The sequence below is a fragment of the Gossypium arboreum genome, chromosome 11, assembly GCF_025698485.1.
Source record: "Gossypium arboreum isolate Shixiya-1 chromosome 11, ASM2569848v2, whole genome shotgun sequence".
Taxonomy (NCBI): domain Eukaryota; kingdom Viridiplantae; phylum Streptophyta; class Magnoliopsida; order Malvales; family Malvaceae; genus Gossypium; species Gossypium arboreum.
Genome location: NC_069080.1, coordinates 17,705,499 through 17,766,115, shown reverse-complemented (window position 1 = coordinate 17,766,115; position 60,617 = coordinate 17,705,499). Strand labels below are relative to the sequence as shown.

General features: G+C 31.1%; 3 protein-coding genes, 1 long non-coding RNA gene and 1 other non-coding gene across 7 annotated transcripts; 1 reads left to right on the top strand and 4 right to left on the bottom strand.

Moving 5' to 3' along the window:
* Positions 1 to 6,456: 6,456 nt before the first annotated feature.
* On the bottom strand, positions 6,457 to 7,727 carry LOC108471154 (transcription factor IBH1-like). The gene has a single exon (XM_017772745.2). The coding sequence runs from the start codon at positions 7,257 to 7,259 to the stop codon at positions 6,723 to 6,725; it is 537 nt and encodes a 178-aa protein (XP_017628234.1). The 5' UTR covers positions 7,260 to 7,727; the 3' UTR covers positions 6,457 to 6,722.
* Positions 7,728 to 28,596: 20,869 nt separating this feature from the next.
* On the bottom strand, positions 28,597 to 35,120 carry LOC108470684 (fimbrin-2-like). Of its 2 annotated transcripts, none has more exons than XM_017772102.2 (14): positions 34,840 to 35,120; positions 34,542 to 34,712; positions 33,890 to 34,131; positions 33,631 to 33,802; positions 33,093 to 33,131; positions 32,917 to 32,985; positions 32,576 to 32,692; positions 31,974 to 32,185; positions 31,053 to 31,208; positions 30,475 to 30,674; positions 30,184 to 30,341; positions 29,708 to 29,804; positions 29,223 to 29,314; positions 28,597 to 28,961 (listed from the first exon to the last, which is right to left on the bottom strand). In XM_017772102.2, exons 1-14 carry the CDS (start codon positions 34,924 to 34,926, stop codon positions 28,791 to 28,793), a joined length of 1,983 nt encoding a protein of 660 aa, XP_017627591.1. In that variant the 5' UTR covers positions 34,927 to 35,120; the 3' UTR covers positions 28,597 to 28,790. The 2 variants fall into 2 exon arrangements, with proteins under 2 accessions (XP_017627591.1, XP_052878304.1); XM_053022344.1 differs by having other exon boundaries at positions 34,007 to 34,131.
* Positions 35,121 to 40,128: 5,008 nt separating this feature from the next.
* TRNAK-UUU (transfer RNA lysine (anticodon UUU)) lies at positions 40,129 to 40,201 on the bottom strand. The gene has a single exon. It is a non-coding gene; the product is annotated as a tRNA-Lys (tRNA).
* Positions 40,202 to 41,770: 1,569 nt separating this feature from the next.
* LOC108470540 (uncharacterized protein At5g48480) lies at positions 41,771 to 43,184 on the top strand. The gene is made up of 2 exons (XM_017771890.2): positions 41,771 to 42,166; positions 42,766 to 43,184. Exons 1-2 carry the CDS (start codon positions 41,901 to 41,903, stop codon positions 42,983 to 42,985), a joined length of 486 nt encoding a protein of 161 aa, XP_017627379.1. The 5' UTR covers positions 41,771 to 41,900; the 3' UTR covers positions 42,986 to 43,184.
* A 6,338-nt stretch (positions 43,185 to 49,522) lies between these two features.
* Positions 49,523 to 50,324, bottom strand: LOC108472596 (uncharacterized). Of its 2 annotated transcripts, none has more exons than XR_008273897.1 (2): positions 49,798 to 50,324; positions 49,523 to 49,719 (listed from the first exon to the last, which is right to left on the bottom strand). It is a non-coding gene; the product is annotated as an uncharacterized LOC108472596 (long non-coding RNA). The 2 variants fall into 2 exon arrangements; XR_008273898.1 differs by having other exon boundaries at positions 49,523 to 49,702.
* Positions 50,325 to 60,617: the final 10,293 nt, after the last annotated feature.

Genomic DNA, 60,617 nt, shown 5'->3' with positions numbered 1-60,617 from the left:
TATAAAAATTGGATCTACCTGGCCTGGTTCCTCATGTAAAATTTGCAGTTTGCCTGTACTGGGTGTATAGGTTTTTAGCTGATCCTTATCAAATGGCTTTCAACTACTCCACAATGGACCATCATTAGATTTGTTTGGTAAGTTGAATTATCCCTTCACTGCCCCACTTCTACCTAGAACACTCTTTCTTCTGCATGATAGTTCTATATTTCTCCTTTACTTTCTCACTTTGAAATGGACACTCCAAAAATCATCCAAAGGACTTCTTGTTGTCTGTTTACTTCTCTTACTAGAGGCATTATTGTAAATAAGTAGAAGAAACAGGGGAATTGAATGAGATACTGATAATGAACTAGCAAACATGGAAATCCATACTTTCTGGCTCGGTACAGACTGTAGAACACTTCATCGTTTACTTTGGAAACAATTTCTTAGTTATTGTTGATATGATGATCATGAAACTTTTGCTTGTGTTGGCAATACAACTCGTTGAGAAGATTCAACTGGGTAGAAGAATGGATTGGTGGGGTTGACTGCCAAGCTTTGCAGTTTTTACGGCATAGTATGACTAATGTTTAACTGTTAGCATTATTGACAGTGTTTAATAGGATTAAAAAGGCCTAGCATTTTATTGGGTGTTACAGTGTGGGAGAACAAGAACATGCATTGTCTTTGAAATAGTATGTTTTAGGTAAAGATAGGGTTTCAAAATATTCTGTAGAATGTTTTATTTAATCAGTGAGCATCATCTTTGCGTTGAATTCATATTTAAATTGAGATGCTTGTGTAAAAATATAACCCTGTAATAAAGGCATTTTGTTTATTACCGTTGACTCTCTCGTTCTGTGGTCTCTGGTGTTGTTTTTGTTTTGCTTGGTTGGGTCGAAAAGTGGAGGAAGGGAAGAGAGAGTGGAAAAGTGGGAAGAAAATAAATTTTGAATATGCTTGGTTGGGAAAAAAAGTGAGAGGAAGGAAAATAGGAGGGTTGATCATTTTCCATCTTGATGCATAAAAATCAATCCTTCCAAATTGGAATGATGATAGGAGAGAAAATGAGATAGAAATGTATATTAGTTCAAATTATACATTTTTCAATTTTTTTTTCTTTTTTTTTTCACTTTTCAACTCTACCAAGTAATGGAGTGAAAGAAAATTGCTTTTTCTTTCTATTTTTCCATCTTTCTTACTAAGCATACCTATGGAAAGAAAATTTATATTTTCCTTTCTTCTAGTTTTCCACCCGTCAAATATTCATCTTTTTAATTTTCTTTCTTTCTTGCCAAGCAAAGCCTTTAAGTTGCACTTATAGATTTTAAATTTATACAATGATGATTCCGGACTTAAAATTCAATGAATGCATATGATATTTATCATGTTTGAGTCAGAATCTCAGGTAGGTTTTATTTTTTGGAAGCTTCTGTGTGTATGTATATTTGTTAAAACATTTACAAGGATGATCCTCGTGCCCATTGCCTTTGGTTATTGAATGCTGTGCACGAGCTAATATTCCGCCTAATTATGAGATATGAACCATTTCACTTGTACTATTTGTAAATGTGACATGGTGAATAATGTTAGTATTTGTAAACGTGACATGGTGAATAATGTTAGTATTTTTAAACGTGACATAGTGAATAATGTTATTCTGAATCTCGTGCGTTGACATGATAGTTTGGGTGCTCATTGTTTCAAGTGTGATCCAAGCTATAATCATGATACTGTTAGGATTTTATCTTCCTTTTATACTTTTATAATTCATAAAATAAAAAATAAAAAATTCTTGCCTAAAACTGTTAATGGGTAATGTGTATATGCGAACCGATTGACAATAACGCAAATTGAGGAACGTAGTTATTTATTGTAAAATAGTCACAACGGTGGGTGAGCCAAAATTGATTGAAGATTGGAGCCCATATCTTTCAAGTCACCGGATGAAGATTTATTAGTATGCGAATGGATATTCGTATAGTAAATTTAATTTAATTTTTGAATTTAAATATTAAAATCACTATATATGATGGATTTGAATAGAAATCTGGATATTCAAATCTATTTTAGTTTAGATAATATGAAATAATTGAATTCATTATCTAAAATAATTATAAAAAATGATTTTTAAATATTCAAAACTTAAATAATTATAAATGTTCAACGAATAATAAATAAATGTAAATCATTTACCCAAAAGAAATGGAAATCGAATAAATATTATTGTTCAATTTGAATAATAAATAAATGTTGAACGCATTTGACTTAAACTAAAATGGTTGAAAATCCAACCACTTGAATAATTATAATAAACATAAATTAATCAAAATTAAGATACTCTTGATCTGATATTAACTTGAATCAAAATGACTTGAATAGATGACACAAGTTCACATTTATAACTAATCTTAAATGATATAAACCTAATCGACGCAAAATGATCTACACCCATAATAATCTTAATTGAAAATTTTAAAATTTAGAATCTAAAACAATACAAATAAAAATAAACTCAAATTCAAAATAATTTGAATATTTTTTTTATAGAATCAAAACTTACATTTCTATTTAAGAGAAGGGATGTTAACGGAACCTTCAACTTTAAAGTTTTAACTAGTTTGTTTGAATTATTGAGCATTTAAACATTTTAGAAATTTGAAAATTTTCAATCTAAATTGAAATGAAACAAGATCAACTCCACTTTAGTTGATATGTTTAAACATATTTAAAGAAGGAAGGGAGGCATGGACAGTGACCACGCTGCTCTCCTGATTACATTTCATTTCAATTCATTCGGAGTCAAAGGAGAAAACGCCAAAACGGTGGGCCGTACCCTCCCTGAGATCAATTTCCCAATTTGGTACCGCAATTAATGGGCTATACTAAAGCCGTTTCACCCATATTTCTAATATCTGAACGGTTATTAATTACTTATTAGTGATCGACGACAAAACCCTTTTTCCATAACTTAAATCTGGACTTTTGTCCTCTTTATTTCCTGTTTCTTTTTCTTTTTTCATGGACATTGGATTTTTCTTCTTAGATCTTCAAACCTTTCCTACAGCAGTTGGATTCTCTCAAATTATCTTTTTGTTTAATCCGAGAGGTATATCATCCGCTTTATCATTAACCTACTGTTTTAGAATGGATCGTATTCTTATCATGCATGTTCATTGATTTGAATCTTATTACTGTTTTCACTTATTTATTTAAGCTGCATTAATTGTTTTCTGCTAGTTTTGATTCTCACACTCATCCATCTCAGGCTAAATATTGAATCGGAAGCCTGTCCTTAAGTTGTTTGAATTAATGTCGCACTCTCACAAACTAGCTATTTGGCTTAAACCTTTTATTAGTACAAAAGCTTTTATTCCCTTGTTTTAGTTGACGTCATTTTTTAGTTATTTAGTTTCATATATATGTGATGAATCAGTATCTATATCAAGTAATATTTGTTATATATATATATATATATATATTCAAAATCATCTTTTTTTCAGTTTTTCAACAATGCTATTTGGTTTTGTAGGTATAATATAGAATTACAATTGTTACCTTAAACTTTTAAAAAATAATTTTTAGTTTAATAGTAACCTTAGTTTTGTATCAGTGAAATTATGCCAAATAAAATGGAAGAAGTTGAGGTCATATCGAACTTAGAAACATACCTTTTTCCATCTTGAAGCATCTTCGAATTATATGAAAAATAAATCACATATATACAAGTTTTTAATTCAACTGCTAGGCAAGATGTGAAAAGGATTTCCAGGAAAATCTCACCGTTTCCTTGTTTGGATGGAAAATGCAATATATAAATTAACCAGGGGAGAAGAAGGGAAAAAAGTATTTTCCATGGAATTATTTTTTTATTATAATTATATGGTTTTTATGTATATAACTCAAATTTTAACTATTTGGTAGGTTGTGAGATATATACATATATATCTGTATGTTTATAAAGAAAGAAATAAACCACGACTAGCAAGCTGTCTGCTTTTTCCTTAGAGTTTTGACTCACTAATTTCCTCAATTTCGAAACCAAAAATTATTTATTATTTCTTTTTGTCTTCTTAAAGCTTTTAATTTCATACTTAACAAATTAAATAAGGTGTTATTTGAAAAATTAAAAATCAATAATCAAAATTAAGTGCTAATTAATTTTATGAGTACTGATGAATTTATATTATAAAGTTGTTTAGTATATTAGTATTTAAAATATATATATTTCTACTATTATTCAGATTATAAAGTTCATAACTAAAGAATATATATATTTTCTAAAAATAACTTCAAATTTTTAGCATCAATTTGATGAATAGCTTTCTAGTTATTTATCATATTCAATAATTTTTGTTGAAGATTTAATATCATCATTATCAAAACATTTACAAATTAAATGTTAATTTTTTTGTCAATGAAATGAAAACTTTGAAGGTTTATAAAAGCAACCTAAATTATAATTATAAAACTTCAATTTGCAATAGTCTTTTCCCCATCTTACATAGCACTGAGAAGTAAAAACCATGCTTGATTGTAAATAGTGTTTATGGTTTTCTTATAATTTCAAACTTAAATAGAAAGGAGATTGTTTCTAATAAAATTTATTTCTTCAAGAGATTAAAGAAAATAAGTTGGGCATAATTTTAAAGAGCTTCAAATTATACCATTAATATATATAAAGTACTTTCTAAGATTATTATTATTCTTTGCTACTGTTTGGTTAAGTGCATTATATTAAAACAAATAACATCAAGCTTTCAATATTTACATATTAATACTATGGTTTTTATTTTATTTTTCAACAGGAAGAACAATAGAGTTGATATGAATGAGGGTTTAGATTCGTTTTAATACAGTATTAGTATACACAACTTGAAATCAAACTATGTCAACAATCAAAGTTTGTCACAGATGTGTGGGGCAAATGAGACCTTAGCTGAATAGTAAGGTTGAGGTCTTACAAATTTTAAGATTTAAGGATCGAGTCGGGCTCTATGTAAATGTGTGGATTCTTTTTTATATTTATTCTAGTTAATTAGTTAGTTAGAGTTTAGTTAATGGTTAAATTAGTTATTTAATGTTGATTGAAAATGTTGTAACTTAAAAAAAAAGTTGGAGATATGTGTACTGTAATATTCAGAATAAAATAGCTCAAAGCTGGTTCAAAGGTGAAAAAATGAGAGAAATATTGGATTCATGTAAGATAATAAGTAGTTAATAGTTAGAAAAAGAAAGAGTAGAAAAAAAAAAGGAGAGAAACAAAGAAATGATGGTAAAAAAAAATCTTATGTACAATTGCTAGAGGTATTCAAGGATAATTGACTAGAAACCCAAGGAATTTATCCTATAATGACTGTAGGATTAACATTCTTGACGTTGCTAGTAAAAGTAATACAGATTTCCACTATTTTTTTTGAACTTTCGAATTAATTTTTATATATTGTATGAAATTTATAAAATTGTTACTTGTTCATATATATTATAAGTAATACTTGGAAAAAAGACAATTATTTATCACATATATATGTAATAACTAAAATATTAATAATGATTTCAACATTCATTATTAATTCTTAAATAAAATAGTTACTGAAAAATCTAGTTACAATATTACGACTTAAAAAAATTTGTTTATTAAGTTCTTAACAAGAAACAAATGTTTCATATAATAATGAACAAAAAATTTGTTTCATATAATAATTTCCCATTCTTTTGTCTTGAAGATTTTTCCTTTATTAAGTTGACAGAAAAAGTTCACAAAGGGACGCAAATCTAAGAATGGCAAGAAAGCATGTGAGAGGATAAAGGAATGATTCCATATAAGGTCTTTTAGAGCAAATTGGTAGACAACACCCTAAAAAAGTTAAAAGAAAAACCCTGGAAAATATATATAAAAAGGGTCTTGTTATTCATGAAAACCAAAATAATAATAATAATAATAATAATAATAATAATAATTACAATAATACTTAATATATATATATATATATAATAAATAAAGGAGCATAATAATGGATTACATGGACCCATACACCTCTACTAGTATAGATTCTTTTATAGTTTATTTTAGCATTATTGAAAGAAAACATTCTACATTTGACCTTAGTTTAATTTAATTTAGATTTTGAGTTTTCAATTTGTTAATTGTTATGTGGTTGATAATTGACTTAAGGTAGAATTAAAATTACATTTGTCTCACCTTAATATAATATAGCTATCTTGATGTACACTCCTGCCGAACTAAGAAAATAAGTTCATTTTCTTTTCAATATTGAAAATATTTCTATGAGAGAAAGGAAAAAGGTAGAAAATGGTAATTGATCAACCAAAAACAATAGAAACCCAGAAACAAGAACAAAATACCAAAGAAATTAACTAGTAGGATTAAATCTATCTATCTTATAGCAGAGGAAATGACTCCAAATTATATGTAAAATACAGGCTTATAGGGAAAAAAAGATGCAAACATTAACTAAAGAAACAGTTTATAGAAATGATAAAAAGAAAATCCCAATATCTCACAAAGATTATGCAAGTTCCTCGGATTGAAAACTATTTCATCTCAATTACCTATATATCTGCTCTCTACAGAAAATAAAAATACTTACCATCTTAGACAAATCATCTCTGTATGAATCATTTTCCCTTTCAACAATATGTTCCTCTGATTTATGCATATTTATTCTATATATAACTTTGATGTAATAAGTATATATATGTATGTATGTATGGAATTACTCAAGGGAGTAGAGATTGGCGATTTTTTTCATCACCTGTACCTGTGTGGTGAGGCACTTAATGTAATGCGCAGTTTCATCCAACAAGTTGCATAAATCCATGGATTCACCACCTGGAACAAGCTCTCTTAGCTCCTCAGCTTGGACAGCAAGCCCAACATGATCTTCCTTGTTTTCTTTTTCATGGCTTGTTTTTTCCACGATGGCAGCTCGATGATTAGTGGCTGTAGTTGTTGTTGTAGTAGTAGTGGTAGTACGGGTCTTGACCGATGATCTTCGGCCTGACGAGGCTAAACGACTACGGGACCGGCTTCGGAGCTTCCAAAGCGTTGCCCTACTCCAAGTTCTCCTCGACCTAACCGAGTAAGCCATGGACTTGTCAGCTGCAACCTTAATTCTTCGATAACGTTGGAAAATCTCTCTGGGAGAAGATGATGATATAGGTTTTTGAGCATTTATTTTAATCAGAGCCCTAAGGAACCTTGCGGTGAACCTGGATTTAAGAGAACTAGGGTTCAAGTGCTGAGAATCCATGATGGGTTTTTCTAGAGTATTAACTATCTAGGGTTTTCTTTTATATGAAGGTGGATAAGAAGATATATATAATAACCAACTGTCGTACAGGGTTTTCCTTTTTTGGATGGATCAGAGGGTCAAATGAAAAATTAGTTGAGCAGGGGGGAGAAGGAATTGAAGAGAGATGTGATTTTCTGGCACAGAGGGGGGCCAGTTGCCCAGAAATGATCTCAAGGACAAAAATCTCAACTTTTTAGTTTTTTTTGACAAATTCTGACACACAGTATCTATATAGACCAACCAGACAACAAGAAAGACATGGATGTTTGGCAAAGGGAAATTTCAGAGAACTAAACTCATGTGAGTGAGGAGATTGGAAATGGGAGGTGCAAAGAGGAAGGAGACTTAAGGAATCAACCTTTGATAAGCATTGGTTATAAACACCAGTTAAAAAATATTATTATTTATTCTATATAAATATCGTTTTAAACCGATTTCACTAGACAGGGATTAATAATGATATACTATATTTGAATTACACGTTTCAGCTTTCGTTTTCAGTTTGGGGTTTTGGAGATGAGAGGAAAAGTGAGTGTATGTGGGGCTGAAATAGCCAACCACCATATGATCGCACATGGTTCCATTCTCCCACTTGGATTAATGTGGGGTCTCTTTGTTTTTTTTTTTTTTTGGTGGGGGGTCTTCAATCTTTCGTCTTGCTTTCTCTCCCCCCACATTTTGTTTTGTTTTGCCGTGAATCATTATTATTTCCTTGGTTAAATTTTGAATGCCTTAACCTTTTGCCTGTGTATGTCGACTGGTATCAATGTTGGGTGTGTTTTGATTATTAATCTCGCCCTAAATTTCCTCTCACTGTTGGCCATTTCGGACAAATGATATTGATCGATGGTATATGTAGATAGATAGTCGACATGGAGTGATGTTTTGAGCAGTGGAGGTTTAGGATGTCGGCCCTCGGCCACAGAATGGGCCAAATCACATAGAATGTACGGAAGGGGGAGAAATCAGTCACATGGTCATCAGTTTCTTCACTATATCCATTAACCTTAACCGGTCCTACTACTCCTATGAAAATCCTCAAAATTTTGTCCCCGTTCAACCCTCCAAAAAAGGGTGTTGTTTTATTTTTTTTTTATCGTCAGAAAATTGTTTGACCACTCAATTGAGCGGATTTTATTTGCATTGGAGGAACAGCTAGAAAGGACCTAGTCAAAATATCTCCCATATATTGGTTTGTTTTTCCTTATCCAATTTTATTTGAATGAGTTTGTTTCTAATATCTGACTGCTTTTTTGCTGATTCAATTATATAATCATCATTTGTTTTTCACTAATCATCCTAGTATTAGAGCCATGTTTCATTGGGAAATAGACCTACAAAATTTGTTCTTTGTTATAGTTGTAATGCAGCTCTTGTAGATTTTCAAGTTAGAAAACTAGTTAGTATTTGCATTCCCTTTCGTCCTTCCTCTCCTCCTGCTGATAAGCTTGGAACAAATATATATATATGGGATTATTATCACTCAACAAGCGGGTATAAAATAATGTCATTTATATTTAGGATGAAGTAAAATAATCATAAAATAATTAGAAAGAATGTTTAGTATTATTTAGACCTATTTCTGGAGTTTTTAAATTTCACCATAAAATAATTGTCCTATATGTATATGTTGAAATATTGGAGTATACTTAAAAAAGAGAAAGGATAGAGAGAATGAAGAAATAAGGGAAGTGGGGGGAATTCTCATAATCTCATAAATGTAAAAGAAATATATAGAAAGAAAGAGGAGTGAAGGTTTGAGGACCACAATCAAGTGGGCGCATGCATGTGTGAAGGGAGGAAAATGACAAGGTTCAAGCTAAGCAAAGCAAGGGATTGGTACTTTACGGTCATCACAACTTGGAACTGATTATAACCTCCATCTTTGTCTTCGTCTTTCTTTGCTTTGCTTTTAATAATTATCATCATCACCAGCTCCTTCTATTTATATTAATATCGTTAACCTTACTCAACACTACTCTAAGGTAAATATATATATAGAGAGAGAGAGAGAGAAGTAGGGGTTCTTGCACTGCCACGCCTATGGTAATTAAGGAGGAGGCTTTGTAGCTCCCACGGAGGTGGTGAGCTGTAGATACCTGCGGCGGTGATTGATGTTTATTTATTTAGTTATTTATTTATAGGGTTTGGTTCAACTCCCTATAAGGAAAAAGAAAAGGTGGGTGAGGGGAGTTTGTCTAAGTGTTAACACATAGATAGGAGTTTCGTCATAAAATTAATAAACTTTGAAAGCGGAAAGATGAAGCAAATTAACCACTTAATTTATTCGATGCCTTTTGTACCCTCCCTTGTTTTTTTTCTTCGACAACCATATTTCCAATGAGGTGACAGAATCATTTGGTTTGCCATCACATTACTATTATATTATAAAATGATATGCTTGTTTAATGATATTAATTAAGATGGCTTTTAATATATATATAATTAATATAATACTTATAAATATTGCACCTATTATAATGTTTGAGTTCATGATATGATATCACAAAATTACATTTCAAGGAAAGTCTCTTCCAATTACACTATAGATTTGATTGATAATATTGATCTATCTTAATATATAACCATTTGTACCAAATGATAGAATAACTTTTTCTTTAAAATTAAATGTTGATTTTCTCATCATAACATTTAGAAATAAAATATTTTCTTAGGATATTATACCTAATTAATAATTTATTGTATATATGAATTTATTCTAGCCTTATTTTATTAAAATTTTTATTCATTATTATTTTTAATCATTATTTACAAATTGATTTTACTTTTAACAAATATGTCTTATACATTTGAATGATGATAATTGAAATATATTAAATACGAATGTATGAAAAATAAATAAATAAATAATAATGATTAATAAAAGTAATAAATTGACACCTACCCATATACATAAAATGTCATTAAAAGTTTTGAAAAGTAAATTATATAAACAAATTCTAAAAGTATTAGTAAATTTGATTCAAGCATGTTTTGTAACGTAAAATATTATACTTGTGAAGCTCCTCAATCAAAGAAAGCATAAATTCACTCATTAAAGGAAATTAGTTGGTGGATATAGATACATCTAGTCAAATAATTCTTAATTGCTCATGGTAGGTTAACTATGTTGACTTTTTAAATCTTAAATTAATTAAATTAAAATATGAGTAATTTTTCGATTGAATTTTTAAAAATTTTATAAATGGGTTGAAGTTGTGACTAGTGTTATTTATATATTTAAAATATTATATATTTAAGGGATAATTTTCAAATTTACACATGAATTTTGTAGTTGTGACTGATTTCATACTATAACACTCTTTGCCTAACCCGACTGCTGGGTCTTAGCTACAAAATCCTATACTAAGTTATAGAAGTAAGGACGATCAAATAAATATCCAATTCATGTTATTATACATTTAAATATAAGGAAAATGCGCATACGATATGATATACAATCAATTTCGAGACTTACACGAGCTTATGAATACTCTTATACTAGTTCGCACTGGAACTAGGACCAAATTATAAAATTTTAAAAATTCTTGGATCGACGTCGTGATTTCATCATTTCCTTATCGTGACGTGACCATCTCAATATGTCACGTTGCGACGACATGCATATGCTCATCGCAATGCCACTTTCTGAGATGACGACGTTGCGACATCATAAGTTTGAGGTTGCAATGTGACCCCTGTTTTTGGCTACTTAACTCATTTTAGTTCCTAAATTACATGTTTTCAACCAAAACATATTATTACCAACATTCATTTGACCATTTCACTTATGCCAAACCTAATAAAACATGTTAAAATGAACTTGTAACTATTTGAAATTAACCATTTAACTTAACATACAATCCATATCATTCACTCAAGTTTCATTTCACAATTTACTTATTTAACCATGACAATTTTACTTACCTTAGATCAATATGTAGATAACTATTAATTTTGAGTATCTAGTATCCAAATGACAATGGAAATAATCAAATCAACCATACACATAACCTATATTTTAAGGATGACTATCATTTCTACTATTTTACATGCCATTAAGTAAACTAACCATTCAAACTATCATACTTATAATCTTTATCATGCCAAAACCTATCAATTCAGATGTTATTCATGCAAGTATCACACAAGACCAAAACATGTATCAGTTTGATCACATAGCAAGTCAATTACATAAGTTGTAACAGCCCGATTTTCAGTGATGTTGGAAATAATGGTTCGAGGTCACCAAATTCGACAAGTAAGCTCTTAAATTTTATGATTTAATATTTACGAGTCAAATATGGTTTTAAAAAGATTTTTGAATGAGTAATCTATGTTTTATAATGAATAATTAAGTTCGAGTGGTAAAATCCTAGGTCAAGTGGTTTTAGAAAGTGAGGTATCGGGGCCTCGTTTCTCTAAACCGAACTGTAAATATTTTTATAAATATTTAAGGAGTGGCATTAAGGTGGTATTAAAGTTTCGTTGAAAAATTTTAACGTTTAGATAGTTAATTAATTAAAAAGGACTAAATTGTAAAAGATGTAAAATTTAATCACTAGTTGATTCAATAGGTAATTGATAAAGGAAAAGGGACTTAAATGGTAATTAAACCATGATCAAAGTTTCCAAGCGGTGGTGTTATGATTGATTCCACTAGCTTTTGGATTAATTTTCTTTTAGTCCTAATAAGTTTGGGACTAAATTGTAAATAAGTTTATTTAGTTAGAATTTAATTAAATTGAAGGACCAATTGTGAAATTCAATCTTCCTTTGATGGTAATTGTACCATATATTTATGTAATGGACAAATATGAGCATAGATTTGGTGTTTTAAATTAATTATTAACCAAGGGTAATATGGTAATTTAATGAATTAAATTAAAATAGTAAAATAAAAAGGACAAAAGATATTTTTTTTTGTACTTATCATCTTCTCCAAACCACTATAACACTATGGCAAGAAGAACTAAGGTTCGACCATGCTTTAATTCATGAATAATTAAGATCGGGTGGAAAATCGAGGAAAATAGAAAGTTATCAAAATGCCCCTGAATCTTGGTATTTCTATAATTTAGCCAAGTAAGTTTGTATCGTTAAAATTTAATGTTTATTTATTAAATTGATGAATGATATTATGTATTTATTCATATTTATTATTGAAAATAAAATTATTGTTGAATTATGAAATTGAATTAAATGTTCAAAACAAGTACAACGCAGGATTGAGTACAATTGTTTTATGACAAAGGATGAATTGACGGATAAGACCATGGTTGGACCATGGTAGTGTTTAAGTGTAAGACTATAGCTAGGCTATGACATTTTAATGAAAAGACCATAACTGGGTTATGGTACCTTGAACGTAAGACCATGGTTAGACCGTGGCAGTATATATACATGTGTAATACCACAGCTGGGCTATGACATTCTAATGATAAGACCATAACTGAGTAATGACACTACAAATGTAAGACCATGGCAGGGCTATGGCAATGCATGTGTAAGACCATAGTTGGACTATGGCACAAGGAAAACGATGTACTCATATTCGTAAGCCGTTCTCCGATTCGGAAAGACTTGGTAAGTGACATATGAAATTAATATTGAAAGACTTATGGTTATTATTAGTATTAATCTGAAATAAGTGTATCCATCGATATTTAAATGATTCAACGGGAAAAGTTTTGATATGAGATAACATGAGTTTGAAATGAACTATTACTGGTATATACCTGAAATACATGGAAATTATGGTACATGAAATATTGATATAAAGAAATAAGTGATATATGTTTACGAAGAAACGACAAGAGAATGATATTATCATGAGATGTAAATATGTGATTATCTTTAATATGTTGATACAAGAAAATTATGTATGTTGTGACGAGTAATAAACTCAAGTGTAACATGTCGAGAAAATAAGTTTATCAATGTTGAATTTATATGTAATATGTGCAAGCACACTAACCAGTGTTGTTGCATGATACTTAAGCAATTGCCAAGCTATTGGTTGAATGGTATTATGTTTATTTATATGATGCATTGAAATGGTAAGTATTTAAGTGAAAATATGCTAGTGCTTATGAAAGAGTGGTAAGGCTTAAATTATGCAATTTCTTATGAAATAACTTATCATGTGAATAATTTGAAAAAGGCTTTGGTTAAAGGCACTAGCTGGTTACCATGGTTGAATGATATGATTATGACTTATGTGCCAGGCATATGGAATAAGTGTGAAAAGTAAAGAATTGCAAATGAAAATAAAGAAATTTGGAAGAGTTAAAGGTATATAAAATCCTATTAAGCTTAGAATAATATGTATAAGTGATACTGTGAATTTATTCACCTTATGAATTAATGAATATAACTTCATGGGTATTGGGGTATCAATATTGGATTATTTTTTATATGTATAAATTTTATATTTGAAATGAATTGATATGATTAAAGTTTATACGAACTTACTAAGCATTTGTTGCTTATGTAGTTGTTTTCCTTTACTTTTCAAATTATCAGAAGCTTGATCAGGTTGGAAATTTTGTCGGAGTTATATCATACTATCCATCGGCTCTATTGGTACTTTCAAATGTTTTGATTTTGGTTATAATGGCATGTATAGGTATTCTGGTTAATGTTGGCCTATATGAGTTTTGTTAATATTACCCACTTATTTGGCTTGTGTTTTGGCACATTTTGGTTTGTGCATTTTTGCCTTATATGATTAATGTGTGGGTTGGTTTATGGTTGTATAGTAAAAGGTAAAATGTTAGCTAAATGTTCATTTATATACATGTGTTTTGGTATGTTTTAGTAAGTAAGTGACTTGGTTTGAAATAATGCAAATTAGCTTGGTAAACCTTGGGTACAATTATGTATATAAGTTAGTTATACATATGAATATATTGAATACATAAACACACATGTTATATTCTGTCATCTGAGGTGCCTGAAGGAATAATGGTTGTATGTGAAGATATTATATATATTTAAGGCTTGATTTTTTACTTGTTTTGGATGCTATAATATGGCCTGTTTACATGTATGATGATAGCTATAGATACATGCCTTGTTAGGTGAGAAAAATGGCTTATAAAATAGCCTATTTTCGTCCACATGAGCAGAGACACGGGCGTGCGTCTCAACCATGTGTGACACACGGCCAAGTGACACGGCCGTGTGTCCCCTGTATCTTTTAAACGAATGCAAGTTAGTGAGTTACACGGCCTTAGACACGGGCGTGTCTCTCAACCGTGTGAGTCACACGGCCTATTCACACGGCCGTGTGACCCCTGCACTATTGAAAATATTAAATGTTTTCGAAAAATTTTCTGAGCTTTCGATTTAGTCTCGATTTATTTATGATGTGTAATTTAGGCCTTCAGGGCTCGTATATGGGACAATATGTATGATTTTGATTGGATTTGTACATGAATGATATATGATGTGAAATGTTTGCATTTTCTGTCTGTTTGATTTTTAAATTTCGTTAATGCTCTATAACCCTGTTCCGGTGATAGATTCAAGTTAGAGGTGTTACATAAGTTCCAACAATTATCAACTTATCACATAACATTAACACCAAATTGACCATTTACATAACAAAGATCCCTATGTACATACCAAAAAGTGTAGATTTAAAATGAATTTATAATTATTGTCTCGAGATAGTGTGTGTTCTTTTGCTAAATTGGCTTTGTAGTTTCGCAAGATGAACATCTACAAGAAAGGAAAAACAACAAGAGTAAGAATTAAGAATGCTTAGTAAATTCAAATGGAGTTACTAAACTTACCTCGATCCATTAAAGCATAAAGAAAAAATATCATGCATTTTGGCATTCAAATGTGGCTATTCTTGGCACATATTAGCACATCTAAGTACATGTCAACATTATCAAGTATATAGGTTAGTCACATTTACAAATAATGAGGAAGATTTAAGACATTAAGGTAATCCAATACTTATCAAATATCAAATATCAAACATATACCATCACATATACAATTTGCATCTAAATTACCATTTTCATTTATTTGAACATCGCTCAACGAAACTATTGTAAAAGAGACTCAGATACAGGGGAATAAGTTTCTCACACAAGCTGATATTATATCAAGGTTACTTGTTCGAGCTAAACCTACGATACGTATAACTTGAGAATCTACAAAAATGTTAGATCTCGCAATAACATGTAAAATCTTTGATCAAACACACGTATAACCCTAATAGCATGCCATACGTATCATAATATTTTACTAAGTTCACACAGGCATCATTTCTGTATACATATATAATTACCAATATCTGAATATAATTACGTATTTCATTTACTAGACCAGTAATCAACCAACATTTACAATTTTAATATGCATTACCTCATAATATCCGGTGTTTATGTAACTTTTCAATTAAATCCAATTTAAATCATTTGTGCCAAATTCACTAAATTCTACTTAAATTTAACACATAGAAAAATTTAAGCATAATTAAAACATAAAATAAAATAGGGTGGTAAGTTCCATATGAAGTTCTCTATTCAAAATATGTAAAGTGGATACTTTATGTAACGACCAGATAGTCAAGTAATAGGAAAAGTGTATTTTTGGGTCTCCGTTTTTGACAAATGGATTTGTAAATATTTATTAAAAATATTTACGAAGTTAATTATGTGGTTAATTAGGTTTTGGTTAGGTGAATTAGTTTGAATTAAGGTTAATTAGGTATAAGAATTAAATTGAATAAAGTGTGAAAGTTTAATTATAGATTAAAGAAAAGTTAAAGGATTAAATTAGTAAATAAATCATAAGAGACAAGTGTATCGTATAAATAATAAAAAGTGTAGTATTTATACATATACTTGTAAAAATATTATACATATGTATATAATAATTAAGTAATACTTAATATTTAAGTAATATATATTATATTATATTATAATAATAAAGTAAATAATAAGAAAACAAAACAAAAAGAATGAAAAAGAAACAGAATTGAAAACGAAACAGAGAAGGAGAAAGGAGAAAGAAAAGAAAAAGGAAAAATTCGAGTTTTAAGGTTCAAACTCAGATTGGTAAGTTAATTTAATCTCTTTTCTTGTAATTTTGATGTTTTTGGAATCCTAGAACAAAATACTACTTGATTTAAGTTGAAATTTTAGAAGTTAGTGAATTTTTAGATGTTGTTTATGTTGCATAATTTGAAGTATTAGGGTTTAAATTGATAGAATTTTAAATTAGAAGTGGAAAGGGATTAAAGTGTGAAATAAATTATAGGTTTTGAAGTAATAGGGATTCAATCGAGAGAATTTCAAAATTAGGGATTTATGGTGAAATTAGAGAGTTAAATTTAGTTTTAAATGTTAATTGAATGAAAATAAATGATAAATTGTGAAGAAAATAAAGTTAGTTTTGGTTAGGGATTAAATTGGAATTTAGGCAAAAGTTGTGTATAATTGAAATATTAATGTTAAATTGTGTTTTGTTGATGATTTTTAATTTTTTTTAATTCCGTAGCAAACGTTAAGCTGAAGACCTCGACTAGGAAAGGAAAAGATAAAGTCAACGAAGATTAGCTCAGAAATTACAGTTTGTATTTCTATAATCCGAACTTAATAATTAATTGTTGAATTATTTATTTAATATGTATGGTAAGTATATTGAAGTAAGCAATTGATATTGTAATATTGAATTGAATAGAATTGATTTATGAGCATATGTGATTATTTAAATTGGAATAAATATTGGTTGAAATTGAAAAGTGAATTGAAACCCTATTAACTGGATTGGGCTGAGTCAGATATAGTTGGCATGCCATAGGATTAGAAAAGTTAAGAGATACTTCGACCACGAGTCAATGAGACACTGGGTGTCAAACTATTGCTTCGGATAAATTCGATGAGGTATTGGGTACCAATTTACTTAGACATGGCCGATAAGACACTAGGTGTCAATCTATTACGTCGAATTATCTGATGAAGCACTGGGTGCCATACTGGTGTGTTTTGGTTGGATCTGTGTTTCCGCCAAAGTCTGAGTTGTGTTAATAGGGGTAAATAAATTAAATGACAATATGAATGATATTGAATGATTATGAATTTGAATTGGATTAGGATATTGAATTGAGATATGAAAATGAAATATATGAACCATAGGTTCATGAAATAGTTATTGAAATAGTGAAGTGATATGTAAATCAAAATGGAGAAAATTGTTTGAAATAGCTATTGATGAAATATGAAAGTTAAATGTATAATTTGTTATATTAATTTATTAATGTTCTTGTATGATTAAATGTGTGATGTTAATTGTAATACTTTCTTTAAACATTCGGATTATAGAAATATCACTAAGTTTATACTCAGCGTACAACTTGTTTTCGTGTGCAGGTTAGGTTAAAGCCAAATCGTTGAATCAACATCCAAGGCCGATCCCGAACTCATTGTGGTGAAGTACTTTTCTTTTCGGTATAAGTCATGTACCTATGTTGTTTGTGTAAGTCATATTGGAAAATGATTGTAAATGATGTTATAATATAAAATTGTTTGAATACATATGGATTTATATGTTATGTTTTAATATTACCAAATGGTATGTTTTGTTTGAATTAGTGTGAAAATAGAATTGGTTAGCCTAATTAGGTTGATTATTTAGCATGGTTTGGATGTATTTGATTATGTCTTAGATCGGTTGAAAATTTGGTTGTTGAATTGCTTGTGGTTTAAGTTTGCATGGTTGGAAAAACTTGATGAAAAAGGCTCATTTTGAGTCCACATGGCCTGGCACACGGGCGTGTGACCAGACCATGTGAGACACACAGCTTACACATGGGCGTGTGGTTAGACCGTGTGTCCCCTGCATCTTTTAAATTTAAAACAAAATGCTTAGATATTACCACACGTGCAGAGACACGGCGTGTGTCTCAGCCATGTAAAACACACGGCCTAGCACACGAACGTGTGGTTTGGCCGTGTGAGGTAAGTCAGGGAGTTACATGGGTTAGGACATAGTTTGAAGCACGGGCATGTCATAGGGTTACATGGGCATGTCCCTTGACCACACAGGCGTGTGAACCCTGCACTTAAAGAAAATTATGAAATTTCGTGAAAAATTCTCTGAGCTTCAGATTGAGTCCCGATTTGTTTCTAACACATGAATTGGGCCTCGATGGCTTAATAAAGGGACGTTATGATTAAATTATGATGTGTATGTTATAATATTATATGATTGTCTATATTTGTTCTAAAATGTCCGGTAATGCTCCGTAGCCTTGTTCCGACGACGGATTAGAGTTAAGGGGTGTTACACTTTAAGGGGCTAATCCATAATTCTAGCTTTTCTCCAATCAACTCTACTTCAATTCGATTCTTAATCTAAACAATCATTTTATATCATCAATCAATACCAAATGTATCCTTACTATTTCATGATATGCATTAGTCTATATAAACTAAATTTTTTATATCCCAAAATTTTTACATTTATTCAATTTAGTCCATGAACTCGAATACTTATAACTTTCAAATTCCTAGCTTCAATTAAAATTTGATTCCATATATTCTAATTAGGGATCTTATACTTTTATTATTAACATAATTTCATTACAAGTTTTACATTTATTCAATTTGGTTACTAATGTAACAAAGTGAACAAACAAACTAAATTAACTTTACAATCTAGTTCTTTTCATATACTAAGCTTAAAATCTATCAATTTCAAACCTAATTCTTCAAAAAATCAACAATGACAACTTTCAAAAACTTTAACAGTTTTACAAATTGATACACGATGTAACACCCCTAACCCGTATCCGTCACCGGAATAGGGTTACGAGGTATTACATGACTTATACACTAGCATTTATACAAAACCGAGTCATAAATTTGCATTCCAAATCAAAACTTTTCAAATTTCACCATAAAGTCCCTAATACGGGCCTACGGGGCCCAATACATGCTTTAGAAGTAATTTGGAACTAAACCGGCAACTTTGGAAAACTTTGAAAATTTTTTCTTGAAGTCAAGGGCACATGCCTGTGTGGCTCCCATGGCCGTGTGGCCAGCTCGTGGGCAATTCTGACTTGCAATTTCTTAAGTATCAAAGAGGCACACAGCCTGGGCACACGCCCATGTGGCTAAGCCGTGTGGTAAACTGATTTTTCACTATTTTTACGCCATTTTCACACGATTTTGACACACGACCATGCTTGAAACCCGTGTCCTTCACACGGTCATGTCTTTTGCCCGTGTACTATCCTGACTTCATATTTAAGGATACAGGGGACACACGGTCATTTCACACGCCCGTGGGCTTACCGTGTGTTACACACAGCCTAGACACATAACCGTGTATCTATCCATGTGGACGAAAATGGGCCGTTTTAGGTCACTTTTCTCACCCCAAACTTAATCATTTTCCTGTACCAAAATTTATAAGTATATACCAAACATATAACACCCTGAATTTTGGGCCTAAAAGTAATGGGCCTTGAGTTTGGGATCGGTTAGAAGGCGGCTTAAATAACTTAAATGTGTTTAAATATTTTATAATTGCATGTTTAGTTTAATTGTTAAGTGATTTAGGAAGGGTTGGTAGTGTGGAAAAAGTCCTGGGTTCGATCCAGGGTTTAGCAAAATTTTGTATTTTTTTAAAGACCCCGAGCATTAGGTGGAAGGCTTATTAATAAGGGCTGATAAAATCTGACACAAGGAAAAGCTTGGCTTAGTGGCAAAAGGCGTTGGTAGCAGGCAGAAAGTCCAAGGTTCAAGTCTTGGCCTTGGCAAAAATTTTTATTGTGCATATGATTAGTAGGGAAGCTAGCGTTTCGTCCTTATAAATATGTTTGGTGGAAATATGGCACAAGAGCGCCTTGGGGGGGCAGTGGCGAGAAGCATGCTATGGATCTGAGAGGTTGCAAGTTTGAATCCCAGGCCTGGCAAAGTTTTAAATTTTTATTTTTTAAGGAAACTGAAACTTAGGCGTATAAGCCTTATAGTTAATTATGATCGAATGATAGCACAAGATAGGTGGCAGTGTAGTGGCCAGCATCGTGTTAGGAAGTTGGAGGGTTGGAGTTCGAGTGGTTTCATGCACAAAAGGGAATTCAATTTTTGCTGTGCAATGCAAGGAAGGATTGCCATTCGATGGAAGCAATTTGAATGCAATTGTTGGCTAAAATCAAGGTTACGATGGAGATAAGGATAAGAAGTAACTGTGGATATGATGGTGATAAAATTGGAGAAATTGAAAGGAATTTAACTTGACGAGTTTAAGTCGATTGGGGAGTGTAGGTTTGTATATTTTTTTAGTATATAAACGTGTGTCGTATGGGCAAGTAAGGGCATTTGTTGTTTTTGTGTGCTTCAGTCACATATTCTTGGGGGAAATTTCTTCCAACCTCTTGACTCTTTTGTTTTGTTTTTTTTTTTTTGCAAATACCTGAGCAATCTCAAACCCTTCATCTCCTCTTTCCTTTAAGCCAAACTCCTGATCTTTTCTTCCCTATTTTAATCAAATCAACCTCTTCCCTATTTAACTTAGACGGTTGCTTCTTTTTCATTTAAGAGTCGATTCATACACTTTGGGGGTTAATTTCTTGTTGGCAAGCGATCTCGCGATTGGTAAGTGAATTAGATCTTATTCGGCTTTTGTAAATTATTTCTAAGTTCTTTCGTTTCTACACTCTTAAAAGTCGATTTTTCTTTATTCTTTCCAATACCATTACTTTTGTTAACCTATGGTTTCTCCATTTATTTCTCTTTCTCTCTCTCATTCAAGAGCGTGATCGCTGGCTAAGTATTAGTTGACGGAAAAAGGGGGTTCTAGCAGAGAGGTTGGGATAGAGGCTCTCAAGTGTAATCGACGGTGTCAGCTATTAGGGACTTTTCGCTTGGATGCGGAAGGGGGACTATGTCAGATTTCGAGTTACATAGGCAGATCGCAGCCGATTATTCTAGTAAAGGTTCAGGCGATTATGAATACTTAGTACTCCAGGTGATAAGGTGTGTACTTCTACCCTATGATAGCTTGATATAAAGCCGAAGGTGTGTACATATACTACACACACGTTAGATCGGTAAATCCCGAAATGTCGAAAAGCCGAAATGCCAAAAAGTCGAAAGTCTGGCCACAATAGTCTTGTGAGTGCGCGAACACTTGTAAGGAGGAAATTGATACGTTGACAGATGCCCCATAAGCGATCTCATGGATCTGGGCCATACTTAGGCCATCTGGGCTGGAATGGGCTAAATGGGCCCGCGGGTTGTGGGCCCAAGATAAGCGAATTTGTTGATTTGGTAATAAGTGATGAACTACTCATGTTGGTTACATGGATTGGAATTGATTCGGGCCGAATGGGTTATATGAACGTGTTTTGGGCCTAATGGGCCATATGAATGAGATTGAGCCTAGTGGGCCATATGCATGTATGTAGACTTGTTTGGGCTTTGTAAGGGGTTTTGGACCTAGTATCTGATAACTGCTTAAACAGACATAAAACTTAATTAATTAATTAATCGTGACTGTGGAAAAGTCGTAGGGTTAAAGTGTGGCAATGGGTATATGCATGTCTAGGATTGGATCTAGGGAGAGATTGGTACTTAAGCAGTCTTAATGGCTTACCTCCTCTTCGCTGGAATCCTACCTGGCGCATAGTATCTGTTCACTTTAGCCAACGGGGACTTGTTAACCGGCCGAGATAGGTAATAAACCCATAATAAAAAGAAATTACCGAAATGTACCTAATGGCAAAAAATGACTAAAATACCCCTATGTATTGAATGTAAGATTTATGGATGTTACATATATACCTGTTGTATTCATATGATATTCTGTTTAGGTTGCATATGGGTTGGGAATTATGGAACGGAGGAAGTATATGAGGATCGCATGGTTGTTTGACGATCGTAGATCCACTGATGGCTATTAAGCCCAATATTTGATTAGCAACTTGCTGTAATGAAGGTAGTACCGCAACCGGGTTACCATTGATGTGTATCGGATGGGTGGGTCTATATTTATGTCCCCACATGATGTGTACCGGGGGACAGAGTTGGTGTGTAGCGGTTGGATTATTAGGGTAGGTTGCACAGCATTGCATGTATGATATTATTGTGATATTATTGCGATGTGGGCTTCAGCCTAACTAAGGCTAATATGGGCTAAGGCCCAAAGGCCACCGTTATTGAATTGGGCTCAGGCCCAACATGACTGATGATTGCTTTATACTCATTGAGGGTTGTACACACTGAGTTTTCGAAACTCACCCCCCTCATTTTAAATTTTTCAGGTGATCCTCAGTAGGCGGTTCGACGGATGGAGGGACTCGGAGGTAGCCAACTAGCAAAAAGTTTAGACTTAGTCTTTTATGTAATTTTTAATAGTTTGATTTTAAATTATCTTTTTTTTTTATTTGGGGTGTAATAAGGCCTTTCCTCTGGTTATTATTTCAAATTATTTTTATTTTTATTTTTATGCTTTATATTTGTTAGAAGTAGAACATGGTTTTTCCTAAACCATAACTGTTTTTTTAATACTACGTTTCCGCAACTTAATTTTTAAATGACAAGTTTTCATAGATCATCTGTTTAAAATAAAGCTTCCGCAACTGAAAAGAGATTTTACAAAGTAATTATTATCATACAAGAAGGAATAGTTTTTTTTTTTTAAATACACCTCGCTTTGAAAGCAACAAATACAGTCTGGGATGTTACTCAAGGTTTTTATTTTGAAGAAGGGTTTTCAATGAAAACAAGGTTTTCGGAAAACACTTCAATATGACACGCCAGGTTCAACCATACGTCTAGGCTGGGTTTGGGGTGTTACAAACCAATTCAACAAATTTCTAATATTCAAAACAACATGTTTTTATATTAGTCCACAACACCAATATCAAGCATGCTCCACTAGTCAGTCTAATGACTTGATTACAAACCAAAATATTAAGTTGTTATTTAACCATAAAAGCTTATACATGCCATTATAATAAAATAGATTTATCATTTTTACCAAAATGAAAGGATTGATAGTGTGATGATAGCTCCGACCCAATTCCAACCTTCATGAGTTTTGAGCACTATAAAACAGGAAAAATAAACCTAATAAGCATTAATGCTTAGTAAGTTCATATAACCAAACTACACTTACCATTCATGTTCATCAAGTAATTCATACATTAAGTAATATGTCCTTTAACTTAATTAATTAGCAATTAAGGCCTATACACAATCATTCAACCAATTAATTAGTTTCCAAAAATACTAAAATGCATAGATGAGCTCATCATGCCATTTCTTTTTATATCACCATGTATGTCATTACTGCTGAATTATTGAATTTCCGATGGACCTTTCCTTTTCCAGTTGTACACTTGAGGTGTACATTTCTTTCCAAGTGGTACACACAAAGTATACATTTCCTTTTCATATGGTATACACAAAATATACCTAACTTTTCCAAGTTGTACCATTTGGGTACACAAATCCTTTTCAAGTATTACTCTTTCGGTTTACATTGTTTTTCATAATGAGATCAAAATATTATCCTTTCGGAACAACCTTTACTGCAACATATGCAGGATCTTATATACACGGTTTACATTCAAACAGATTCATGTAATATTTCATCATTTACATGTAAATCACAAATCAACATTGATTTATTACATGTACATACCAATTACAAATCATGATGCACATAATTCAACAATCAATTCAACACATTTACATGCTTAATTTAGTTATACGAACTTACCTTGACAATTGATCGTATCTACTAATCCGAAACTTTTTCTTTCTCTCGATCTTTTTCTTTGTTCGAAACTTCCGGATCTATATAAATAAATTTAATCATCAATTCTATGATTTTTACATTCAATCAAGCCAATTTCACATTTTAGGCAAAAGTACCATTTTACCCCTAAACTTTTAATTAATTCCAATTTCGTCCCTAGGCTCGGAAATTGAAATTCATGCAATTTACTCCTTATTCCAAGCTTATTCAAAATTCCAACATAACTTTTATAGCACATGTATTTCATAAATTTCAAAAATTTTTCAAGAATTTCACTACTTTGCAATTTAGTCCCTACACATGTTTTCACTAAAAATCACTTTGTAAAAGTGGTTTATCTATCAATAATCTTTCATTTTCTATAAAAAAACTTTCAATTTACAGCATATTCATCCATGGGTAATTTTCTAAACTTTAATTTCTTCTAAATTTAATCCCCCAAATAAATAGATTAATCTTTCCCGATCTCAAAAATATAAAAATCACTAAAAACTGGACATAGAACTTACCAATTCAAGCTTGAGAAATTCCCTTTCTTTCTCCAAGGGTTTCCATGTATTTTATGGAGAAGATGATGATATAAATTAAGTTTTATTCTATTTAATCTTTTATCATATAATTAATTTATTCACTTTCCAATTTTGTCCTTGCATCTTTTCAATTTTCCATGGATGAGTCACTAAAAATATCTACATGTTTTTCATCAATGGCCTAATTGTCATATAAAGATCTCACATTTTGAATTCTCTAGCTATATAATCCCTATAGCTATTAGTATACAACTTTAACATTTTATTCAATTCAGTCCTTTTTGCAATTAGACACATAATTGATAAAATTTTTCTATAAAAATTTTCTTGCAATATTCCTATCATAATACCTATCATTTTATGAAATTTAAATAATTTCATTTTTCGGACTCAGATTTGTGGTTCCGAAACAACTATTCTGATTTTACTGAAATTAGATTGTTGCACATGAGCTAGTTAAATCAAGCTCCCATGACCTCAAATATATAAAAGTTACAAGAAAAGAACTTCAATTTTCTTACCAATCAATGGTCGAATGTTTTAGATTATCTTAGGTTTTCTTCTCCCTTTTTAGGCAAAATGGAGAGTTGATGAAGAAGATGACTTTGTCATCCACAAATTTGATTTATATAGTTGGATTAGTATGTAATTAATTTGATTTAATTAACTTAAACATGCATTTATTAACTTAAGCTAATCACCAAGCTTAGTTAGTGGAAAATGTCATCATCATCCACTAATTCATATTGCAAAATGGTTATTTACCATTTCAGATCTTTGGCTAATTGTTATTTAAGTCCTCAAGCCTTTGGCCAATTAAAAACTTATAGCGATTGAAATTTTACAATTTAGACCATAAGCCTTAATTAACCATTAATTTGATGAAATTTCTTGACCAAACTTTGATGTAACAATATATTAGATGCGCAAATATTAATATTTAATATTTACTACTTGATTTACAGAAATGAAATTCTGAAACTAAATTTTCTGGTACCACTGAAAACTGAACTGTTACACATACCATGCATTTAAAAAAAATGCTATAGCTTATTAATGATATATAGAACATTTATTGATTACTTGCATCATACATCCTTGAACTATATCTATCTTTTAAAGTGGTTCTCAAATTTCAAAGCGATTTAATTGAATTCTTAAAATGTCAATATCGTATCAATCAAGTCCTATCGACCTAATGTTAGTTGAAGTGTTGTATATCAAATTTGATATGATGTAGAGCATATTCAAAATACATAACCAAATTTTAAATGTGTACATCTACTAAAAAAATAATTTGGATTTCACGAGTTAAAAAGAACATACAAAGCCATTAAAATTTATCATGACTATTTTTTCAACATTAAACATGTAACATGTCATATCTAAGTTATTCATATAATAAGTATTTAAAATTCGATCCACATATTTTAAATACTATCTATATTATATCCGAGTTAACTTTTGATGCCCAAACCGATGACTAAATCAAATGAAAGTCTTGATTAATACAATACTAATACTTTAGAAACAAAATTAAAATATTTTAAATTTAAAGATTAATTTAAAATCTAAACTATAATTTGGAGACCTCTACTAAAACAAACTTAACATTTATTATATTCAATTAGAAATCTTATCACATGCTTATGCGTGTGAAACCACAACTTTAGAACACAAATGTGTATTTAAAGATAACATACAATAAACAATGAAACTTATGATTTGAAACAAACAAATAATAACATATGAAATATTTACGTTATTAAAATGAAAAAAATAGATTAAATTATTTATCATGATGTTGTCATCAATCTTGGGTTAACTTGTGACATTAACTCACTGAAATATATTATTAATCGAACAAAATGTGCAAATTAAAATTAAAATGTATACAAATTTCAAAATATAATTGGCATAGGTTCAAATCCCATAATAGAAATATTTTTAGTGGTTTTTTAAAGTGAAAAGACTAAAATACCCTCAAACAATTTTACTTATTTTAATTATAGAAAGGCATTCCCGTAATTTTCTAACCGAGTTAGTGCCTAGTTAAATCATGAGTTGTGACACCAATTCAATCAGGAGTTTAAATAATAGTATATGTATAGTTGATGGGGGTAATAAATTGTGCATATTAAAATAGAAATGTATAAAACATATTATAATGAAGTTTTGGTTAGTGGTAAATTTTAGATTTTACTAATCTAATTGGCGTGAGTTCAAATCTTATATATGCATATTTTTCTTGGTTTTTCTTAAAATGAAAAGACTAAAATACTCTAAATAATAAGACTTATTTTAATTACATGATGACATTTTCATAATTTTTAACCGAGTTGGTATTTGATTAATTCGTGACACTAAATAAGAGATTTTATTAATATTATAGATTCTAAGTTGGGTAAACTATAGTAGAGTTACCCTTTGAAAGAATAATATCTAATTTATTGTAGTGTATATAACCTTTTTCCTGTATACCTTTTACTAATTGAAAACTTCTTCTCCAATACATATAGTTTACATATTTTTATATTTTTAATTATATTAAATTTAGAATAAAAAATTGCTTTTTGAAAATATCTACTAATAAGGATTACAATATATTATATAGTTAAACATTTAATTGAACTTACTACTATCATATTTTCATCATAAAATTAAATTGAAAAAAAAAAGAATAAAGAATAAAGTGACAGACAAACATTCAAATAAAATGAAAATGGAAGCTCAGCTGGCAGCCATAGCCCATATAGGATAGGGGAAACTCTGTTTCTTTTTTTATCCATTAGGGTTAGCCTACAAATGGGAAACTAAACAAGAACATGGGTGGGGCTAAGCTTTTTGCCTTGCCTACTATTTGATTATTATTATTTTTTTACAATAAATAAAAGCTCTTAGGATTAGACTCTTTAACCACCTCATAATTATGCTTAGTTTCAGATTATCACCATCCTTCCACATGCTTCCTAGGTTTGCTTAATTTAATTCCTCTTTTTCTTTTTTGTTAGGGCCACTTCTTTTCTTTCTATCATTACTATTATTAATTTATTATTATTGATTTTGGGTTATGATTCCAATTCCCAAAACAGGTGTTATTCTTATTATATTGAAACTCTTTTAATCAATGTCCTTCCATTCGTTATCTAGTAATTCTTTTATAATACATATTGATGACATGACAACCATCCATTAAAATTAAATTAATTTTACTTACTTAGTTACTTTCCTTTCTGTGCTATTAATATTTAATAATCGTTGCATACCAAATTCAGTGTAACGTAATTTATGTTAAATAAAAGAAAATTAATTATTAAATATATAATATTTTAAATTGTTATAATAAAAATATCAAATCCATTTAAAATTTACGCACGTAATTAAAAGTTATGAATATAGAGGGTCTGCAATATTTCTTGCCATACTATAGAGTGGGGAAAATTAATATTAATGATGAGGTTTAAATATTAGTAATTTTATATAACAAAAAATATGAACGTATAATGTTAATTGGATAAAAGTTAAGTGATGTCAATAGAGCGCACTAATTAAAGATAATTAAGAATATATATTTTTAAAATGCTTACATTTTGATATATTATTATCATGAAAGTCAAGAAGAGAGTCAATCCGTAAATAAAATAATAATATAAAATTAAATTAAATTGAGCTAATTTGAGACATTTGGTAGGGGACCGTTGTTGTTTTCCTCGCTTCTTTTTGGAGCCTGGCATGAAAAGTCAAATGAGGAGCGGATTAGCTGTACTTAATTTTCATGCCCTCAGTCAAGATATTTTCTACGCTCATCCGCGTTTCAATAACATAGCTCCACAAATACCGCTCTATTCAGTTAATACATATACAATAAGGAGATGGCATTGCCTTACAATCACTTTATATGAGAACCACGTGGTTACAGATTGTCAGAAGAGCAGAAAAGGAGATTAAAAAAAAAAAAAAAAGGAGAAGGGAAATTCGCTATTCACATAGGCATTTGCTTCTTTTTTTTTTTTTTTTTGCAAAATTTGCATGAACACCCCGATTTCTGTAATGTCATACAACAATCTTTGCAATCAAATTTGAATTCATAACGGGAGTGCTATGAAGAGAAAACATAAAAAAAGAAAAGGAAAACAATGTTTTCAGCACTTACTTATACATTCTTATTCTACTCTACTGATGACTCGGATGCCGAGTCATCGGTTGTTGAATTAGAGATCGTTTCCACTTGGCTTCCGTTTTCACTATCTGATGTTGCAGATGGTTTCTCTTCAACAGGTTGTTTCAAGAACCAGTACATGATACTTGCAGTCAATGTGAGGATCATCTTTTGGTTTACCTACAACGATGTCCCCATCATGTTAAAAAAACAAGAGAGTTCGGGTTTGGCATTACAGGTGATGGTAGTGAGTGGTTCATGTTTCGGGTTTCAACAGCTTGATTATATCATTTTGTTAACTTCCACCGGTTTTTCATGGATCATTCTAGTTGTTATATTAATACGCATGCAATTTCACTTCTCTGGGGGATATATAACAAGGTCTAATTTTTGTGCCATGGAGCGAAAAAAGAGTAAGAAGTTTGCATCAAGAAAAGATACCTCAGTTATGTCTTCAGGAAGCAAAAATATTGAGCATCCAAGCTTCCTCGCAATACTAATTATGTAGGTAGCATTCATCTTTTTCTGCTCATCTGCAATGCTCACACGTTGGAGGAAACATGAGTAAAATTATAAGTTGAGTAAAAGTGTACGTGTAATTTATACAGGATTTACAAACTTCAATTTGGTAAAATAAGGCGTCTAAGGGATAATGAGCCTCTTCACTGTAGCTAGATTCATTGAAACTAATGTTGAAGATATAAAAACAAATTAGCAACAATAAAATCGAGTAAGATTGATTCTGTAAATAAAGTACAGAAGGGTTGAAGGGTGTAAACTTGAATAAACTAGAATAGCCGAAGTTCGAAGAATACCACCGTGTTGAATAATGCACAACTTTTCACATGTCAAAAAGAAGGGAGAAGAGAAGGGGAAAATTTTAAAGAAAACCTAATGAATTTCGTCAAAGAACAATTAGAACATACCTGTTACTCCTTTAGTAACAAGACTCCAATTTACAGATCTAGGCTGAACAGCACTAAGAAGCTCAAGGAAAAATATACCATCTGACAAGCTCTTGTCCTGTAAAGCCGAAATCAATGAGATATAAAATAGATTGCCTTTTACAAGAAATTTGGTATATCCTAGAACCATTTCACTGAGTCCAGGTTAAGTCATTCGCGCCCCACTCGATTGTAAGCAATTCTACTATGCCTAGAAAGGCGCCCTTCCACTCAAGTCATTTTGAATTAAAGGACAAGAATGACCGTGAGGAAATCCAAAAAGAGTTGTTTAAATTAATACATGCTGATTTGTAAACAGTTTACAATGTCATGTGCAGCAAGGGCTCAAAAAAGAAGCATCAAAAGCGTCGTGTTAATTTCACTAGGCATGAATAGAACTGAGAGGCTCACATATAACCAAAGAAACTAGCACTTAAAGTCATCTATAGAGAGAATACCTTGAAACTGTCCATGCGACTTTGGCTTCCTGAATCGCTTACTTTGGTATTAGCCCACCTGAGGATATCAACATCAGTAATTTCTTTTCCATGAGAATGGAATCTTAGGTTCTTCAGAAGTTGAAGAATGTTGTATCTCATCAATTGCCACAAATAAGCTGAACACAAAAACCAACATTCAATCCGTCAAGACAGGACTAAACTAGTTCCAATTTGAGTTCAAGAATGCTAAATTGGTAATTGAATTGCTTTCAAAACAGCAAATATTAGTTCTCATGGTAGATCACATACCCAATATTAGTTTTTTATTTCCTTGCACAATGTCATTTCCAGCAATATTAACCAGGGAAAATTTTAATTGTTTCCCTATTTTAACCACCTGGTTACAGTTTTCTACTTTCTTAAATGGCAACTTAATAGGAGGCCTGTTAGCAATCTTCCAATTAACAATCCCAGGCGACACCTTGTCAAGGGTCTCCAAAAGTATCCACCTGCAGAGGAACAAATTAACCACTTCATTTTGAGAATCAAGAATAAAATGAAAGTTCAAAAAGGGGCAAGATTTACTAATTTCGCATATAGGATACAAACATATTTGTAACTATTATAAGATTTTAAATAGAATGCTTATAGATAGTTCAATCACGCTGAGCTATATCTCACATAGTTTATTAAAATGCTGGAATTTGAAACAGAAACAGAAATAACAGTCCAAATTTCCCTATTGAGTTAAAAGCTAAAGGATAAGAAATGCAGATCGCAAAAGCACCAACACAAAGGAGCCTTTCTCTTATCAACAGCTCAGGATAAGACACCATGATGGAATTTAATATGATTTATGCACTTATGATCATGGGAACAATACTTACCCATTTCTAAGATCTTCAAAGACATTGTCAATGTAGGTTGAATTTCCGAGACTATTGATCCAGAAGCGAAATACTCTTTCCTCTCTAGAAACTTGGGCATCATCTGGTAGAGTTTCAAGAAAAGATATTTGTTTTGTTTGAGTTGAAAGGCCGTTCCTGCAGTTACAATACACCAGTATTTAGCTTTTATATCTTGAACTCATTACAGTTTACACTAATTGAAGAAAACATCATAAGCCATCAATTTGGATTCCACTACGTATGTTAAATATTGAAATTGTTTTTTGGACAGTTCATATTCCTTTTATACTAATTGAAGAAACGTCATAAGCCATCAATTTGTATTCTTTTGCATATTTGAAATATTCAAATGATTTTTTGATAGTTCAATTCCTATCAATTGATGCCCCATAACACAGTTGACATTCTACAGAATTATATAGAGGAAAAGTTGAATATATAGACACAGAGAAAAAAACTAGCTTTCTAAGCTTTAGAAAATGAAAGACTTGTTAAGTGTCAAATCAAACCTCATCTTTAATTGTTGTAGATGTGTATGGAAATACCTTATAACACACCATAATTGTTGCATAAAAGTCTTGATGTGTTTGAAATTTTATAGTACGAACTATTGAAATGCACCAAATCACAGAACTTGTATTAGAAAATGTCTTGTAAGAAAGCTTTAATATGCTGTCAGATTGAACAGACAATATATGTAAAGGATGATAAATTAACACAGAATGGTAAATATTAAAAGCACAAAAAAGAATCACTTTATATTTAAACTAAAAGTCGTTGCTAGAAAAAACATCCGTAAATTTGAAGGACATTAGGTCCAGGGTTCAAATATGATCAACACAATCCCCATCTTATAAAAAAAAAAAAAAACATTGCTAGAAAATGGGTATCAAGTCTCACCTGTGCTGGAAAATATGGGCGACGAAAGCAAGATTAAGATTCGGGGAACCATCCACAATATCCTTTGCAGTTAAGTATCTTTTACATCCCATCCTATCTGCATGTTCAAGAACCAACTTTGCTCTCTGAAATGGGTCTTTGACAGTCAATGTAGAAGGATTACTATGCTCAGGTGCAAGCACATTTAATAGATGCGCATAAGCCTCTGCATCCTGCAGGTTATATATATAAATCACAGGCGGATAGAAAAATAAATCTATAGCTTATTGTAAGTTGCAGCTTAACCCAAGTCACTGCTTTCATTTACCGTTAATATAGACAAATTGAGGAAGCAAAAGCACTGTATACTGTTATATCTCATTTTAAGAATTTAGTTTCACATTAAATTTTTTATGTTGGTTTTAAGAAGTTTGAATTTATATTAGATGCTAACAAATGAAGAACATAGGAAAAACAGATGGGAATAAAAGTTAAACAAACATCTAGTTACAGTATTTATGCCAGATTTAGGAGTAGGACATTGTAAGATATGAGGATAACAAGCATAAGAGAAGATATTTGATGGAAAATTTAAAAAGCTCAAAAACGAATTTCTTGTTTACCTTTACATCAGTGGAGAAATTTGAGACTATTTTCTTGTATGGGGATTTCTTCAGTTGAAAATTCATCCACCTCAATAAGATCTTCTCTGGTGGTAAACTCATCAATTCTTCCACATCCTGTTGATTTAAGAACAGGCAAATATGTTCAGAAGACTACAGAAACCTAGAAAAGGCATCAGAGGTCTGTCTAGTTTGTTAAAACCTAGAAGGGGAGTGTAAATGAAATACAAATTTCTAAAACAGTGGGCATATTAATTTAACCGTAATTCATCACACAACAAAATCAGACAGTTCATTTTCCTACAAATTGTACTTTTTCTTAAAATGTTATACAAACCAACCTTACTGTCATCAACAAGCTCCACCAACTGGGGTGTTTTCTTCAAGTTGAGGTCGGCCAATAGTTGAATCTGAAATAGCATAACCATTAGCAAGATTGACCAATGTTTTTAGAAGAAGCAAGGTTGCAAAAAACTTAATTACTTTTGATAGCCAATTATTTGATAGATCAAGTTACCTTGATAATTTGAGAAATCAACCCAAGCACAAGATGTCTCTGTAACAGGAACCAGAGAGATGATATTATTATCAACAATCACTAGAAAAATCTAAATTTTAAATAATAACAGTCATAAGTGATGCTTTTTAGGTTTTACCCATAATTCAGCCTGATGGAGCATAAATAGGTTTTAATATCACCACATTAAAATTATTACAATAGACAACCAAAAATGAAGGGCTACAAGAAAATAGAAGGTGACCATTGAAGAATGAGCTTATAACCAGGGTATTAGATGAATGCTCTACCTAGTCCAAGCCACATATGAGAAACAATGAGCTTTCTAACTCCCATTATCATGTGGAAAAGCAGTTTAGAAACACAAGAGTAGCTTTTAAGACAGCCACATTGGCTCAAGCATACAACAACTAGAATGAAGCATGCTTTAAAATAGACTGCTGATACCAAAAGTCTTTCTTAAACTCAAGTGGAAATCCAACCATCAAATACACTATATTTCAATAATGGAACAATTAACAGTATAATATGTTCATACTCTTCCTTCAATGAAATCTTGCGTCCCTATATTGACTACAGTGCAGCCAATAGCCTTGGCAGAGTTGAGACATAGCGTGTGGTTTTCATTTCTTTCCCACGGATTGAGCAATCTCTTGGTATTAATAGCCCTTTCATCAATTGTGCCCGGAACTGCTACATTTATAAGCTTGCTGTATTTACATTGTATACAAGCTTCAAAATTTTTGCATCACATAAGCAAAAACTCAACGGCTTTAAAAGTTGAAAGAATCATTTACCAAAGAAGAACCCCATCTTTAACAATCTCAAAGAGATCATTGGAGGAAGCATTAATAGGTAAGTATTTGTTTAAGAACCCATCTTGAGCAAGATAATTATTGATATGGGCAACGTACGATGCCTTTTCGGATTCACTAATGGTGTGAAGCAGAGTAGTTGTAGCTGCCTTTAGGAATGCTGAAGAGTTCTTTGCTGGACTTCCTGTTCTTGCGCTCGCATGTGCATGAAGTTTCAAGTAAACCTATCCAATCAAAATCAAAATCCAAATAGTTCAAAATAAAATATTTATATATCTAACTTAACTCTCATTTGCTTTTCTCTCCCAAGTCTTAGTCAATCCTCAAAGCATCTTAAAAGTTCCTTTTTTTCTGTTTGGATCACCAAAAAATGCGATATATGTTAAGAAAGATATACATTAAAAGAAAGGATTGGTTTAATGCTATTTTCCTGGCCAATAAAATAAAACGGGAAAAGAGAAAATAACTTTTTCTGAAAAAGTTAATTTGAAATATTGCTACGATCAAAAAACAGAGCAACACTCAAAATTCAAAATTTTCATAAGCCAAAACTTTCAGGAGAAAAGAAAAAGAATCAAACAAACTTTAACAAGTAAAAAGATCTTAAACTCGAGGTAAAGAAACATCAAGTGACCTTCAAAAAGAACTCGAAATCGACTTCATCGTTCAAGTTAGGATACAAATCAGCAATGAAATCAGCTCGTTCTTGTTCGCTCAGATTCTCTCCCACAACTTTCAATCTCGACATTCTGGATGCTAAGTCTCCCACCGTTAGCTTCCCGCTCTCTCTTCTCATACTTGTAAACTGCAAAACAAAGAAAAAAAAAACATAAAAACAAAAAGAAAAAGAAAAAAAAACAATCAGTTACGAGAAAAATAGATTCATAACTAAAAAGAAAATGATAAAAAAATCGAATGATTCATTCACTTACGTGAGTTTTCAAGCTGCGAAGCTCGACTTGAGTGAACTGGTTTTGCAGCCATGGATCTGAGACCAAAATGCCAACATAACCAGCCATATCCAACAAATATTAATTGATATGTTAAAAACTTAGGAGTAGTTGTATTTGTGTTGTATATATTAGAGGATTTGCTTCCCTTTTGAGCTAAGAGATATAAAATCTATGAAGAATGGAAGGGGAAGTGAACTGTGGGAATGGGACGGGTTGCAGCTGTCAGAGTTCAAAGTTGTTCACTTGAAAATTCAAATTTTATGACCATTTTGTCCTCTCCTTTATTTATTTATTTTAAAAAATGAGTGGTGGGAGTGGGCCTTAGCCCTATGGGCCCTTTTTGCTTCAACTTAGGAATATTACTTTTCAGAATTCAAATTTATTGCCTCATTTCTGTTTTAAAAACTGATATAAAAAATTAAACTCTTATATTATAGTTATTTCATATTTATATATTAATAGTTAGGAAAACTATTTTATATTTACGTGGATATTAATATTTCTATAATATCTACTTAAAACTACTAACTACTAAGTAGCTAAATAAGCTCACTGATTAATTTATTATAATATCATTGGTGCATGAAATTATAAAAGCCTATAAACTCTAACACCAATTTAAAATTCTAGTGATATTTATAGTTTATTAGTTTTTATAAGAGCATAGCGTCACGATTTTCAAATTTATTTCTTCATTTTAAACTATGATTTTGTTTTTAATTTTTAGTAAACTATGTTAAATAAATTTACATTTTTTGGGCAAGTAGGGAATTTTTCGTGGACGAAATTTTTCAAGATAATTTCTTTTTTCTGATTTATAAAGACAAAAAGATTATCGTTCAGAGTGGGAAAAGAAGAATAAAAAGAACTCAGAAGAAAATAATGTAGACTGACAGAAGAAGATTGAGGAAATTACATGCACATGGATGTTACATGGAAACCACGAGAAATGTTGGGGCTGCTCCCTTCGCTTTTCTTAATCACGAAAAGTTTAGATAATGAAGGTTATTCGGTCTAAGGTTTAGGTATGGAAAATAATAACTTCAGTCATTCATATTTTTAATCAAGTTTAGAATTTAGTTTTAAGAGTTTTAAAAATCAATCTTTTAAATTTGATATATCTAAAATAATAAAATATTATTATTATTTAATGACTCACTATTATCAAGCTACAAATCGTAAACAAAATCTAACCCATATAGAAGTGCTATCGATTTTATAGATGATTGAAAATATTATATATAAATCAGGCTCAAATTTTATGATTCCGAAGATGCTAAAGAGTACTTTGACCAGTTGAACCTTTCATTTTGGTATTTACATGTCTATGCTTTTGTAATAATAAAGGTATCCCTTAATCTTTTTAAAGTTTTTAATTGTTCTTTTTAATAATGTCATATGCAATATTCAAGTTTAAATTCAAAACATTGGTGTTTCTATAACTATTTTAGCAATGAATGTACTTAAGAGGTCCTTTTATTATAGGGACTTAATCAAATTAGTTCATTTACTAATTAATGGATTAATTTAGGCTCAGTACTATTAAAAAATAAATAAAATTAAGTTGAAATAGAGTTAACATTTAGTGTTTAAAAATATAATTTATTGTTTAATATAATTAATAATTAATATTTTTAAAATTTTATAGTTCTCTAAATAAAATATTTTATTTAAAATTTATTTTATACTTTTTAATAATATAAAATTAAATTGATCTATTTAATAACTAATTTAATCTGATTCTTAAAATACAACAACCCTAATTTAACCTTCATTTTGGAGGACAAAATGAGCCTCGTCATGTGATTGTGGGACCATTGAACAAAGGTTTCAATAATCGTACCCTGTGTAATAATAATCCTGCGTTAACTTTTAAATTTATTTATTATTATATATTTAACATGTTATGGGAATTCAATTTCTTATATGAAATAATAAAGAAGTTATTATTTTCTTCTTCCTTTCTGGTTCCATAAAAGTGTCATATAAATGAAATGATTATGAATCTCATATTAATATCTACAAAAGCTTATGAGCTAAAAGGTTAGAGGCTGAATCTCATTTTCAAACAAAAGAATCAACTAGAAAAATGAAATTTCCACTCCAAGGGAGAAAAACAGACCAAAAGAAACAATGTGAAAAATATTTGGGTATATTTGTTTACATATAAATGATTTTATGGAAAATATTTTTTATATTTTTCTGTGTTTGTTTCATAGAAAATAGTTTGGTCAACGGAAAATGATTTACAGGTTAAGGTAAAATAAACCTTTTTTTCTTGTAAAATGATTTAGCCTTTTAAAAAGCGTAAGTCATTTTCTGAAAAAGAGTTCATCTATAAGTAATTTTATATTTATATAAAATTAACTTAAATCAAACTTGATATTATTATATTAATAATAATTTTTATTTTTATTTTTAAAATATTTAAAATATTATAATTTTCAATATTATTAAACATACATATTTAATTATTTATATTTAGTCATATAGTAAATTATTAATATAATAAATATAATTTATTATTTTAATAAATTATTTAATATTTTAATTTTATTTTAATAATAAATTTTAAAATAATAATTTTAAATAATATTATTCACATATTATTGAAAATATTCAATATTAATATTTTAATAATAAATATTTATTACAATTATAAATATATTAATAATAAATATTTTGTAGTATAAATGTTAAAATATGTCATAAGTCTATGTACACTTCATATATTTGTAATTTAGTCTTTGTACTTTTATTTTCAAGAATTTAGTCCTTCTACTTTTCAAATTTAAAATCAAGTTCAATTGTTGACATCGTTAATTTTTTTTGTCAATTTTGTTGATGTTACATTTTAAATCAAAATACTCATTTAGTAGTCATATAATTAAAAATGAATCAATTTAACATAATATTCTTAATATATGTAAAAATAATATAAAATATAAAATTATAGATAAAAAAATTCAATTAAACAATGAAAAATAAGAAAATCTCAAATGTATGTTTGTTTAATTGAAAACAACTTTTATGAAATATTTTAAGAAATCTATCAAATAACGAAAATATTTTACATGATTCATGCAAACAATAGAAAATATTAGTTTTTTCAGAAAAGTAAATCATTTTCCAGAAATCATTTTTAAAAGTCATTTTCAGTGAAACAAATGGAACCTTTAGTGTGGTGGTCGTACAATTAATTTATAACATAAGAAACATCATTTGCATGTAAAAAGTCAATACCCAATAGAATTGCCAAAATGAATGAGGAACATTCCATCTCCTTTTATCAAAATTACTAAACTTCTCTCACTTCTTTCCTTTTCAATCACCTTGACTGCCCCTCTAGTGTCGCCCTATATCCATCCATGGTAGTTTATCCAGATTATTAAGTTAGCAATGATTCTTTGTAATTGACAAAAAAAATCGAAGTTTTTACGAGCTTAACAAGTACCAAGAGTTGCATAACTTTAAGTAAAATTGGAAGTTACGATAATCTTAACATTTTATCTCATGCTAGGACCTTTCACGATTTTTATATTGTGTATTTTTATATCCTAGACTTTATGCATGCTCTCTTCACTATTTTTAACTAAATAAAACTATCTTTTTATGAAAAAAAAAAAGTGGTGTGTAACTTTTGACAACTAAATTTGAACAAATGGCTCAGTTTGGGTGATTTCAACTTTCTTTTATATATATATATATAATTGGTTGATCGAAAGAAGGTTGGGGAAGAAGAACAAGAGGGGCAAAGAAACAGGGGGTTGGCACGAGAAGACAGCTGAGGTAGGCCAACGTGGGAGAGACCATTTCTATATGAGAAAAGGCGTGGTGCCCGAATCCTAATATGGTTGGACTTCATTCATATACTATATATTTGCTTCACGAGAAAGGCAAAAAATTAAAGCGACGGGGGTGTTTAGTGGGGAAAAAAGTTTCGTGTATTATTGAAGGAATAAGTAGCCATCCTTGCTGTGTTTGCTTCTACTTCTCACAACATTCAAATCATTACCAAACTTCTTTCCTGATTCTTGTGTTATAGCAATGGTTATGAAGTGGGACCTTTCCACACATGGCAATCCGCCATTGCTAACTGGATTCTCAAATCTTCATCATTGTTAGCTGATTCGGGTATGAAGCCTATTATGAGTTTGGGTTTTGCAAATGTGTTAGATTTGTTTTTTTTTTCTTTTCTTAAACAACTTGAAAGAACTACAATGAAGATCTTACAAAGGGAAGGGAAAAAATGTAACCCGGATTTGCTTTCTGTAACACAAATAATGTGACAAAAAAACATGGAAAATGCTTTTTATGATGTTGGAAATATATGCATATCAATGGGAATTTTCTTGCTTTCATGACAGAAATATTTTTGTTCACAAAGACAACATGAATCTACCCGAACTTTTGGCTGCAAAGGCTACTAATGTTAATGTCATATATATTTCATAGTTGGGAGTAGTTCTATTTAACAAACGACTCTCCCTTGTGTAATGATGCAAATTGGATTAATGATGTAATTCAACTTCTGGTCTCAAGGAACTTGAAAGTGTGGTCCCGGATTTGAAGATAAATAAAATGAAACCGACAGACAAACAAACAGTGATGAATATGACAAGTTAAATCTTAAAGACAGTCAAACAAGCTTAATTGCACATTGTGATTGATGAGATAAAGCAAAGACTAAAATCATTTAGAAGAGTAATGATAATGTACTTTTTTTTATTTAAGTGACTGATATTTTTGCATGTACATTTTGAGAATGATTCATAAAAAGTTATGTACAATAAATTATTAGTTTAGGTGATAACAGTCACGTCTCTATAAAAGATTACAGATAGAATAAAAGTTTGAATCTAAAAAAATGTATGTGCTGCTTACCGTAAAAGCTTAAACTATCTCTACTCGACATGGATTAATTTGAAGTGGAATTTACTAGTGAATATTTTGGATTTACCCTAAAAAAATCAAAGTCGGCGAATGCTCTTCAGTTAAACAAACAGTCAACGGGATGCGAGGGGAGAAAGGTAAAACTTTAAAAGTGGCTTTCTACCTGCAGTAATAGCCTGGCCCTAGTTGTTATTTGATGAAAGAAGGGAGTGAAATTTCGCCAAAATCGATAAAGAAAATAGAACATATATATATGAATCTAAAACTGAACCTTCATGCAATTCCACTGGATCTAATGTCTACCAGCAATAACATGGTTTCCGAATCTTGAACAATCAAACAAGCAACGAAAGTTGGCATTTCAAGACAATAAAACGCCGTCTGTGGGAATCGAACCCACGACCACATGGTTAAAAGCCATGCGCTCTACCGGCTGAGCTAAGACGGCTAATGAGGGTAAAATGCTCATATTGATACTTATTATAAGCAAAAAAAAAAAAAAAAATAAGACACCTCTCATTTTCCAATCCTGAGATAACTTAATAGTGAACTTTTTTGTCTTTGGGTGCATTCTACAAATGGAGACTGGAGACGCCTAACTAGCTGGGGCTGGGGCTCTGACCACAATCATAGTGGTGAAGCAATTAAGCCCAAAATTCAGGAGCCCAAAAAGATGGTTTTATGTATCATGGTTCAGTGTAGTCCACTGACCGAAAAAGCGGAATCATTTTTGCTATTGGGTAAAGTTAAATTACTGTGGAAAGTAAAAAGTGTTTTCACCCCCCAATAACAGCACGACAGAGCCAGACAGAAGCGTGAAAAAGAAATTTTTAGTTGAACTTTAACACACATATCCTAATTCCTAACCCAAAGAAAAAGGCATATGGGTGGCTTAAAAAAGAAGGGCAGACGGTGACAGCTTAAAACCTCCCCAGCGGCCACCTCTCCTCTCCCTCGTCCCTACTCCCTTAAAACGGACTTCAAAATCCGCTGAACCAGGATGATGCGACACCACAATTATTATTCCTATTCGGATATTTTAGCCATCACTGTTATATGCTGGATAAAACCAAAATTAACATTGCCATTAATTACACAAAATTACTTGGCGATTTTCTACTTCACCTTATAATTAGAACCAACACTCTCCCACGATGAATTCAAATAATAATAAACAATTCTAATCAATATTCTTAGACCCGGCCCTAGAGTTTTCTGAAGGTGCGACCATTCAAGACCTAAAATTAAAAGGGATCTAAGATATAATTTTTTAAATTTTAAGGGACTTAAAAAAAAATTTTAACTTTTAAAGAACATAAAATCTCATTTTATTATTTTATTTACGAAACAAAAATATAAAAAACTACCGGACTATTTAAAAAAAAAAAAACCAATTACCACATATGGCCAAATTTATTCCACATGCCTAAACTAAACCATTGTGGATTTATAATCAGGATATCTAGGCCGTCCATCTAAACCTTTATTTCAAATTTTATCCAGCCGCAACTTTTTTATTATTATTAGTTTGGCCTGTTTTGAATATTTTCCCAAGTGTCGTATTCAAATAAAATCATTTAAAATTTATTATTATTTTTATCAATAAGAAGATACATACATTTACTTCAAATATGTGTCGATATTCAAACTTTAATTTTAATTTACTTGATTTACAAAATGACCTTTAAAAATCAATATTCATTAATTGTTTGTAGTGATATAAGATTTCCTTTGAAGTAAAATTGCAAAATTGAATGGGCTTTTCTAAATTATGGATTGCATGCCCATTTCGCACTTTAAAGCTTATAATAAGCTTCAAGTCCAACGGAAGTACTGTAGGAAGCGGAACCGGAGTGTAAAACTCTACTCTCACTTAGCTTGAGTATATTACACGCCAAGGGCCTTTTTGGACTTGAAAAATATAAAACAAAGACAACAGGACAAAACCGGAATCCCAAATTTATTAAAATCCCGATCTTATCCTCAAACGTTTCCTGATCCCCGCTTCTATAAGTACACCCAACTCTTGCATCCTCTCACCTTCTTCATTGCTCTCTCTCTCTTTTTGTTTTCATTTTCCTTTTGTCCTTTTTCTCTTTCCTAGGTTTTAGGTTTTCTCAGCCAAAGGCTTTCGTTTAGCTTCATCAATGGCACAGGAGGAGGTTCAGAACGGAGGAACGGAGAAGGTAGCGGAGGTGAGCTTCACGGCGCTGAAACCGCAGCTCATGGTGGAAGCACCCAAGGCAGCTGATGCGGTGCAGTTCTACAAGTCCGCGTTTGGCGCTGTTGAGGCTGGGCGTACCGTGTACCCTAAGCGCAAGGCTGAGCAGGAGCAGCCTCATGTCCTCTCCGCTCAACTTGAGCTAGCTGGCTCTACCATTCTCGTTTCTGACATCGCTGATAACTCTACTCCGTACGTTCCTTCATCTTCTCTCTGTTTTGTAGTTTTCGTTGTTATGGCTGTTGCACACTCTCTTTTACCTTTGATGTTTTGTTTTAATAGCCTATCAAGATGGATTTGATGCTTCAAAATCTCTTTTCAGCTGTTTCCTCCCTTGTTTGTTACTGTTCACGTCCGTCATTGTTGAACAATAAGCTCTTGTTTGGATAGCCTGTTTAGATCTTGTACCTCTTTGGTAGGAGCCTTTTTTCCTTCTCATTTTTTGGTTTATTGTTTGGTATTTGACTCCTGCTTTTATGGTTTCGTCATTTAGACCTCCTTTTTCTTAGATCTGTTATCGTTACGAGATATTTTCTTTGTTTTCTTTCTTTTGGCACTTCCATCTTATATTTTTTGCTTCCTGTTTGGCTCCAACTGCTTATTTCCTCTTTTTTTTTGGCCAAAACAATTTCCATGGGGATTATGAAAATGTTCAAGCGTTGTTAAAGCCCGTCATCGAATTTCTTTTTATTATACCATTGTTTGAAACTTTTCTTGCCGGTTGGCTCGTTCCTCTGAATGGAGTGTGATAAGCGACTCGTTTGGCTTTTTGCGTGTCGTCAATCAAGCAGGGTGAAAACCGAGGGGACTGGATGTGTGCTCTGCCTGGAGACTGAGGACGTCGAAGCTGCAATTGCCAAGGCTGTTAGCGCTGGAGGCGTTGCGGAGGGTGAGGTAACTGAGGGCGATGGCGCGTGCTGTGGTGGTCGCGTGGGCAAGGTGAAGGATCCATATGGATACGTTTGGCTTATCTGCTCTCCTGCGAAGAAGTGCGGTGACGCGGAGGCTTAGACGCCGTTCGATCTTTGATCTACTTTCTGTTAATCTCTGAGCTTTAATTTGTCAGTAAAAAAAATGGCTTCTAGCCGGTAGGATTAGGTGATCAACAGTGATAGACTCTTTGGTATTGACTCTTTTGATACTGTTCTTCATGAACCTACAGTTGTCAGTTGCAGTTAAATGAATTTTACTAGCTTTTATCTTTCTACTATTTTTATTCGTATTATAATAATATATTAGTAGTGGTGCAAGTACTATAATTATAATATTGAGTAAACTAAAATAGTCGGTTAAATTTTGTTTTATTAACTATATTAATGTGTTATTATTGTTGTTTCAAATTAAAATTATAGTGACCATTTTGTAATAATTTGATAACATATGTGTTTATTTTACAAAAATTAAAAGTATTATGATTAAACTATAATATAAGTGACTATTTTGTAGTAGATTTTATAATATTCAACCTTCTAACGTGGACATATATAGTGCAAGAAGCTTTGAAGGGTAAGGACGTCTTTTCCTCATCATTGATGTGGATTTGCTTTTGCAGTGGTGGTTTTTCGTTGGTGCCCTGCCTCGGTCAACGAGATTGGTACCAGTTAGCCGTTATCTTTCTTTATGCGATATATATTTTTTTAATGAAGGTGTTATTAACTTGTTACCGTAATCTTAATATTAAATGCAAGCGTGGTTTAATATAAATATTTTTTTATGTCGTAGGTGTGTAATAAATGGTTTCGAGACTTGGGAGGGGGAATGAGAAAGTGTGGTTTGGGCTGGCCGGCGGTATGTGTAGGGGAATAAAGTAGAAATTTAACTTTGGCGCATAATTAGGAAAGCTAATAAGGAGGCGCCACGCGTCCACCTAGTATATGTCGTGGCAAATGGATAAGGGGGGTCGTCTATTCTGGTCCCCCCAACGAGGAAGGGGAAGGTGGGGTTCTCGTGATTATTTTATTTTCATTTTTTTTACCGATGAGTGTGTAATGCTGGGAATGGGTGAAGGCGCGTTCGACTTCGACCTCCGATTGTAAAGAAAAGTTCGAAAAATTACGAATCTTTTAGCTTCTTTTTTTTTCCCTTTTGAAAGATCTTTTATCAATTTTTTTTTTCTAATTATTTAGTTGAGGCTAACATCTCAGTACACTACTTCATGAGTTGGATATTAGGCGGGCAATAGAGCTGTCGATTTTGTGGCTATGAATACTGTAAAAAGGAACTCGTCGTACTGACCGGGCCTTTCAGATTCCTGAGGTATAACTGCTGGGATTTTCTCTTATCAAATTTGATAAGTTTAGAAGAAAAAAAAGTTAGATATTTTACTTGTTATAGTTAAAAATTAAAAATTATTTAGTATTATATAAGTGCTCTAACCAACTGAGCTATGATTGCTACATATGTACGGGAAAACAGTAAATGCATCAATGATTAAATTTAAAAAAAAATTGAGCTACAAATAAATTTATCAAAATGTATTTTCACATTTCTTGTTTTACGATTGTGCGTGTGAGAGGGATGTAGCTAGGTCGAGTATCGGTCTAAAATACTCTATTCTTTGGACGTATCCAGTCTTTCTTTTTTTCTTTCTTTACGTTCATTCCTCCTTTCCAGAATTACTAAAATTTCATAAAATTTAATCATACGAACCGTCTGTTATGCATGCATGGAAAATAAAATATGAAATAAAATAATAATATGATACCAAAAAGATAATTTGAAAATAATAAGGCACACCAACAGTGTGGCTGAAAAATAAATTGTAACAGCAAAAAAAATTGATATCTAAATTTAAATTGTAACATTTTAAAAAAATTTATAGATTCTATATTAAACTATAAAAGACAAAAAAACTTATAATAATATTTTATAATTTTTTAGTATTTTCTCTATGTTCATTTAATAGTTTATATCTGGAATTTGTGGCTATCCTCTCAATAATATCGTCTCTAATATTTAAATTTATATTCACTTTAAAAGTACAATATATCTTATTATTTTACGTTGCTATATTTATTAATTATTTTAAATATTACCTTTTTAGTATTATTTTAATCGAATTAAATTATTTTGTTACACTAATTTAATTAAGTAATTAAATAATAGTATGGATGACTGTTGTTTATAGACATGAGAAGAGAACTAGTTTCAGAATGTTGTGGCTTGTGAGGGTTTTTTTCCCCTTGAAATGGACAAAAAAACCCATGATGCATGGAATTTTCCTCCTTTTTCTTTTATTTATTTTTGTTGAGAGAAAGTACATAACAATTGCATGTTTCTTTCACTAACAACAAATGACAGGAGAATATATTTACTTTGGTATTTCATTTAGTCACTGAATTTAATTATATAATTTATTTTGATATAAAAGAAACTGAAAAAGTTAATGTTGTTTAGTTCGAAAGATGCTAGTGGGTGACGTTAGGGGTGTTCAATCAGTTAACTGACCCGAACTATTATTAATCGAATTAATTGATTCTTTTAAACCCTTAATTGTTAACTAAACCGAACTTTTTCGGTTAATTCAGATGGTTAACCGAATTATATGTTTTTTTAGTTAAAAAAGTGCAAAAAAAACTTAACTGAATTAACTGACCGATTAATTTATACTTCCAAAAAATTAACTGATTAAGTTTGGTTAATTCGGTTAATCGACCGATTTCGAACTGAATTAATTATTTACCGAACTTCCAAAAAATTATTAACCGACCGATTAACCAAATTAATTTAATTTTACCCGAAATTTGTGACGCTCCAATAAAATTAGATTAAAGAGAGGATGATCCCTTCAGTGGCGGTAGAATAGTAAAGGATTCTCAGGCTGGAGGAAAGGAGTCCTTCCGGGATAAATTTATTGGTTCTTCGGTGGTCCTAGGATCATAGTTAAATGAAGAGGAAAATGTTGATATCGCCTTGGAAGGAGGTGATGTTACTAAGGGAGTCGCCAATGGGGTTCTTTCCATATCCTTTTCTATAAGGTGCGTTCTCTTGTTCGCAAAAGCATAGCTCGGGCGGTGATTGTGAAATCGCTAAGCAAAGTCATGTCTTTGTGGAAAACCAGTGCCTTCCAATTGATAGACCTTGAAAATGATTACTTCTTAGTAAAGTTTTGTCATTAGGAAAATTATTTTAAAGTTTTATTGAAGGGAATTTGGGTAGTTTTTTTTGAAAAAAAATTATCTATTTATTTGGTCTTAGTTCGAGTGCGGATTAATATAAAAATATTTATAAACTCATATAAGTCTTAAAGTTGATTATATATCATATCATGTGTTTGCTTTGTTTGTATTTAAATGTATAACGACATAAACTATTTATTTGATTGTTGTTGCTCTAATAACTAATTATGTAGTTCAAACCCGATAATAAAGTCAAGTAAGTATTATAAGTAAATTAGCGATTAAAGTTGTTGATAGATAAGCTGACTCCCATACAATTTCAAGTGGTCTTCTCCAAACCTTTGCTGAATCTCCTGATGACCTTTTATGCCTACTAAGAAATTATTTAATTTAATGATTTTTTTTTAAAAAAAAATTGATCGGCTTATAAAATTAATAGTAATAACAAAACAAAATTATATAAAATTAAATTTGCAAAGTAAGTAGAATAAAATCATGCTTTGAATGGTTAAAGAAATATATGTATACTTCGAATAATTTTGACAAACTAGGTGGTGGGTGGGCCTCCCCCATTTTGGCACTCGCAGTCTCCTTAATCTTTTATGAAACTTGATTAAATTTTAAATATTCCATCAGATTATTTATGATATTATTTACAATTCCAGCATACTTTAAAATGGTGGAACTTTACATGATTATGTAGAATCTGTGAATAGAAAAATAAATTAGAAGGTTACTTACCAAAATAATAATAAATAAATTAGATGGTTGATTTATTATAGGATTAGAAATAATTTAAGTTTTTATTTAAAGAAAAATATGGTGGAATTTAGTTTTATATTATTATCTGAAAGTGAAATAATTAAACAAAGTATATTTTAATAAATTATAGAATAAAAAGTATTTTAATCCCTTTCAAAATAAGTATAATTCAACAATCTTTAACATTTAGCTTATTGGTTAAGGGTGTTCTTCATATATCTAATGTCATGGATTCGATCCTCAAGGCATGCCTGTGTAGTAGTTTAAATAGGCATGTCATGGGTTTGGGTGTATGGTGTTAGCACCACTAGTAAAAAATGATGTATCCACTGGTGCAGTATTTACTAACTTGATTACAATACTACATGTTTGCTTATGTTCGACCCTACTTGAAATTTAGGTCTCATTTTTGTCTAAGATTACTATATTTGCAAATGACTAATCCAAATCCTTTTATGTCTTGAATATATTGTTTTTAATTTTTTTACAAAATTTTATTCTATTTTTAATCTAGTATTATTTAGTAATTTAATACATTTTATTAAAAATTTAACATATATAATTGAACATGTTTTTAATGTTTACATTATAAGATTATATATTATTAAAGATTTAGTTTTTATATAATGTAAATGACATAATATATAAAATTATTATAAAACTAATATAATTGAAAAATGAGCTAGGTTGAACTAAACTGAAACCTTAAACATCATATATATATATATATATATATATATATATATATATTAAATAAATTTAATTTTTTTATCTAAACTCATTTTTTAATGATCGTATAGCACAAATCACCAATTATCTATTCAACTAATTGTTGAAAAAAAAATATTAAACCTCATCGATGGTCTAATGGTTAAGAGTGTTTACCGCCCTATGTGTGGTCTGAGTTTGAGTCATGCTAGCCATGTTTGTTGTATAAATTTTGTCCGATATTTTAATTCATTAAAGAATATATATTTAAAATTTATAAAATATTAAAGGTTTAAAGATTAGAAAAACATTAGTAAAAATTAAAAAGACCGATTAAGGGATAATCCTTAAAATTTACATGTGGCATGCCACACAAATTAATAAAAGTTATTTTATTTTGATTAATTTTTTGTTTCATAATAAAATTTATGCTGGAATTAATGTCACAAATTAATTAGTACTAATTTAATAATTAATTTGAAAATAATTAAAATATCATTATTTAACAAACAATAATATTATTATAATTTAATTAAAAATAGATAAAATAATGTTTTCTAAAACCATTAACAAATATTATTATAAGGGTAATAGTTGATGTGAAATCTTTAAAAGAAAAATAGTTTAATGGTATACTAACGCCTGTTTTTGAAGAAGAGGATATTCTTGATTGGAACTTAGCTTCTATTGGAAATTTTTTTCTTGGAGTCTTCTTATCTCTTAGCACTCGATATAAAAGAAGCTTCATTGCAGAATTCCATTTATCCCCAAAATCTCCTCTTTCTTATAGGAGATTCTCACCTCATCCTTCCCAGTAAATGTGGCCTAGACTTGCAAGACCAATGCCCTTTTAGCTAACGGGCACAAATGCACTTGACCATATATTTCGAGACTGTCAAGATTGGGAATTCCATCTCAGTTACTATCCACCTTCAATCTCCCTTTTCACGAGTGGATTAAGGCCAAAAATTCCCTACTACTTGGCTTTCATCTATCTTTTGAGAAATCTTTGGCTGGCTTGGAATGCTCAAGTTTTTTGATAAGCAGTACAGTCTCGAATCTTCGAAAGAAGATATAGGGTGGTTCAAGCTTAACTGTGATGGTACTTCGATCGGAAATGCTGGTTCAGCATGGGTGGCTGGTTGTCACATATATATCTATCTGTTATTCTTCAAACAGTACTGTTGCTGAGTTGTGGGCTTCAAGGGGTGGTTTGAGCCTTGCAAATCTAATTGTAGATGTTACTGATGTTATCAGTCGTTCAAATTTACTTCTGAATGATTGCAAGACTTTATTGGAGACCTTCCAGAACAGCCGACTACTCCACATCTTCAGGGAGAAAAATAGTTGCGATGATGCCCTGGCAAGAAAGGGCAACAATCCAAGTTCGCTTTGTAATTTTAATTTTAGGATCTCTTCTACGGACTTTGTTGTGTATCCCCTCCCCCCACAAATATCTTAATAAAAAATTTCAATCATTCTCTGAGCTCCAAGAAAATATAATACATCATTTTTTATGGTATTAAGTGCTTATAACGACACTAAATATATCATACTTAAGTTGTGATAGAACCAATTGTGAACATGTTGTAAAGTTTATTTGATGTTGAAGTTGAAGCTTTTATTATGCTGATAAAACTTGTCTTTCACCACATACGATGAATATTTGTTGTTGCTTTTCTAATTTATTTTTAAAATTCAATTAATAGTAGACCAACAAATCTTCATTATTATCATAGTAGTTGTTTTTTTTTCCTTCTTATTTAAGAATGTAAATAATTAAAGTTGTATTTAATTATCTTTATTTACTCAATTTTGAGTATGATAAAATTGTCTTGATTAATTTTTAGGGACTAAATTTTCATGTTTTAAGCAATATGATTGTAAAGGTTAACTAATAAGAGATTCAAATCAGTACAAAATATTTGGATTTGGTTTGGGTTTTTTACAACCAAAAACATTTAGAAGGCCAATTCCAGTCACTTTTTTCATACAAATTTAGATAACCAAATAGTAATTAATACACATATATTTAGATGATTTGCAAACTTAGTTTTCCACATACAAATAAATAAAAACAACTTGTGAAAGGCTGACGAACATGGAAGCCGCTTCATGGTTCATGTTCCTCCGAAAAGACCTGAAACATCATGTACACTAAATGTTTCTTTTGAATTAATTATATACATGCGATGTTAGTTAAAAAGAAAGGGGAGAGAGACAAGGTTAATTTACCTTAATCAACAATCAGAAGGCATATCGAGACTGCACTTTGCTGGTAAACCCATGGCGAGTGTTGGATCGATCCCAAGAGAAGGCAGCCACATTGAATTCTTATAAGAACACAAGCATGTGAGGTTAGCTCCTTTAAGAGCCTCGCAGCATTGAGGCGTTGGGTCAACAGGATCCGGCTGGGTCACTGATGGCTTGCAGGCTTCCAGACCCTCATCGTTCATGTCACACAAGCTTATTGCTCTTGACCCTTCCACCGTTAAACCCACCATTATAATCATCACAACAACCAACTTCACTGTACCCATTGCTACCTAATGATTTTGCGAGCAGTCTGCAGGTTAGGTTAGGTTAGGCTTAGGGTCTTTACTAGTCGTAAACAATGGCGATTGTGTTTGCAGAAATTATTAGGGGGGACTTATAAAAGTGATAAGTATGGGATTTGGCATCACGAATTTTGGACGCGTGAATGAGAGAATTGTGGGGATCAGGTGTCACGGGTGCTTCTCGGCCCACTGCCTTTCGTTTTGTGTGTCGGATTGTCGATTGGCCATTGGCTTTTAGCGTAGGTGGGGTTCTACTTCTACTCATATAACCGCGACACCAAATCTGATATTTTTAGATTCTGTAAATTATAAATTTTCACACACTCATTTACGTAAATTCAATTTATTAAAAATTACCATGTTTCATCTTAAATTAATTATTATTTTTTAAATCAAGTAGATATTTAAATATTAAAATATACTTGTAGTTTAAATTTTAGAAATTATTCCTTTATTTTTCAAATTTAAAAATTTAAATCCAATTATTAATACAAAATCATTCATTTTTTTGTCAAATTTATTGATGTGACATTTTGATATTAAAAATACTCATTTAATAATTGTATAACAAAAAAAAAAGTATTGCAATTGACTTGAATTTAATAATTAATTTTGATAATGTTAACAACTCTTAAAGTTACATCAACATTATGAATTAAAATAAAGTATGCATGTTAATCAATGCCATTGTAAAAATTGAGATATCAAATTATGTCAAAAGTTGAAGTATAAAAATTAAATTTTAAATTCAAGTGTATTAAAGGGCCCAAAATTGAAATTTGACCATTGTTATATAATCTCAAATTTAATTGTAGCATAGGGACTAAATTTGAAATTTAACCTTTTTTATATAATGCAAAAAGGAAAAAAAAAAGAAAGTATATATTTTTTTGTATAAGAAAAAAGAAAGGTATATAGTTATAGGGTAAACTGCAAAAATAATCACTTTTGTTTTCCTCATATTACATTTTAGTCAGTTATGTTTGAAATGTTATGTTTTAGTCACTTGCGCTATTGTTTTATTATAAGTGGTCACTCTACTGTTAAACTCTGTTACCTCCCTAACGACAGTCCTACGTGACAATCCAAATGGATTTTAAATGCCAAATTGGATGTCCTATGTGGTAGCCCAAATTAAATTTATTTAAATTCATTTGGACTGCCATTAGGGAGGTAACAGAGTTTAACGGTAGAGTGACTACTTTGTAACAAAACAATAACATAAGTGGCTAAAACATAACATTTCAAACATAAGTGACTAAAATGTAATCTGGGACAAATAAAATTGACTATTTTTATAGTTTACCTATAGTTTTATAGATTAAATGCTTTGGGCTTTTGCAAAAGTAGGATAAAGGTCGAACAACGTATACAAAAAAACTCACCCCAAAACAATAAGCAAATAGGGGGCAGCGCAGCCCAATTCTTGAAGTCTCATCAACAAAGTTGAAGTATGTCAACCCATTCGCAAAACAAACGGAGAAAACAGTAATAGACTATGGTTGGGTATTGTGGCTTTCATAAGATTCTGATTGAAAGAGACCATGGTTCGGTAGTCAACATGATGGAAGGACAACAATGGAAAAGAAAGGAATGGATTTAAGATTTTATTTTAAAGGGTGTGAATTTTTTTAATTCAAACGACTTTTTTAATATAAAAAGTCTTAATTTTTTAGATATTTTTTATCAAATAAATTAATTTAATGTTTTTTAAAAAGTATGAACGATTTAACTATAAAAAATAAAAGAAAAAAATAATGCTATATAAAATTAAATATTTCTTTCCAATATGCAAAAATAATAACTAATACTATCTTGAAAATTTCATAAATATCATTATAATTCCAAAAATTAAATTAAGAAAACTTTGCACCATCCGCTTTTTCATAAGATCGAACTCATCAATGATAGAATCTGTTGAAAATTCTCGAGCTATCTCTTTTTCAATGTATACCACCAAGTAAGTTAAAAGAAAGTTATCGTTCATTCTATTGTGAAGCCTTGCCTTCACAATTTTCATGGCTGAAAATGCTCGTTCGGTTGTTGCAGTAGACACCGGAAGAGTTAGCACAAGACCACAAGACAAACAATTCTATCAAGAAGAGGATAAATAATTGACTTATTTGTCTTAGCACTTGACACAACTCGACAACTATAAAAGTTTTTTGTAACTCTGTGCTCCATAAAATCCTTTGGATAAAAATAATTCATAAGCTTGCATGTAACACCCCTTACTCGTGTCCGACACCGGGACAGGGTACAAGGCATTACCAGACTTAAACATAACCAATCACACAAAACCAGGCCATAAAATTTCATTCAATTTAAAACCATTAATACACATGCATATCGTCCCTTATACGAGCCCACGAGGCTTAAAACATGCATTAGGAGTGGTTCAGGACTAAACAGGAAACTTTGGAAAACTCAGAAAATTTTTCATCAAAACAGGGGTCACATGCCCATGTGGCTTGGGACACCCCCGTGTGGGTAGGCCGTGTGGTCACACACGCCCATGTAACTCTCTGTTTATGACGTCATACACAATTTGGGGTCACACGACCGTGTTTCTGCCCGTGTGGCCAAGAAAATGGTTATTTACCAAGCCATTTGCCACCCTCATTTGCACAATCACATACACACTTTCAAAGGCACTTAACATGGCACAATTAAGCTACCAACACAACCATATTCAAGGCTTAAACATATCAAAACAATTATTTACTATTCATAACAAAACTGTCCACTTGAGTTATAGTCACTAAATTATTTATATCTTGAGCTACAGAATTCTAAATTAAGATCCGTTTGATTTTTCCGAAACTAGACTCAAATATCTTTCTTCCATAAAATTTTTAGAATTTATGGTTTATCCAATAAGTAAAGTTAATTCTTCAAATTCATCCATGTTCTTCTGTTTGACAGTTTCGACCTTTCTTCACTAAAAATTAATTATCTCTTAGTACGGGATTCGGATGATGTTCCCATTTGTTTCTCTTGAAAATAGATGATTTTCCAAAGTCAGAACAGGGGAACCCAAAATCATTTTGATCTTGTCTCACAAAAATTCAAATATCTCATAAAATGAAATTCTTTTGCTTACACTGTTTCTTCTATGTAATACTAGGCTCAATAGGATTTAATTCCATATTTTATTCAACCTCTAATTTGATTTCCACAATTTTTTGTGATTTTTAAAATTTATACTACTGTTGCTGTCTAAAATTGTTTTAATACTAATTTTACTCTTTCATGATTTATTTGTATTAACTTTCATTTAGACATACAAAACACCAAAGCATATCCATAACCAGCCATTCCAATAGCTAGTCATTATCGAATATTTACATGCCATTCATTGGCCAATTTAACCCATACATCAACAATAAAGACTTAAACATATCATTTCCTTAACTTTATATACATGCTCATAACATCATACTTTATCAAGTCCACACATACCTAATCACCTTCAACAATACAACTTCCCACATGTATCATCTAGTCTAATTTCATTAACATACCATGATAAATCACATCACATAATGACATTGACATAGGCATTTGAGTAATTAATATGCTTGCAAGTCATTAGCCAATATAAGCCAATTTATGTGGCTACATACCAAATCAAATCCTTAATCATTACAAGCCAATACATTTGGCCATATCATAATGACACATACATAAAATGACTAAGTCCCTATACATGCCATAGAGTCAAGGGTTTGCATTCATTTACCCAACATGATAGCTTGATAGTGTGATAACATCTTCGGCGATCTCCAACTCGAGCTAGCATACAACCCTATAAGATATGGGAGAGGAAGGGGAGTAAGCTACAAAGCTAAGTAAGTTCGTATGCAAATAATAAGCAATAATAGTCATACATTTTTCATACAACAAACATAACATAACACAACATAAACGTCATTAAATCTTCATAGACATAACTTACTCAATCACAATACTTACCCCCTTCAATTTATAAGCATAATTTAATACATCTTAACATTTTCCAAACGACCGTAACCTCTCCAATATAACATACCATAATAATCATTAACAAATCGTTTCAAGCCTCATAGTAACATGCATATTAATTATGAGTATTCATATTTTCTAGCTCAAAGCTTAACATCCTTCAATGATTTAAACTCTTAACTTCACATAATTTCATAACCATTTTAATAGGAAATTATGCAAATCTTTCATTTTTTTTTTTTACACATATCCAATGAATCACAAATCAAGTGAGGTAAACATCTTATCTCTCAATTTGATATGGCTCAAAATGCTAACACATGATTCTCAACTGAATTTATCATGAATTTACACATCATCAACATAAATACTTATTCACAAGATTAACTTAAGGTCACTTTTATAGTGATCATGAACTCATAATATCATGAAGCCAATGCTTATAAACTTTACATACTTACCTGTACGAACTCATAACACAGTCATATATTTTCACATCTTTGACATAATCTTTGAATTACCCTTTGAACCACTTGAAATACTAAAGGATACCCGGGAAACCTCATACACATAGTAAGATACCAATGCCATATCCCAGATATGGTCTTACATGGGATCACATATCGATGTCGATAGCCCAACTATGGTCTTACACGATGTCTCACATCGATGCCATGTCCCAAACATGGTCTTACACGAAATCACATATCGATGTCATATCCTAGATATAGTCTTACATGAAATCACACATAACCCTAATGTCATAACATTTGTATCCTATCTATTCCTAAGGTTCAACCAGGACTTCTTTGTTATCTTGGCATTATTGAACTTGCTCATAATATCAATTATATAAATCATATAATATTAAATCAATTTAAAACATAAATATAGCATTGCATTATTCACATACAAACTTACCTCGATACCAAAAATGGTGAAAATGACCTAACCGTCAAATACTTGTTTTTCTGTCATTCTAGGCCCGAATCTCATTTTTTTTATCTATAATATCAAATTAAGCTCACTTATTAGTCACATTATTCAATGTGACCAAAAAATCATATTATTTCAAAATTATGTTTTTCCCCTAAAGTTTGACATATTTACATTTTTACCCCTAAGCTCGAAAAATAAATTTATTCAATTTCTTCGATTCTCAAGCCTAGCCGAACCCCTTTTATACTTATAGCAGTTCATATTTTTCATTAAATCATACTTTTATGACATATTTTATAACTTTTACAAATTAGTCCTTTTAGGAATTTTCACAAAAAAACACTTAGTAAACCATAAACATGCATTTTTTACCATTAAATACAAAAATACATACATATTAATCATGGTTCAAAATCATAAACTTTAATTATATCTCAAATTAGTGGTAGAAATAGATAGATCGTGTTACGAGGATTTTAAAAACATCATTAAAAACGGGGTTAGAACGGACTTACAATCGAACTTGAAAGCTTGAAAAACCCTAGCCATGGTTCCTTTTTGTGAAATTCAGCCATGGGGTTGAAGATGGACAAAAATTGGCTTTTAATTTTGTTTTTAATTCATTCTAATTACTGAATGACCAAAATGCCCCTAACTTAAAAACATTTTATTTCACCTATTTTATGTCCATTTTTGTCCAAAAAATTAACCAATGGTCTAATTACTGTTTAAAGGCCTCAAATTTAAAATTTCATAGCAATTAGACACCTTTAGCTTCTAGAACTCAAGTTTTGCACTTTTTACGATTTAGTCCTTTTGACTAAATTGAGTGCCCAAACATCAAAATTTTTGAACGAAATTCTCACGAAATCATTTAGTGAAATCGTAGACCATAAAAATATAATAAAAATAATTTTTTTCCGCGTCAGATTTGTGGTCCCAAAACTAGTGTTCCGACTAGGCCCAAAATCAGGCTGTTACAACTCTCCCTCCTTAGGGATTTTCGTCCCTGAAAATCTCACCAGAAGAAATTTCTTTCAACTCTCATAAATCACTTTCACTAATTTCCCAGAATCACAAATCATACCAACCTCGTATATCTCTTTATAGTCACCTTGAACTTTAACACACAGTGTCGAAGCATATTGCCAAAGTTTTGAATTACTCTTTCAGACTTACCACTGATTACAGGTCTATTACCGTGCCAAGATAGCTTTTTTTATAATTGGGATATAGCCTTTGGATCTTAATCCGAAATAATGGGGACTAGCAATCTGTGAGAGCTAACAACCTCAGAAACATATAAATTGGCCGATCTGTCAAATGAGAAACCCGATCACCAAAACATCTATTTCAAATAACTGTACATTTTGATTACTCCCAGAATGAACCAACAAGCTAATACTGAGCCTCGTACAAAAATTTCCTGCATAAGCTCTAAATTCATCTACACATAATTTCTATCTCAGAACAATAACATCAGTCATCAGGTCAGACCTGGAATTCAAAATAAAAAATTGACTCATACTGAACTCGTTTAGCTTACCATTCATTAACACATTTCTGATATTCTCAATATTGCAACGAAAATATTGCTTTAGCTTTTAATCTAGCTAAAATCAAATCATCATCAATTAAGATTAATCATGTAATCCCACTCACAAAATAAACAAAGATTTTTCCATTCAGCATCTATAACTATTTCTGCTTTCCCAGAGATTAATCAATAACTACTCGCAATCTTTCAACAGCTCAAGTCTTTAACACTATCTTAACTTCAGATCTTTCTATGACATTCAATACTTTAATTCTTGAAATTTGGGAACATGAGACATATCTCGTCGAATAAATGATATCACCAAATTCTCAATACAGATATAAAAGTGACCGTCTCTAAATCAATGGTCGAACATTTCTTTTTAATATGACATTAACTGTATGAAAATATGAACCATCACTTTACATTATAGTAATAAAACACATTCCAATCCATTCAATAGTGCATCACTGAAAAATCATAAATTCATTACTCAATTCAAACTGAACTCAAAACTAGAGCTTCGATTAATAATATCTTCAACTGTTTTTAACTTGCTAAAATGCATGGACCATCCAAATTTTCATAAATGTGATAAACATATCATTTAGAACAACTTTAACTCATAATAACATCATCAGATTAGAATAAATCTAATGGGTATATCTTGGTATCATGCTCTCTAGAAGATCAATCCTTCATTCAGATTGTCCATCGATATACTTGTGAATACACAAAATTTATTACCATAACTGATGATACTTTAACTACATGTAACTCAAATCACCTTTCAACTGACTAGCTCATTCTGATAAAAACAACTTAGTTGATTTCGACTATCAAATAATAACATAACAAAATGTTCCTTTCTTCATGCTATTAAAACAAATCAAACACACAATCTTTTAAAATTCTCTTATCATGCTAATCAAAGGCTTTTACAATCACATTAGTTTAAAGAAACAAAGACATCTCGATTGAATGCATTGACTTTAATCAAACTTACCTGAAAAAGAAATCCATCATACGGCTTGAGTTTGTGCTTCCATCTTTTATACCATTGCCAATGTCAATTCCTTACACGAAAATTAGAGAAATCCAGATACCAGAATCACCAAGTTTCTATGATGGAACCAGAAGTATAATCATAATAGACATAATTATCACAAGCTGAAGAACACACTTTAAAGATAAGCCATGGTTGATAATTCATGAAATAAGAATGATAGAAAACCCGAGATAAAGAAATCCAAGAAACGATACCATACCGGAAGTTCGAGAACATAACTCACAAGAAGATAATAAAGATCTTGATAATTCCTCAGAGAAAGCTAGAAGAAAAACACTGCTTACCGACTCTGGACTTCCATCATAACAGAGATAATATATTTCTCGCATATATAAAACAACCATAATCAATAGAAACATAAGATCAGTCTCACATAAATTTTTCACCATCGACTTCATTACAACATATTAGAATAGAATTCCGAAAAGATAAAGAAATGCCGACCATGAACCAACCAGACCGACAGAACTTTCGTCTAACATTATAGTCAGCTAGCATTCTCACACGATAAGAATTGCACTAGAAAATGAACAATCGCACACATATCTCTGAGGATAAAAGAATAAATAGAATACCCAAAAAAGATCATTATATTCATTTCAACTGTAACTGTCACACACAGTCCTCTTTACTACTCAATTATCATTTTTCTGACTAATTCTGTCATCATTAACCCCGCATCATTTCATTCACTAATGAAAACCAATTCGGGAAAAAATTCAGCAAATATATACTTTAGACATCATATCTGAATAAGTCGATTAGCCGAGATTAACTTTGTCTTTAATCGTGACATTGCTTAATCTGAATGATCTTTAGAATAATTTGATATCTCTTCCAGAACTATATTCTCTTACCAAACTATTCTTAACTCTAACCACATTCTAGTTATTTCGCTACCGAACTCTTTAGTTTCGCACTTGTGAGTTCATTCAACATAAATCTTGTAAAATCTTATTATAAAATACCACATTGGTAAGGGGGTGAGGTCGTAAAGCCTCTAATTTGACTCGCATAAATACACACATATGACTTAGCATTTATCATCCATATAATATTGTTACAACCACATAATTCACTTCAAGCATATTAACATACATATTTATGTTATACGAACTTTCCGATTATCTTATTCAAACAAGTGCACATAAACACATATTCCATCGATTTGAGTAAGATTGCTTATCATGTTCACTTAATCAAATAAGTTACGTATATAACATGATATGGGTATCGAACAAACATGGGTGAGCTTATCACAATATAAACTTTCATTTCAATTCACTTTTCCACATTTCTCAACTTATGTCTATTTCATTTTATACTTAATCACATACATATCATGAAATTTTATTACCTTTCTGAGTTTTGTCTCATCACAAACTCATTTTCAAACATTTTAATATCACTTTCGGCCTTAACAAAATTAGATTGGTTGGAAAGCATTTCTGTCTCAACAGAATAAATTTCGTCAGGATCGGGAGATATCACACTATCACAGGTAGTAATATGACATGTATAGCTAGACTCACATATGCTATGTTAGTCTGAGAATCGACTAAACCATAGCTCTGATACCACTAAATGTAACAACCCTTACTCGTGTCTGACGCTGGGACAGGGTATGAGGCATTACCAGACTTAAACATAACCAATCATACAAAACCGAACCATAAAATTTCATTCAATTTAAAACCATCTATACACATGCATGTCGTCTCTTATAAGGGCCCACAAGGCCCAAAACATGCATTGGGAGTGGTTCGGGACTAAATCGAAAACTTTGGAAAACTCAGAAAATTTTTCATCAAAACAGGGGTCACACGCCCATGTGGCTTGGGACACTCCCGTGTGGGTAAGCCGTGTGGTCACACACGTCCGTGTTCTCAGCTCGTGTAACTCTCTGTTTATGACGTCATGAACAATTTGGGGTCACACGGCCAAGTCACATGCCAGTGTCCCAGGCCGTGTCCTTCACACGGCTGAGACGCACGGCCGTGTCTCTGCCCGTATGGCCAAGAAAATGGCTATTTACCAAGCCATTTGTCACCCTCATAAGCACACTCACATACACACTTTCAAAGGCACTTAACATGCACAATTAAGCTACCAACACAACCATAATCAAGGCTTAAACATATCAGAACAATTATTTATTGTTCATAACAAAACTGTCTACTTGAGTCATAATCACTAAATTATTTATATCTTGAGTTACAAAATTCTAAATTAAGATCCGCTTGATTTTTTCGAAACTAGACTCAAATATCTTTCTGCCATAAAATTTTTAGAATTTATGGTTTAGCCAATAAGTATATTCAATTCTTCAAATTCATTCATGTCCTGTTGTTTGATAATTTTGACCTTTCTTCACTAAAAATTAATTATCTCTTAGTACGGGATTCGAATGATATTCTCATTTATTTCTCTTGAAAATAGACTCATTAAGAATTTAAACATATAAATTTGAACCCCCAAGTATTTTTATACCATTTTTATTGATTTTCTAAATTCAGAACAGGGGAACCTGAAATCATTCTGACCTTGTCTCACAAAAATTCAAATATCTCATAAAATGAAATTCTTTTGCTTACACCGTTTCTTTTATGTAAAACTAGACTCAATAGGATTTGTGGTCCCGAAACCACTATTCTGACTAGGCCAAAAATCAGGCTGTTACATTGCAGATATAATTAAAAACTAAAAAATACTTTGTTAATATAAAGTAAAACCTTATGGCTTAAGGGGGTGATTGTATGAAATATAGTTTGTCCACTGGGGCCAAATGTTATACAATGTGAACATGAAATCTAAAATACATGTTAATTTATATATATAATTCAAAAATCTAAAAATTCCAAAGGGGAGTGACCACCCCTGAGCCCCACTTAGATTCATCTCTGATGCATCAACTTCAGTCTCAAGGTTATTAAAATTAGGAGATCTTGCTAGATAGAGCCTGTCTCTG

Bases quoted from the DNA above. Each gene is read 5' to 3' on its own strand.
- LOC108470540 (XM_017771890.2), top strand. From the start codon at position 41,901: ATGGCACAGGAGGAGGTTCAGAACGGAGGAACGGAGAAGGTAGCGGAG. The intron at 42,167-42,765 runs GTACGTTCCTTC...TCAATCAAGCAG, and splicing joins ATCGCTGATAACTCTACTCC to GGTGAAAACCGAGGGGACTG.
- LOC108470684 (XM_017772102.2), bottom strand. From the start codon at position 34,926: ATGGCTGGTTATGTTGGCATTTTGGTCTCAGATCCATGGCTGCAAAAC. The intron at 34,713-34,839 runs GTAAGTGAATGA...TTTGTTTTGCAG, and splicing joins TTCGCAGCTTGAAAACTCAC to TTTACAAGTATGAGAAGAGA. The intron at 32,693-32,916 runs GTTGGTTTGTAT...TTAAATCAACAG, and splicing joins AGCTTGTTGATGACAGTAAG to GATGTGGAAGAATTGATGAG.
- LOC108471154 (XM_017772745.2), bottom strand. From the start codon at position 7,259: ATGGATTCTCAGCACTTGAACCCTAGTTCTCTTAAATCCAGGTTCACC.